The following is a 72,089-nucleotide window of genomic DNA, read 5'->3' as shown; positions in this document are numbered from 1 at the left end:
TCCTGATTTTTCAATGAGCTTTTTTGTTTTAGTTCCAAAGAATCTGAGTAATATCCTGTTATTGTAACCAAGGATTGCAACAAATGTCTAAAATGAAATAGGTAAATGATTTTTGGCTCAAGTATACTTAAGGTGACTAGATAAAATATGAACTTCTATACCCTAAGGCTTTGTGGGTCTCCTAGTATGAAATACATAGCCCTAATAATTTTATCCAAAATGAGAATTTACTAGACATGATAGGATGAGGACAAAAATCATTCTACAGTGAAATGGATGTTGCAAGGAAACTTCTCTTTACTTCAATCTCAGCAGTGCTGCTTCCTGGCCCTTCCACCATTATGTTGTGCCTCAGCTCAGGTCCAGAGCAATGGAGTCAGTACTCATTAGACTATGGACTAAAACCTCTGAAGCTGGGCTGTGATTGTGTCTCAGTGGTAGAGCAGTTGCCTAGCATGTGTGAGGCACTGGGTTTGATCCTCAGCATCACATAAAAATAAATAAATAAAAAAGTATTGTGTTCATCTACAACTAAAAAATATTTTAAAAGAACAACTTCTGAAGCTGTATGTGCAAAATAAAATTTTCCTCCTCTGTGTTGTTCTTGGAAGGTATTTTGGTCACTGCAAAGAAAAGCTGACTAACATAGCAGGTGAGTGCCTAGATACTTTATTGCTAACTGTGATGAGTCCAAGTGAGTCTCAGTAGGGTCACGAGAGGCCTGAGCTGATTCATGCCCTGCACCACCCCCACCTTTACCTCTTATAGTAAATGATTAGTTAATTTGACTAGGTAAACAAATAAGAAAATCCGTATTTCACAGATTTTCTCTAATTATTTAAAGTGATAGAAAAGAAAGACAAACATCCCTCCTAGAAAAGACTCTCTACTTTCTTGAATCTTCAGACTGCTTTTTCTCAAAATCAGAACTTTTTTTTTAATTTGGTAAGTATTTCCCATTTATCACTGTCAGCTCTGGAAAGTGTTGAGAATATCACTATTTTCTTAAGCATTTAGCATATCTTCTGGAGTCACCATGAATGTTGGGTAGCTAGCTTGAAAGTAGTTAAGAACAATTCCAAATCAACAGTAGAGATTGGCAGGAATGAAATGATAGACATTTTACGGTCTTTATACTTTGTCAATTGAACGTCCTGCAACAGTAAGCAGTCTGAATAGTCGACCTCTGAGCAGGGAGAATGATACTGTCTAACAGACATACTTGAAAGGAGAATAAACAAAGCATTCCTCTTCAGTAAAGTACGTCACTCTGCTGAATTTTTTTTTTTTTTTTTTTTTTTTTTTTTTTTTTTGGTGTGTGTGTAAGAGTTTACCAAAGACAATCTGGAACCACTAAATGCTGTTTGCTCAACCAGAACCCTGTGACCATAACATCCAGATCTTTGGAGTAAAGTAGGAAGCAGAATGAAGAATATTTTTAATTAACCAAAGTCCTTCTAAATAGTGGGCACACCAGTCGATCATGAAGGGAATCAATGAGGTTTGGCAAGTTTTAAATTTTATGAGCATGAAGATACTATATTTCCAGTTGTATCAGAAAGGAGGTTAACCGAACTGTCATTATATTACTGACTTCTCATTTTGTCAGTGGTCTCTTAGGATGTATCTAACATCCTGGGAAAGTAGTAATTGTTTTTTCCTTTTTCTTTTTAAACACATTATTTGGCTCTTTGTCAAAATCAGTTCTGTGATTACTTGCCCTTTTTTATGAGAATAAACAAATAATCAAAAAATACTTGAGAGAGAATGTTGGATATATTGACCTTGAAGGGAAAATCAAGGACAGATACTTCCAGGACAGTGGAAATGACTTCACAAAGTACTTAGTATGTGCAAAGTTTCTGTAAGTTTATTCTAATGTCCTGCGATACAAGGATCCATGTGGATTTCTCCTTCCTTAGCCATCAAACATCTTTTCTGTTGATAATATGATATAAAGATGCTTAATACATTGACCCTTGGATAAATGAAAGACAGAACTCTCTTACATACACCTGTAAAGGAGCCAAGGCTACCAGTGAGGGCCTGAATTTCTCTAGGGGTAGGATAACAGGTGGAGCTTTGAATACAGTTGTCTAGATTCTGGGCTCCCTGTGAGTTGGGTAATTTGAATAATTTCAAGCTCCAGGGCATAGATTTTTCCTAATGGTCTGGTACCTGACCCTGGGGCAATTAGGGCTATTACCTGAGGTGGGAGATGAGGATAGAGAAGTGGTTGGGAGGTAGATTTAACAGGGCCTGAAAACTGGGTCAACACAGATTAAAAAACAAATATCTAGGTCTAGCATTGTGCTTGGCCTGGCAGGGTTTATGTTATACAGATGTGTGAGAAGACACATCACTATTAAAGAAACTCCAGTACAGATCTGGTTCTTGGCAGGGCCAATTCCCCTCTACATACACATATTTTGCAAATTGCACAGTAAAAGTTACCTTGGACTCTGATTGAAATATTCTGCTCAAATAATCTTTTGATAATATAACATTTGCTTCTTTCCCCACCTTAATTACCATAAAGATTATTCGAGCCTGTCCTAGATTACTGGTGCCACTCCAGAGTTTCTATAGACTGCAGTGCTCTCTGAAAACCTTACTGATTTCTTGTGAATGTTTATTTCTTCTTTTATAAAAAGGCAGTTTGACTGTGATACAATTTACGTGCCATAAAATTTATCTGATTTATGTATACAACTTAACAATTCTTTAGTAAATTAACAAAATCTTATCTATTGCTATAATCTATTTTTAGAACATTCCTGTCACATCAGGAAGATACATGTATGGCCATACATACCCTTTCCCAGTTCCAACCCTAGGCAACCACCAGTCTATTTTTTTTCTACATATATTTGCTTTTTCTGGACATTCTGCATAAATGGAATCTTATAAATGGTCTTTGCATGTGGATTTTGTGTCTGATTTGATTAGCCTAATGTTGAGGTTCATCCATGTTGAAGCATTTATCAGTACTTTGCTCTTTTCCATTGATGAACAGGATTTCCCTGCATGGCTATATCACATGTTATTTAATCCATTGATCAGTTGATGTACATCTGGGTTGCTTCCAGTCTGGGGATTTTATGAGCAAAGCTGCTATGAATGTTTATGTATAAGTCTTCTTCATTGTGGATACTTGAGTAGGTACATAGAAGTGGAATTACTTGGGCATTTTGCATGCATGGACATCTTTCTAAGAAAATTCTGCACTATTGTTCAAAGTAGCTATGTTACTGGCATCTTAGGCCAGAGGCCTGACTCTGGGAATCACAAATATCCGGTCCAGCAACTCAATCTCAAAAAGCCAAGCAGAAAAGGGCGTGCTGAGGAGCAGGAAAGAAAATTCTAATCAATATGGCTGTATTGGGAAGGCACAGTGAGATCTATCATCTCAGCCCTCTCTCTGGATGCTGACTGGAGTGTTACCTGCAGCACTAAAGCTGGCCAGGAAAAGAGTTATGGTAGGCCACATGGCTCACCACTCCAGAAATACTTGGAGTCAAATTGATAGGAAAGTGGGATTTATTTAAAGCCACCTTTGAGGGAAGATAGAAGAAGCTTATTGTCTCAAAAATTCCATCTTTTGAATCTCTTAAGGTGAGCAAAAATTTTAAAGGAGAAGAGGCAGCAAAGTAAGACATAAACTAGGAAATATACCTATGTAGATTTAGTTAACCCTGAGTTAGGCAGACCTGGAGAGGGACAGTCTCCACTCTCAGCTTCCATGGTGCCGTAGAGGACAGGTGGGACAGGGTGGAGTTTGTAGCTTTGTCAACCTTTACTCTAAGCATGAAGAAGTTGCTCTCAATTTTAGAGAGGATGTGGCTCACAAATTCAGTGTGTTTCAGGACCAGGGGTGCGTAATTAAGCCATCTTTGTCAAATTGTGGTCTATTTGATCATTCTCTTGGTTCTGGTTCTATGAGGTGGCTCCAGAGAAGTCCTTATCATTTAAGGGAACAGTTTCCACTTGCTTCTCAGGATTTGTATTAGGACCTGTGATCCTGTAGAGGGTAATAACTGGAGACTTGTAGGTGCCACTCCAGGGGTCTGAAACAAGTTGCTGCAAATTTTGCCTTAGTCTTCTTGGGGGACAAGATAGGTTAGGTAAATTTAGGCAATAAGCCTTGCATTACTACATAGTATTTATTTATTTTTTTTTTGTTAGTAAAGATTGAATCCAGGGGTGCTTAACCACTCAACTACATCTTCAACCCTTTTAAATATTTTATTTAGAAACAGGGTCTTGCTAAGTTACTTAGGGTTTTTGCTAAGTTGTTGAGGCTGGTTTTGAACTCATGATCCTCTTGCCTCAAGCCTGCCAAGAGGCTGGGATGACAGGCATGTGCCAGCATACCTGGCTCTTATACTAGGCTTTAGGTGAACACTCCTTGAATAGTTAACATGCCTTGAATGATTAACATGCCTGTGTGCACAGCTGAGCAGTGTCACAAAGTTTAAGATAATGAAGACAGATACAATATGAAGGCAGAGATGCCAAACTTTATCCTGCCTTCAGTTACCCACAGGGCATCTGCCGGTCTAGGTAAAGAGTCAGTACTTTCATCAAAGGTAGCCTAAATTCCACTTATCATCCCTCCAGCAGTCTTATGAGGGTTCTTATGTTTTCGTATCTTTACCAATACATGTTGTCATCTTTTTAGTTATTCTAATGGGTATGTGTGAACATTTACTTCTTGGTATTGATAGTATGTTAGCGATGTATCTTTCCTGCAGGTAACATTGGAGTGAATCTTCATATCTTGAGATATAGCAAAATATTTTCTCTTATCCTGTTCCCCAATCTCACCAAAGTCATTTGATTTATTTTATTAGGACTAAGGTATCTGAGAAAGGGGATTATACTCCTGCTTCAGAACAGCTAAGTTCTACTTCTGGGACAACTGAGAGGGATTTCCCTACTGATTCCTTGGTCTAGAAGAAGGTAGACATAAACCAGATTACTTGTGTTTCAAAATGGATTTTTTTAAAAAATGGGAAATGAGGTTGGTGTAATCAAATGAATTTTGGATTGGAAGTCAGAATACTTGGATTATTGTCCTTATTCGGGCAGTAATTACCAGACCTTGAGCAGGTTCGGGCACTTTAGTTGCCTTACGCTTAGAATAAAACAGAAATGGTGAAATCACTAGAGAATTTCTTGCCATTTTTTTAAAAGTAGGACTCTTTTACTTAGAACCCCAACATACTGTGGATTTGGTCTGATAGAAATGGGATGAGAAAAGGACTCCTAAAACTTGTTTTTCTCTTGGTGGCTATTTCCCTATCTCATGGGTTTCACAATCACAGATTCCCCAGGAATCTACAGTGAGGAAATCATTGACTATATCATCCCTCAATTCCTCATTCAGTACCTGGAATCTATCAGTAAATTGGTTTTCATTTCTAGAAAAACTGCAGGGATTTCACCACTGCTAATAAACAGTTGGCATTAGAGAAGCTCTAGGCAGTTTATTAATAATATTTTACATAGGATTCATGAGGAACTTAAATGCTACTGGTAATCCAGAATATTTTGTGAGGTGGAAATCGTACCATAAAGTGTTAAGAGGTTTTAGCCTGACTTAATCTGGGGTAGAAGCACCTACTTTGGGAATAAAATCTCTCAGAGGAGAGTATAGGACAGGCAGTAGAGAGATCTGAGTGCTCATTCTTGATCCTGGACAACAGTATACAATTGACCTGGAACCTAATAAGTACATAATAAGCAGTTGGTGAGTGAATGGGTTAACCCAATCACATTTGTCATAGTCCAGGCACTGTTTGTGGTTCTAGGGTTAGAGCAGTGAACTGAAGATTTATAGTTTCTGCCTTCATGGAATTATAATTGAATCAAGTAGAAGATAGATGACAACAACAAAGAAGCAAATCGGTGGAGGCAGAGATCTGATAAACATTGCTATAGGAAAAAATGAAGCAGAGAGATGGATATAGGAAATAACGGGCAAGAAGGGATTGCTCCTTTATATAGGGTGGTTTGGGAAAGTTGATATTTGAGTAGATGCCTCAGGGAAGCAATGGAGAACAATTCAAAGAGAACAAGTACAAAGGCCTTGTTCTGGGAAGAAGTCTCGTGAGCATGTTTAAAGAACAGGAAATAAGTCAATGTGCCTACAGTGGAGTGAGTGAGGAGGAAGGTAGAAATTGAAGATATGGAAGTAGCAAGATGCCAGATCTTGCACTGCCTTGTATAATGGAAAACTGAGCATTGGGTTTAACAATATGGTGGTCATGGGCAACTTTAATAAGAATAGTCTTAGTGAAGTTCAAGGGATGAAAATTGTATTTTGGCTTTTACGTTGAGCTAAATAGAAAGCTTTTGAGGTTGGAAGCAAAGGTTTATGCAGAAAAAAGGAAATGATCTGCTTTACTCTGACAATAGGTTCTAAAAGAAGCAAAGAAGCTAGTGCAGAAATATGGGGAATTCTGCACCATGGTAGTAGGAGTAGATTTAGAAAGGGGTGGTCATTGTATTATAGATATATTTGAAGGTAAATTCAATAGGATTTACTAATGGAGTGCATATCGAATGAGAAAGAGAGAGGACTCAAAGATGGTTTCAAGACTTTTGTCCCAAGCAGCTACAAGAATGGGGTTGTCATCATCTGTGACGAGGTAACTGTGGGGAGTATAGGCTTTGAAGGAGAGCTGGCATTATTAGGAGTTGAGTTTGGGTCATGCTAAAACCAAGACACCCGATAAACATCTGTGTGCATTTATCAGATAAGAAGTTGACTATATGAATTTGAAACTTTTACAGGCCATTCAGGCAAGCAGTAGAGCTTTTGGAGTTACCAATACCTAGATGGGGTTTAAAGCCAGAACAGGTGATTACCTGAGGAGTGCCTATAGAGAGAAGATAAAATATCTGAGGATTGAGTTCTGGAGTACTCCAGTGTTTAGAGTTTAAAAAGCTGAAGAATATCCATCAAAGGAAAATGAGAAAGGAGAGAGAGAGCAGTATCTCAAAAAACTGAGGGAAGAGAGTTTTTAAGAAGGAGGAAGTGGTCATTTGTGCCAAGTGCTGTTTATACTAACCTATCAAAGAATAATACAGAAAACTGACCATTGCGTTTAACAATATGGCAGCCATAGGTGATCTTGGAAAGAGAAATCAGTGAAATTCAGGGGGTAAAAAAAAAAAAAATCCAACTAACTGCTAGACACTATACAAAAAACATTATCTACAGGGGTGTGATGTTTACATTCTTTCAGTGAGACTATAAGGAATGCAACAGGGTAATTGTATTTTAGGAAATTGCTGTTAAATTGGAAGTCATTTACATAAGCAATCATATGATTAAGTGCTACTATAGGAATAGTTACAAAGTACAATAAAAACCTTTTATGTTTTTTGTTTTATTTTATTATTTTGGACTTGTGATTTTTAACCTATTTTTGTTGTATTATTTTGGTCTTGTTGATTTTTAACCTATTTAGTATATTTTGATTCATTGTAGTCATTAGTTCTTCATTGTTCAAATGTCATTTCTCTAGTCAGTGGGACCTCCTTGAAGTTTTCTCCTATGTATTGATGTAAGCCTAGTCATTTTTTATAATTTCCTTACTCTCTGGTATTAAAAACACTTTCAGACCCATCTTGTATGTTTCCTGTGTCAGAGCTGAAATCCTCCATCCTCCAAGGAGGCCTGATTCTTTCCCATGGCAAATGTTATTTAGAAACCAAACTTTGGGGAAGTTGAGGTGTATCTTGCTACCATGTTGGTCATTTGTCTTACGCCTTTTTAGTGGACAGAAGTAGAAAATACATATTTTTAAGAGAAAATACTTTGAGGGTTAATAAATATTGATATTTTCAATTTAAATATAGGATTACAGAGTTTTTACTTAATTTCTTTGACTTAATATCTGTAGTGGTGAAAATTCTTGGTTTCTAGTGACATCCACAGTAGGGAACTAAGAATCCAGGTGTAAAGTAGAGCTAAAAGGGCCTTCTTGCTACAAATCACAGCGAAGTTTAGGCTTTCGGGGCACTCTAGGGAGCACAACCCTGCTTGGCATGTGAATGGAGATAGTGCTCTGAGTGCGGCCAATAAGAAAAAGAATTTGGTCTACATCCTTTACTCTCTATTGGAGTTTATCTATAGTCCATGATCAAGGAGCCATTTTGGGATTGCAATGTGGTTGAGCTTAGGGAAACTGAAACCCAGATCTGCAAGGTACCTGAAACCTTCAGGGTTTCTACAGGGTAGAAACTGTACTGCCTCAGATCCACACAGCTTGATGGGAAGACACACAAACAACATGAAAAAACAAGGGAATAAAGCACTCCAAACAAACCAAGATGCTCCAATAATAAAATCCATTGACAATACAGTAGAAGAAATGTCAGGAGTTCAGAATGTACATAGTAGAACTGACCTGCAACATGAAGTAGGATGGAAGGAGTGAAATCAGAGATAAATTTCAGGAGGTGAAAGATCACTTCAGTAAAGAGAGATCCTGAAAAGAAGCAGAAATCTGCAAAATGAAGGAATCAACAAACCAAATTAAAAATTCAGTGGAAAGCATCACCAACAGACTAAACCACTTGGAAGATAGAATCTCAGGCAATGAAGACAAAATACATAATCATCCTGAAAATTAATTTGACCACATAGAGAAGATGATAAATTGTGTGATGTTCCTTTACCCAGACACAGTGCCTGAACTGTCAGTGCTGAAGCCAACCAAGTGGAGCTACTTTGACTACTTCTGGGCTGATGAGAAGGACCCCCAAGGCAATGGCAGCATGACTGGGTTTGAGCTGCTGCTCCAAAAGCAACTGAAAGGCAAACAAATGCAGAAAGAAATGTCTGAATTTGTCCGAAAGAGGATAAAGATTGAAAAATATGCAAAGAACTTGGCTGAGCTCTCTTAGAATTCCTTGGCAGCACAGGAGGAAGGCTCCCTGAGAGAAGTATGGGCCCAGGTGAAGAAGAGCCTGGCAGATGAAGTAGAAGCACATCTCAAATTCTCCACCAAGCTTTACAGCAAGCTAGAGAAATTCCTAATGAACTTTCATGAGAACTTCAAGAAAGAGATGAAAAAAATGTAACCACAATATTGCTGACCTCAGCAAGCAACTTGCCAGCTGCTATGAGTCAGTGGAGAAGGCCCAGAAAGCCCTCATAGAATAGCAGAGAGACCTGGAGATGAAGAGCTAGCAGCTGGAGATCAAGCTGAGCAACAAGATAGAGGAGGACATCAGGAAGGCCTGGAGGAAGTCCACGCAGGCTGGTGATGACCTCATGTGCTGTGTGGACCTCTACAAGTGATTTGAAAAGATGGTGACCATCACTTTGGAACTGGAGTGGCTGGAGGTGGAGAGGGTGGAGATGATCTGGCAACATCTGTGCCAGTACATACAGCTGCAGCAGGAGACTGACATGTTCAACCAAAGCACAGTTGAGCCTGTGGACCAATTGCTTTGAAAAATGTACCCAGCCAAAGACAGAGAGCTGTGGGTCAGAGAGCACAAAATGGGCAACATTTGCCTTGTGGACATGGAGATCTAGACATGCCTGTGCAGCTCCCAGGCGGTCCTGCCAAGGAGATGGGTTTGGTGTCCCATGGAGAGGAGGTGGCAGTGACCACTGGGTGAAACTGCCCTCCTGTCCACTGAGGAGACAGAGACAGCTGGTGATTTCAGAAGGGTGATCTGAATGGCTAAGCTGGGGAATCACAAATATTCCCAGGCCAAGAAGACAGACCTGCAACCTTGCCCTTCTCTCCAAGACTGAAACCCTCCAAACCCTGTGCCATGCTTGTTGCTCTGAGATCAAATTGAGGCTGGAACTTTTTGGTTCCTGGTGAATTCCATATGGGTGGCTGTCACACACTTGTGCCCTTGGATGCCCCAGGGTCTATCCTCCAACTGGTGCCTTTATCTTTAGGGCTTTGGAAGATTAGGGGAGGGCCGTCTCTGCCTCCAAGCCAATGTCAGGATTAGAATCATGGGATAGAAGGTGCCATCAGCTCAGACTGCACCTAGAATCCTTTCAAGCCATCTCTCTGTTTTTCTCATTACATTCTGGGAGCCCAAATCTGGCTTTTCTTGGCCACTTTTCATCCCTGTGGGTCTTGGGAAGCCCTGTTTTCTTTCTACCCAGACCAACCCTGCCTAGAGAGGTAAGGATGGAACTACCTCATTTTCAAATTAGCCCCAAGTTGGAGCATTGAATCCTGGTTTCTATCAGACCAGGTATCATCTTTGAAGTCTCTGGAAATCTCTATCCATCCATCCATCAGCTGCTTTCTCAAGGCAGTCCCTACCCTGCCACCCCTATCCAAACTTACTAGAGGGAGATTTTGAAAGTTCTCAGCCAGCAAGATCTCCTTCAGCTGTGTGCATGTTCAAAAGCCTTGAGGGTTGGAGATGAATCACCTCTGAAACCAGATGGGGTTGGTCTACCATGGTCTGTTCAACAATGGGCTACCCTGACCACCACTCTTCCAGGCTGCCCCTCATGGGCTTAATGGGGCTGGGTCAGTCCCACATGGGAGACAGGTTAGGGCAAGTCTTTTTCATTCCCATATGGCTCCATCTGCTCATGCATGATGGCTTTTGGACTGCTGTCCCTTGTATGGGCATTGCAGACTCTCATGGCTGCAGTTCATTGCTGTCCAAGCATGTTCTGCCACCTGGGCCTCCAGTTCCTCTGAACTTTCCAGATCCCTCTGCCAAGTCCTTACTGGGTGCCAGCACCTCTTTGCCCTCTGTCTGTCTTCCCTGTGTGACTTGGAAAGCTTTTCAGCACTGCCACTGTGTTCAGCCCCTCACTTCCTTTTTCTACTATAGCAGATATGATCTCCACCATATAAACCTGGAGAATCAGCCTGAGGCAGCTGGGAGAAAAAAATTGACATGGTGAGCACACTCTGAGAGTCCATCTTTCTTTATCTTGTCCCTTGATGGCTTTGGACTTGAACCTTACATCTCCTGTGGGGGAAGAATTCTATGAGCACAATTTACTGATCTTTCCCTCAGTTTTACATGCTAATAATGGATGACATTAATCTTGAATCTTTCAGCAGCTCTTCCATTGAATCAGAATTGCTTTTTCATAGTTTATATTAGAAAGATGTCTAATATAATAAGCCAAAAAAAAAAAAAAAAGAAAAAATTTTAAATGATACAAGTCCTGGTTAGTATGAGATTCTTTATGTGATTTAGATGCAAATGCATTCTTTTGCAAGTATAATTGTAAAATGTCATGGATTATCTCAAAAGAAAGAACCTCAATTTGAATAAATGGAAACTAGGGACATTTGCTACTTATCCTGTATTAGGGACTTTATAGGATTTTCAAGAGGTATTTTTATTTCAAAAACCAGACTGAAAAACATGTTGTAATCTGTTAGATAAAGGAAGCTGCTGCTGGGGGAGAGAAATGGGGGCTTTATTTTCTAATCCAGTGTTGAGTTTTAAAAATGCTTTCTGGAGTTGGAGGTGGGGAGTCTGTTTGTCTGTGAGTGTGTCTATGTATGTATGTGTTAGGCTAGAAGTGGGGTGGAATAGGTTGTTAGAAAAAACTTCCCTCACTGCTCAACTTACCAGAAACATGATTTTTTTTTTTTTTTTGGGGGGGGGGGTTGGTGCTGGAGATCAAACCCAGGGCCTCATGCATGCAAGGCAAGCACTCTACCGACTGAGCTACCTCCCCAGCCCTACCAGAAACATGATTTAAAGACATAATTATGTGTAGATCCTGGCTATAGGTGGTAGTTAATAGCTTTGTGAGGTTAGTTTATTCATATTTGCACTTGACCAAAGGGACTGATTTCTTCATACCCACATATCAGCCCATTTCTGCACCACATATTTATTATCAGTCTCTCAATAGGAATGAAAACATGCTTATTTTGATTTTGTTTTCTCCTTTTGATAAATTTCCCCCTGCCCCCCCCCCCCCATCTTTTTCAAACCTTTCCACTCATACTGTTGAATAACATTCTTTTACTGGTATATCTTATATACTTCCTGTATTTTGTTTACTTTTTAAACTGTGAAGTGTAACATGTAGAAAAAGCAAAATATATATATATATATACTTAAAGAAACTCTTGGGCTACGGTTGTAGCTCAGTGGTAGTGCGCTTGCCTCGCATGTGTGAGGAACTGGGCCTCGCATGTGTGAGGAACTGTGTTCAATTCTCAGCACCAGATACAAATAAATAAAAAACAAAAAAATAAAAATCCATTGGCAACTAAAAAGCATTTTAAAAAAAGAAACTTTTAAAAGTTTAATCATTACAAAATGTTGATATATTAATATAATTATACTTCATGATGTATTTGTTAATATGCAAAATAGTTACATAAATTAATATGTATGATTTTATTGCTTTTCCCTACTTTGGGTATGGTTCCTTAGGAAACACAATATTTGGAAAGATACACTAGAAATCCTTCTGATTAATAATTCTTTAAGTAATAGTTAAACATTGTATCTGGATTATTTTCTGGAAGCACTTTTTTGGAGATGCTGAATTTTGGAGTGAACATTTGAGAATTTCAGGCTATTTCCCTGTTGTCCATAAGTATTAGAGGGAGCTCATTGTAACACAAAAATGGGTTCTTTGGGTGGACACCATCCTGATTTATTTGCTTGCAGTTGCTATTGTGAGCTAAATAGCCTATGATTTGTCTGGATGTGTTGAGGACATCGTCTGCTCTGGCCTGTGCATATGCTGTCTTCTGTCCTGGGAGGAACTTCTCTGCTCTTGTCCTCCTCTTTGCTAATTTATTCACTCTGACTTTAGCTTAAATGTTACTCATCCTGGGAAACCTCTTCTAGGTGGCATAGATTCTGGGCACCTCTGTGTTTTTCCCATTAGAGTTCTTACCAAACTCAATGTTGCAGGTTTAATTTTTGTTCTGCTCATGGAAATAAATGAACTTTGTCACTTAATCCCAGATAACTTGATTTTTCCCTGAACTTTTTTTGGGGGGAGGAAGGGTAGGAGTACTAGGATAGAATCCAAAAGCACTTTAAAACAGGTATATTCCCAGCCCTTTTTATTTTTAATTTTGAGATGAGGCCTTGCTAAGTTGCAGAGACTGGCATTGAACTTGAAATCCTCTTGCCTCAGCCTCCTGAATACCTGGGATTATAGGCATGTGCCACCATGCCCAATTTAAAAAATAATTTTTCAAGTACCAGCTGTGATATGAAACAAAACTCACTTTCAACTACCTGTAATTGTTTTTTCCTCTGATTATGCCAAAAATTTTAAACTTTCAGGAATTTAGTAAAACATTTTTAATTGACTTGGTTTGTATCTTGAATGTATTTTGGTTTTAAAATCCCCTTTAGGGTTTGTTTATATAATAAATCTTTAATCAGCATTACATAACACCCTTATATTTTTTATTTAGTAAATTAATCTGCTTATACTTTTCCCAACTCAAAAGAATTGGACACTCGGCACCATTATAATTAATAAACACCATTGTGATTAATAAGCAAGATAAACAATCTAGCTTGAATGTGAATGTGACCATGTGCCCCACTCTACCAGTATTCTGTTTTCAAAGTTAGTTTTTATATTTATGAGACACATACACAAACACACCCCTAGTTCAGTGCAATGAGGCTCATAACAAATAATCATATCTTCCTTTCACTTCCTCTTGACTATCCTGAATTCCATACCTTAAAACAATAATTTCCTTTTTGTTTTTCTTTTTTGTTCCCCCTTGCTCTTTCAGGCTTTCCTTTCCATATTTCTAAATAACATGCTTTTACTACTATGTTTTAATTCTTCAATTATAGGTTAGCTTTTTACTTCCTATGGTTTGTTTACTTTTTAAATTGTGAAATGCAAGTACGGAAAAGGGCATGAGATATATATACTTGAAGAAAAAATATATATACTTGAAGAAATAATTATAAAACTTTATTATATAAATATGTTGTATGATAGATTAACATAATAATGTTTTATACTACTGTGAATATTTATATACAAATAATTACATAAATAATAATACAATAAGTAATCATTATAAATACTTCTCCAAAGCCTGATACTCTTTATGTATCTCTTCCAAGTCACAACATTCCCTGTCTCCCATGAATGGTAATCATCCTTGTTTGTAGGTTAATTTCCTTGCTTTCCCTTATTGATTTTTATCAAATGTGTATGTATTCCCATAAAATATAGGTGAATTTGGTCACATTTTGAACTTCATATCAGTGGAATCATACTGTAATACAACAGTTCTCAATGGGAGTGCTTCCTTTCAAGAGGTATCTGACAATGTCTGGAAACATTTTGATTTCCACAACTTGGGAGGATACTTTTGGAATCTAGCAGTTAGGGGCCAGGGATGTGGCTAAATAGCGTACATTGTACAGGATCATTCCCACAATGAACAATTTTCTGACCCAAAATGTCAATAGCTCTGAGGTCTAACAACCTGTTGAAGAACTTTCCACTTTATGGAATGCTGTAAAGTGTTTCACTAAATTTGTTATTTAAATTATTATTGTTGAAATTTGAGTTGTTCGTTGGCTGAAATAAACAATGTTTCTGTGAACATTTTAGTATCTGTGCTGGTTGCATCAGCAGTTTCTCTACAAATAGAATTTTTTAGTCCTAGGTGAAGCATATCTTCATCTTCTCTAGACAAGTTCCCAATATTTTCCAAAATGGGTGTTAGAATATTTACTATAGGAAAAACAGATTTTGTTGTCTTACCCCATTACCATCAAGCACACTTTTCTTTCCAATTTATATGCATCTTAGTTTTGGTTAAAATAATCTTATGTTTACAGTATAGATATGATTATATCCAAGTCATGTAGCTCTGAACATATCTGTTCATATATGTATATGTGCACTTATATATATTGTATATATACATACATTTATGTGTATATATATATGTATATATACACACATTTTATATAAGAAAGAACTTGGGGGAGATTAATAATTGCCCAATTATATTTCATTTGCTTACTTTTCTACATACCTGTCATTCACTTATCCTCAGATGCTTTTGCAGAGCTACAAAATTCCCATGGATGTGGTTCAATGTATGAGGCAATCTCTGTTCTGTTTTCTTCTTAGAGATAGACTTCCTCGCTTTTCTGCTCCTACCCAGACCGACTGTTTCATAGGCTGAAGAGAACTTTCCCCTATCTGTCATCTTGGGAACTGTTTTTGATTCTTTCCTCTACTGGAGTCACCTGTTTCCTGAATTCCTTAACTTCCTTCCTTGAGTCCTGAAGCACACTTTGGTAGGGTAATTTCACATTCTACTTTCCTTAATTTTGACTTTTGAAATTCTTTTATTGTGTTTTAATTTACTGCCTCAAGCCTATTTTAGGTTTTTAAGCAGTTTCTTAATTCTATAGTGCTGCTTTTGTTCATTAAGCAACTAATAATGCTTTTTGTTTCTTAGTGCTCTGAGAAAATTAGTGATAGTTTTGTTGATTTTTATTTTAGTCCCTGAACTTCTTCTGTTTCCTCAGTCTCCCCACTTTTTTCAACTTCTGTCCTCCACTTCAAAGTTCCCTAAAATGTCCTTTGACTTTTCTGTACTTACTTATTTTTATAAATTTGACTTTAAGAGGCAACTTGGAAATTCTATGTATGTGGGCAGAATGGGATACAGACATAACTCATTTTGGTGAAAATTTCCCTTATCCTCAGTGCTGATATCTGTAGGATTGTTTTCTCCTTGGCCTTTTTATTTCCTCAGAACAGAATCTTCACTTTCTTGCCTGGGATATACAAGGCTACTAGTCACTCATAGCAGGGTTCAGAGCTGGAGATCTCATTGTCCATCTGTGAGACAGGTCTTTGCTTACTACCTGATTCCAGTAAGGGGTCACATTTCTACTTTCCACTATCCTTGCTGTGACCAACTCCAGATCATAGATAATCTGGTAGAGATTATCTGGAAACAGCAAACCACCTGTCTTTTAGCTGACTGGTGGTAGTCACCAGATATACAGGGCAGCTGTGTGTTAGAGTTTCAAGTCCTTTGTTTTTGGCCCCACTTCAGTCTGGTGTTTTCAGAGGTGTCTGCTGCATCTGGTTCCTGAGTTTATTCTGGATCATGAACCATGTTAGCCTACCTCACAGGTGGACACTTAACAAAGAAAGCAGAAATCAGAATAGCTGTCCCTTATCTATCTGGCTATGTTCTTGCACAATTTGACTAGCATTTCTAGTTGACTGGTGTCTTCTCTTTCATCTCTGTCCTTGTGAGTTTTACCTTTTACTTTTTTTCTGTCATTTTAGTGGAGTTATAGCAGGTAAAATAAAAAAATATTTTTAATCCACTGTCTTTACAGAAGTTTAATTCTTCCCTGGTGCTCAGGTGACACATGCTGTCACGACACATGTACCTCACTAGCTGCTCCAGGTGAGATCCTCACTCTTTGTCTAATCTCCACCTTGAAAAGTCACCATTTTACTCAGATTATCAGTCTATACCGTTGTCTTGCACCCCCTTCCCCTTGACTTTTATGACACTGGTCTTCCTTGTTCCTTCTAGTCTTTTCTGAACTCTTCTCTGTCCATTCCTCTTGCATTTGTGATCTATAATATTTTATTCACTATCTCTTCTTTCTTTTGTTCTATTCTTTCTAACTTTTATTTGAGCCTCTCTTGGATTTTGGAATACTTACATATATTTAATGAAATATCTTGGGGTTGGGGCCCAAGTACAAGCAGGAGATCAGTTCATGTTTCATTTACACCTCATACATATAGCTTGAAGGTAATTTTATGGTAACATAAATAGTAGTATATGTGGTGGTCTGCATTTTGACTGCAACCTATTACATGAGATCAATTATGGATTTTTCTGGAATCATGTCAGTGCTCAAAAAGTTTTGGATTTTGGAGCATTTTGGATTCAAATTTTCTGATGAGGGATGCTTAACCTGTAGTAATTCATTCTGCCTTGCACATAGTAAACACTAAAAGAAGCCTTTGAAATGAAATGGATAACCCTCAAATATCATTTCAGCCTTTCCTCTTTGCTTATGGTACAATAATGATTAAGGAGTGAAATGCTCCAGAAGTAGACAACCAGAGGAAGATGGACATTAAGATATCAACCAGATACTGACCTTGGGAACTTCAATGTCTGTCTGTATATTTGGTTTCTCACACAATGAAGCATACCAACGACATAGTTTAAAGACTAGAAATGTGGCATTTTAATTTAATAACATATATTTCTTTGTTAATTGTATGTTTAACATAAATAATGTCCATTTATAACATCTCTATTTCCTTTAAACACTTATTCAGTGTCTAATAAGTTAGTACCTGCACAGTGAAAGATAAGCTGTTTTTTTAAACAACTCAAATTTTATTGGTTTTGTTTACATAAGAAAATAGCAACTACAGTAGTTGCCACTTTAAGTGACCACATTAAAATCAAAATATATAATTATTTTACATGGTTATATTACAATTTTATAAAGTTAGCTACAGCATACCCATGTTCTGCTATAAACTGTATTCCTTTGGCCATGTGTAAGCTGTCAATACTGAAAGGGGTCTGAACTTATGCCCCTGTCAACAGTGAGTAATAAGGAAGAAAATAGATTAAAATCACTTACAAATTTTTTAGCTGTAAGATCCATGTTAACACAATTCATGTTGCTATATTAAATAGCTCTTTGTACTAGGAAATATGTTTTAAAGTTAAATAGTAGCACTTTTTCTATCTTGGTTTTAATCATGCAAAGAAATCATGCTTTATCAGTATGTCAAAATTTTGAACAATTTTTTTTAAAAAGCTATTGAGCATGATTTCATTACAAATAGTATATAAGTATTCTTAGTATCAGCTTTAAAATTTGGCAAGATGATACAGACCAGGATTCTGACATGGAGAAGGAACAGCTTTAGGGTGTAAATGAGAAGTATATTAGGATTTAAGATCTTAGTACATGATAATAAAATGATCTAAAACTGAAATAGGAATAAAAGATATGTTCACAGACTGAAGACATTAGTGACCCAAAGTTAAAGTTGAAAATCCAAAATGTCTTTTATGATGACAGGCATTTGAAAAAGTGAGAAGAAATTAATAAGACTGTGTATGATTTGCAAAAAGAATCCAAGTGGCATTGAACTAATTATTGCCCTTGTTTTTTTGTATTTTTTTTTTTTTTTTTTTTGGCCACATTGTTGAGTTTCAGTTTATTGTATTGTCACATTAGGTTCTGGGAGAAAACAACATTCCTAGCTTATTTCCAACATGTAGCCTGACTTCCTAAAAGAAATAAAATTGGAAATTCTGTTATATTTTAAGACATAAAGCTCTTGGGCCCAATTTGTTCCTGAAGTCACTCTGAGAATACTGAACTGTGTTTTGTTGGAACAGAATCAGGACCTTTTGCATTGATGTGACGGGGCAGTGACGAACTCCAGGCTAAGAATGGGAATCTGTCCCCATGGGTTTCCTCCCACCCCACCTCATTTCCTCTCTCTGCCATTTTCTCTTGTACATACTTTCACACGCATCTCATCCCAAATTAACCTAAGGCACTTTGCTTCAGAGATTAAAAAATTAGACCAGAATGCACAAAGTGAAGAGTTCTTTTTACACTCCTGAAAAAGCAGTTTTGCCTCCTGGTGATAGAAAAGCACCTTGTAGAGAACACATTTCTGTTGGGTATTTACAAAAACAATTAAAATATATTAGTAATAAGCCTCACAGGTAGCTGTTAAATTGATTAATTTGTGTGATTTTAAAAAATAGTATTCTAAGTATACTTAATGCTAGAGATCATTTTGACTATATCAAGGAGGAAGGGTGCACCTTGCTCTTTCTCTGTGTGGACACTGCACCAGGCAATTCACATTTTGTCCATTTGGAGGTCACTGGAATCTCCATCGTAAAGCTATTAACACTGGGGCCTGCCCCTTGTTTAATCATCTACATGTAGTGTGTGTAGTTAAGTATTTACAGATGACTAAAACTAAGTGAACTACTATACTGAAGGAAGAATATTTAATAATCGTGAAAAAATCATAGGTGGTATTTTCTTTGCAGAGCATGTGATGGGGAGATTTCAAAGTCTCCTGTGATAGCAGTTCAAACCTCTCTCTCTTCATGATATTTGATTTTATTTGAATGTAAAGACTGTAATTATTTTTAAAAACTTAGCCTTGATCTCTGTTTCTGATACTCCCTCCTGATCTCCTAAATGTTTCTAACATGCAAAAAATAAACCAGTTGGACTGTTTTTGCATTTTGCATTCATTGACAGTTTGATCAAATGATGTGATGCCATTCATTGAAAAGTTGTTTATTAATGAATTTTTACAGTTTCAGAGTGAGCGATTGAAACTTTACTTAAAAATATGTTCTACAGTGACACATTTTTTCTTTATTCAGATTCATCTGATTTAAAAATAAACCTCTTTATCAGGAATTATGAGTGAGCTCATTTTTAAATCTAAGGAGTGTATGAATATACTGGAAATGATTAAGAACTACGTTGAAGTGCTAATTGTAAAAAATTAAGTGCTTTCACAATGAGGCTTTCCTAATTCTCACTGGTTTTCTTCTCATTTTGTAAACAGCTCATAAAATGGCAGGTGTAACTATGAGTGCTAAAATAACCCTGCTTAAATTTTTACATGGTGTCGTACAAACATACAGATTTTTGTTTTGTTTTGTCAAATGTTTCATTTTGTTTTAATGACTTCTGTCCAAAGTAAAGAAAATGAGATTAAGTGAATATTTGTTCTTTCAAGATGAGCTGTATTTATTACTGGAACGGAAGTTGTCATATCCGTGATCATTGGCTTTGAACTTTAAGCACGACTGCTTTTCCTCCAAGGACTGTTTTTCTTCAAATGACTGGCACCAGCAGCACAAGCATGACTACAAAACAAAGCAGCTCGTCATACGTGTACATGGCTCTCTGTCACCACTCTTCCTGCTCTCTAGGGTTGGACTTTCTCTGCAGGACTGAGGGTTCTGGGGCCCATTATTTCCATGCTCTTTTATTTCCCCCTTAACGAGATATAATTATATCAGTGGACTCATAAAATGTTTCACTAAAAAAATACAAAGAAGGAAAAAAAATCTATGTAATCAAAATTCCTCATCAAAAGAAAACTACTCTTAATTCTTGATATATACTCTTGATGACTTGATTAACACACTATTGGATAAATAGAGAATTTAAAACCTTTTCTCCTTACAAACAGAAATGTCACCACATATATGACTGCATTTAGGTAGATGTTTAAGAATGTGTGTTTTGTTTTCATGAGATTGTCCTATATGCATACTTCATAACCTGTTTTTTCTTACTTAACAGTATCATAAACCTCTTTCTAAGTCAATGAATTTAATATTACTTTGTTATTTTTTTTCAGCCACATATTCTCAACACCTTTTCAATGTTGTTATATAATAAGGCTATGAAGTATACAAGTGTCTCAGTTGTATTTGTTTAGTTTTTTTTCCCCCCTTGGACTTTTTAAAAATTCAAAACTTCATTCACTCTGTTTTCTGAGAAACTGTACGTATAAGAAATTGGGATGGTTGGGCATGGTGGCACATGCCTGTAATCTCAGTGTCTTGGGAGGCTGAGGCAGGGGATTGCAAGTTCAAAGGTAGCCTCAGCAATTTAGAAAGGCCCTAAACAATTGAGCAAGATCCTGAATCAAAATAAAAAATGAAAAATAAATAAAAAGGGATGAGGATGTTGCTCAGTGGTTAAACAATCCTGGGTACAAAAAAAAAAAAAAAAAAAAAGAGAGAGAGAGATTGGGAGGTTCACTATTTTCTGTTCTGTATAATGACAGAGTTGATAAAAGTTCTCTTCCAGTTCTAAAATCTGAGTATGAGTGACCAAAGAGTTTTGTAGACTGCTTTCTTTTTTACAAGGAAGCCAAGTTTTTGGCTTTCCAAAATGAAATACCAGGGACAATGGATCATGCCCATCCAAGGGGAGGGCATGTTTTATTCATGTTGGGTTGTTGAAGGAGTGAATGGATAGGTGGATGGATGTTACAGTGTTAGCAGCTAAATGAGGAACGAGGAGACACCCCAAAGGAGCAGCACATCTCTGCTGTACAAGACAGGGAAAAGAAGAAGTGGAACTTGATTCATATTTCTTTGTTTGACTTGCTATTCTCATAGCAGATATGAAAAAGGGACTAACATTTCATAATACAAATTATGGCTAAATAGTCCCAAATCTGCCAAGAACAGAAGAACAGTACATTTAATCATGTTCAGCTTTTATTTTATTTTGTGACATCTGTCAGACAGCAATGAGTATAACTTTTATTAACTTCCTGAGCAATTCCATGAGCATAACTGGCTTGGCAACAGGGAATGGCTGGCTAGGATTTAGAGGCAAAAATTGACTCTAGTGACTTATAAGCCAAATTCATGTTTTAAAAGTCACCTATGATGTGATGCAAGGGAAACGTAAAAACAATTTGCTCGATGTGTTCAGATAGAAATATTGATGATTTCAAAGGGTTATATTTGATGTCAAATTACAAAGAACTTTTTCTTTTGAAATATTCTCTTACCTTAAAGCAATTTTTGAATCTTTTGCTCACCAAGTAGAGAGCGATTGGATTAATGCAGGAATTCAAGGAGGCCATATTGATGCCGATATAATCCAATACCAATAAAAAGCTGCAAACAGAAACCCACAACATGTCTTGAAAAGGTTCTGCTCTGAGCATGTGTTCATTGCAGACTTTTGTGTTCTTGTGAGGGGAAAAAATATTGCCTAGATCCAGTGGTTCTGAATTTGTCCCTAATTTGCTAGTAATGATGGCTGTTCCTTGTCTCTGTCACTCATTCTGTCTCTCTCATCTCCATTGCCCTCCCTCGTGGTCCCCTCCCGTGTCCAGCTTTCCTTTTTTAAAATACAACTTCACTGGGAAGTGCTGAGGCTGGCTGAAAAGAAAGCATTTCTAAATGCCAGGGAGAATCAGATCTGACATTGTCAGTCTTGCCACTCACTCATCACTCTTGTCTCTGTGTTCCCGGTTTGTCCCAGGTCCCCCTAACTCTTCCCCCTAAGATAGGACTGTAGAATTGGGAGTCTTAATTGCTCCCTAAGGACTAGAAAAGTGATACTCTGTGTGCCTATGAAAGAGATCGATGGAAACACTTCTGCATGGTATTTATTTACAAAATGATTTCTATTCCACCTTTCTTACCTCAAAAGTTCACATCTGTTGGGATCATTCTGATCATAAATAGTGAGCTTCAAGATCCTGCTGAGGTGAAGGGGAAGCCAACAGAGGGCAAAAACGAGGACCAGGCAAAACACTGTTTTGGCCACTTCTCGTCTCTGAAATAAAACCAGTCAGACCCTTAAACGTGACCCTTTTATATTCACAGCATACACTCTTCCCAAACAGAATATTTGATATTCCTTATAAAACCAGCTATATTTGTAAGAATTTAGGAAGCTGATATTTCTTTGGAATTGTTAATGTCAATTAGAACTAAAATGATGAAGGGTTCATCTTTCAGTTTCTCTAGGTCCTTTTAGATTCTATAGAGCACTTCTAAATAGATAAAATTAAAATATTCCTTATAGTTAAAGAGTATCTGAAGGAAAAAATGGAAATATGCTCTGATGTGAAATTTTAGTTTATTGTCATCATAATCATTTTTCTTCTTACCTGCTTTAGGTGGTCATTCAAGGCGATCTGCATGCCACTCTTCTTTCTCAACATTTCACATGTCATCAGGGTATAAAATAGGGCAGTGATGGCCAATGGCAAGCAGAAGTAGAAACTGAATAGCCACCAGTCTTTGGCTGTCTTGTAAAACTATGGGGGAGAGAGAATTTTCTATGGTTGATACTGCTCTTTAAAAAAAAATCTCATATGCCAAAAGTTAATCTTAAAAAGCAATTCATAAAGGAGCAATTCTCTTCTAAAGTAGATCTGTTTTACAAATGCCATAAAGAATCCTTAAGTCCACAAGTAATTAAGTACATATATTAAATTAAACAATCTTTTCTTAAAAACATTTCAGTTATTTGGGGCAGTGGAGAATGATTATGCATAAAATTTAAGCAGCTGGACTTAATTTGAAATATATGGTGATTCAGTGTTCATCTTTAGGTAAATTATCATAAGGGGATTCTTTTTGTGAAATACTATATGTGAATGTGTAAAAATATCCTAGTATGTAGGTGAAGTTTTCACTTTTTAGTGTGTTTAATGGGAAAAACAGACATGAAAAGGTCTATATTAATCATTTGGGTCAAAAATGTATATAAATAGAAGATCTCAATTTAAAAAATCAAAGTGCTTGTGAAATGTTTTTCCTCTTGTTCTTTTTCTGCAATGTTATCTTTTAAAAAATATTACTGCTCCACATATCTGTGTTGGAGAATAATTCATATAATAGATGCAGCATTTCTCCCCCTTTTTACTAATAAACAAGCAAAAATTTTATTCTCAATTTCACATTAATACCATTTTTATTTTACTTACTGTGATATACACAGTTAGACAAGTTTAATATAGTATTATTGTATGTAAAATAGAAAATAATCTTTGGCTATAGTTAGACCAGCCCCTTTGCATTTTCTCTTAACCCATTCTGTGGAACAGAACTTTTACACTTAGATTCGATCTTTTAGAGGTAGAATCTTTTCCTATTTCCCAATCAAATATTCTTTATACTGGGTGCAGTAGTGCATCCTTATAATCCCAGTACTCAGGAAGCTGAGGCAGAAGGATCACAAGCTCCAGGCCAAGCCAGGGCAACATAGTGGGATTCTGTCTCTAAAAAATAGCGCAAAAGGGCACTGGATATATAGCTCCATTGTAGAGCGCTTAGGGTCTGGGTTCAATCCCCTGTACTGAAAACTACAACTACAAAGCATTCTTCAATAAATGGCCATTTATTGAAAAATTATTTGCAGAGGCAGCTTCCCTTTAGCATCAAATATAGAGAGCATTCTTGCTATTCATAACCCAGCCATGTCTTCTACTAGAACATTTGCAGAATCACTCATTCCTCCAATGCTGTGTTGTGTTGTGCAGATATATAAAGGTGGTCAGTCCTTCCATGGCTTTCAATAGAAAAATCATAAATTCATATCAGTTCTCATGTAAATTTGGTTTATTTGTATCCCTGAGATTGGGTGTTCTGGGAGAAGCAGCGAATTCAATTCTTGCAGCTCGGGTCATTAGTCAATGTTAACCCACAGTCCTGGGATCTACACTCTTAATTTATGCCAAGGACAGTCATAAATCAATAGCTTCTTGAAGAGGGACTGGGGGAAAATAGCTATACATTTATAAGACAGGAGCAGAAAGTGGGGGCAGAGTAAAATTTACCTGCATGAAGGTTGTTTTCTGAATGGGGTGAAGCAAGCAGATTCGCAGGCGATTCCCTTTGTAGTCCATTGTAATCAGATCAAAACCTATGGCTTCAGGGATAGCCAGAACCACAGAGATCACCCAAATTAAAACAATTTCTACTGCTGTCCATTTTGGAACTCCTATTCCTTTAATTCGGCTCCAAGAAGCAACAGCTCGATATCTGAAGGTGAAAATGGAATTGTTTTTCAAGCTGCTTGGTTTTATTGAGTAACATAGTTTATTGTCTAAATAACATAGCAAACAGTATAATAGTGTTTAGGATCAACTTGGCTTAAAAATAAACTCTTACCTGTCAATACTTAGAGCACAGAGACTCAGCACAGTGATTCCCACGGAGGCTTTCTGTATGAAAGGGACCAGCTTACACATCTCAGCTCCAAACGGCCAGTCCTTGGCCAGCAGCTGCATTGGGGAAACATGAAGCTCTGTTAGGGAGGTTTTCACGAGATGCCCTCTGAACTACATTACTTAGGGCAGAGTAATTAACATGCAGAGGAAGATAAGACATCTCAGCTCTCGTTCTTTTCTCACAGACCAAGCCTTTGAAAAGCACTAGTGTTTGATATATGGAAAGGGAGAGTGTGTGGGGAATAATAAAATGCAGCCAGCTTGTGAGAATTCATCATGCATACACAGCAGTGTGGTCTGGATCCCCTCTGCAAGGCCCACTGGGGCCCGTTGCTTAAGTTTCCCTTAGAAAATTGAACCAGCATATTGTCATAGAGTCTCAAAGCTCAGGTTATGGCCCAATTAAAATATAGGTTAATTAAGAATAATGATGGATATTCTTAAGCTGAAGAGACGAGGCTACCCCCATGGAACTGTACTCTGTGGAGAAGAGTGTGTGCATTCATGCCCTCGTTCTTTCGTCAGTTGGTTAACAGTGACTCAGCCAGAGTAGTCACACTGTTCCCTGACACATAAGGCATATTCCTACTTCAGGGCAGTTGCTCTAAATTTTTCCTTATCCTGGAAGGCTCTTTCCCCACAGACTCACTTAGCTAAATCACATCCCGCCCTTGCCCTGTTTTTCCAACCTGCTCAATCTCTTTTCAATGTGGCCGACCCTCATCACACTGTTAACGGTACCAGCCAGTCCTCTCCAGATCCCTTACCCTGCTCCACTTTCCTTGTTATCCATAGCACTTCCCAACTTTGGCTATGCATAACATTTGCTTTACTTGTTTCTTTAGTGTTTGCTATCTGATTCCCTAGAGACTAAGACAAAATATCAGTTCCAGAATTGCCTAGAATAGTGCCTGACACACAGCAGATGCTTAATAAACATGCTTGCCTCTAAAATATGTAGGCACAGCAATACAATGAGTGAAAGAACATAGTTCGTGTTATTGTGTGTGTGTGTGCGTGTCTGTGCGCGTGTGCATATTTCTCTTTATTCTAACTGTAGACTACATAACCATCCATTATTAAATGTGGTTATTTTCTTTCTTAGGACACGGGGTGTGCCCCCCTGGCCAATGAATCACTTTAGGTAAACATCTGGATGGGATATTCATGAGGTTTTGAAAATAAAGAAAAATATTTCAAATCTGTTTTGTTTTTTTTTTAAGTTTTCCAAAATAACCTTCTAAAAGTGAAAACTATTTTGAAACACAATTGGTTGTTTCTGCCTTTTCAAGTGACGAAGAGTCATCTGAGTTTGTCAGGCTAGGTTGATGGTTCTATAACTGGAATGGCACCAAAGGCTAAAATGTGTGTCTAATTATGGCTTGGAGGTGGAGTACAGGACCAGTTTCATTTCTAAGTCAGACATGAACAATTACACAGATATATGGGACGAGTATTGGAAGACTTACCACATATGTGCTTCCTGTAGGCCCTGACAACCTACAGGGCCAGGCAGGTTAACACAAGGCAGTGAACAGAGTCAGGTGTAAGCATGCCATCAGTGTCAGGAAGGCAACAGGGAGTGGTGGAGTCTGGGGTAATCCAGGTCTGAAAGGAGCAAGTGGCTCTAATAGGCTCTACTAGGTCCCTTTTTGCTAAGGGACCCCCAAATACAAAACTCTCTTGATTTTTCAAAAGAAGCCAGAAGTTGGAATTTTTTATGTGAAACTTCACAATTTATAAAAGCTGTCAACTAATTCTTGTTTTTAAAACACTGTCATATGCTGTTGTATTAACAAAATAGAACTGTGGGTCAGAGTAGTCTCTATCTTATGACTTCTAGATTAAGGAATTGACTCATAACTGCTTAATTCACTCAAATAGTATTTATTCACTATGTGCCAAAGACCATTTGGAATATAGGATGTATGTCCACGAGCAAGGCAGACTCCCTGCTTACAGTCTAGGGAGGGTGGCAGACAAAAAACATAGTAATACTTGATATAGTGTCACATAGAAGCTGTCATATTAAGAGAGTGGTGGCAGAATTTAAGGTGCTTTCTTGATAGGTTTCTCAGTATGGTCTCTCAGAGGAGATAACAATTTAGTAGGGACTTGATCAAAATAAGAGAGTAAGACATGCAAAGGGCATGCTAGGAAGAGGACAGAGCAAGTGCAAAGACCTTGAGGTCAAAATGAAACTGGTGGACTGAAGGAAAAGCAAGAAGGTTCTTAAGGCTGGAACAGAGTGGCCCAGGCCAAGTCTATAAGAAATGAAATTGGAGAGAGAGAAGTTTGAGTTTATTTTTAAACTGGGGACTGAGAACAGGAGTGATTCACCACTAAACTACACCCCTTTTTATTTTGAGACAAAGCAAAATTGTCTCAAAGCAAAACCCCTAAGTTGCTGAGGCTGGCCTCAAACTTGACAATCCTCCTGCCTTAGCCTCCTGAATTGCTGGAGGCCTATACCATTGCATCCAGCCTTGAATGCTTTTTTGAGGAAATTCATTGCAACATTCTATGTAGGTAAATAGAATTATATTATTTACTCTTTTTTAAATGGTTACTGTGACTGCTCAACATAGAAAAAAAGTAGGGTATAAAAGAAGTACTCGTGGTGGGCTGGACCACATGGTACCTTTGTAACTGAACCCTCATTATGAAATTAATACAAGGTTTTCTTTCTTACAAGGCTTGGTACATTATCCATCCCTAGCTAATGAACCCCCAAATCATATTCATGTGCCCAGTGTGTACCAAACAACAAACATCAAACACCAGGTTTTTTTTTGGCAGGGGGAGTACTGGCGATTGAACTCAGGGGCATTCAACCACTGAGCCACATCCCCAGTTCTATTTTGCATTTTATTTAGAGATAGGGTCTCACTGAGTTGCTTAGTTCCTGACTTTTGCTAAGGCTGGCTTTGAACTTGCAATCCTCCTGTCTCAGCTTCCCAAACCCCTGGGATCTGAGGTGTGCACCACTGTGTGGGGTTCAAACACTAGTTTTTGATGCACTAGACAGAGCATGTTCTTTACTGTGGTAAAGCTTTTTAGACCTTGAACACAAACTCTCTGTTCCCTTTCTTATAATCATCAATTATCAATTGTCTTTGACAACCCTGATATGTTTACTGTAAAAGAATGAGCTAACAGTATTGTGGAGTGATTTATAAACTTGATTTGCAGAACTGTAGATTGCTCATTTCACCAGATGTTCACTGGAGTCAAGAAATCTAAAAACCCTGGTTTTATTGAAACTTGTGAAACTATCAGTTTCTGCCTTTTGTGCCCTTTTCCCTTATATAACCCACAATTGTACTTGCTGGGGGAAGGTGTATCTGACTTTCCCTCACCTTTTGATTGGTACCTTCTCAAACTTTCTCTAATCCAGATGCTGCAGTTTGATATTTGGTGCTTGCTGCACATTGTACACATGAATATGATTTTGGGGTTCACTGGTAAGTTTTGGCGAGCCAGTTAGGAAATTTGTGCCCAAGGTGGGCTGACCCTGATACTAGGTCAGACATCCAGAGAGTCCCTGAAGTGCCAAGGTACTGTTTGTCCTGGGGACTTCCCCAGATTGTCCTCTGTAATGATCAGTCACTTTAGTGCACAACCACTTGGAGCAGAGAAACTCAAGTGTTTTGCAACTTTTTTTTTTTCTTTCTCTTCTTCCCTTTTTCTTTTCTTTTTAAAAGATTTTTCTCTTATTTGTGGTGCTGGGGATGGAATGTGGGGCCTCATGCATGCTATACCCCCAGCCCTTGGTTTCAATTTGAAACAGTTGAGTGAGTTGCCTTGGTACATGTGGCTTCAAAACTCTTTCTTCCCATTTTTATTCTGTTTCTTGGATTTTATGTACAAGGAGCCCCTGGGAAAATTTAATAGAGGGACCCTTGCTCAATATGCTTTAGGCGTGGGAGGAAAATGGCCTATAAACGGGACCCTAAATCATTATACCATCTGACAATTAGAAGTATTTTGTAAGAGAGAAGGCAAATGGGAAGGCTTCATGTTACTTTATCAAAGTGGGCCTGCTCAGTGTAGACGTAAAATCATCATTCAGCAGGCAAAAAAATAAAAAATTAAAAAATAAACAAAAAACCCCTAAGCTTGTCCTGCATGATATGGAATGGGAGAAGATGGAGAAAAATCTTCAAATGTTTTAAATCCACAAATGGCATTGCTTACACAAGCTCTTCTATTGGTTGTTGCAGACAGTAAGTCCCCTAATGGGAGCATATAGCAGCAGAAAAATTATTCAGAAGGGAGGAAATGTCTACAATGGTCTTTCCCTCCTGCACCCATCAGGGCACCTAATTTGGCCAGGGTGCTACTATGCCCAGGCAGAGCAATATTTGCTTTGTCAGGATTGAGAATGAATGGATAACAAGCTGGAGTAATCATGAAGCACTCCTCTTTCTCAATTTCTGATTTATCTAATTGGAGAAGTGACAATCCTTCATGATTGGATGATCAATTTCACATGGAAGGTTTGTTTGCCTCTGTTTTCTCCCTTTGGGTTGATAGTCAAGCTCTCATGAACACCAATTAATGGCTGAAGAACACGTTTCTTGAGAAAGAAGAGAAGAAGCCAAATGGCTCGATCTAGCAGATCCAATGAATCCTGCTAGACTAGAGGCAGCCATAAACTATCCCAAACCTAGAACTTCCAACTGGGACATAAATGACAGTGGATTGCTCCATCTTGAAAATTGTAGGAGATGCCTATTGGAAGAACATCAAAGGTTTTCTCTAGATTAGAGAGTCTTAAGAAATACAGGCTATTAAACAAAAACCACAGGAAGATCCCTTAGAATTTTTGGACTGCAGCCATCAGGTGAACCAATGCTATATTTATGCCAGTCCTGAGACTCCAGAAAATCAAAAATATGATAATCGTGGGTTTTATCAGCCAAAGTATTCCTGATATAGAAAGGAAACTACAAAAAAAGGTGGTGATTTCGCTTCACTCACAGCTAGCAGTTTGCAACAACAGAGATCAAGCATAAGATTTGAAGGAATAATAGAAAATGAAACAGAGGCTTCCCTGCTTATAGCAGCGCTCACTTAGGATGCCAAGGGAAAAACAGAAAGGGATATGAGAAGAACCCAAAGGTAAGAAAAATCAACCCCTGTAGGAAAAGATCAATGTTATTGCTGGAAAGAAGGGCACTGGATTAAAGATTACTCAAAACCAAAGTAGCTACAAGAGTTGGAAGAATAACATAAGAACTCTGCTACTGAAATGGCAGAATTAGAAGAAGGAAATTCTGATGAAGAATGAAGAAGTTCAGGACTGGGAATATAGCTCAGTGGTAGAATGCTTGCACGTGTGAGGCCTTGAGTTCAATCCCCAGCAACACAGACACACATATACATAAACTCACACAAGAATTAAGAAACCCGGGTGTTCCTTCCCTTAGATTTAACATGATTTTTCCATTATATCACCACAGGAGCCTCAACTACAAATGACAGGGAGGATCAAATTAATCATGTAGATAAAAGGAAACACTTAATCTGTCATTTACACATGCCTATCTCCTGATTCAAAAAACTATGATTGCAACTGGCTGTCAGGGGAAGCCTTAACTTGGGCTTTCCTGTAGCCTTTGGAGTGCCACTTTGGCAACATGAACTTGCAGCACAGCTTTCTATATATGCTTGAATGCCTAGTAAAACTGAGTGCACAGGTAACTTTTTGGAAAGATAGATGGGCTAGAAATAACTGTTTGACATAAACATGCCTATGCCCTCCAGATGCTATTGTGTCAGAATAACTTGAGGACTCCTTGGAGGTACCAGAAGATATCCTGAACTGGGTAAATGAGGATGTATGGGTGGACAGGAAGTCAGAATGTTCCTGGATCACCACACATGAATCAACCACACAAAAATCAACCCCTATGGGAAAAGATCGATGTTACTGCTAGAAAGAAGGTATAGCTGTGAAATACCTAATTCCAAATAATATCCCTGAAAGAAGGTGAAAATGGAATATGATTATTTCTGATGGCCTTTTTAAGTTAAGATCTAATGCAATCATGCCATTCCCCATATAATATGCTAGTCTTCCAGTGAAAAAGTCAAATTCTGAAGAATATCTGTGCATGACTTCAGGGCCTTCAATAAATGGTGCAGAATCTATACTTAGTTGTTCCCAGCCCTTGCACTCTCTTGGTTCATTGTACTAGACTGAAAGGATGCTTTCTTCTACATCCCACTAGGAAAAAATTCTCAGGAGATACTTACTGGCTTCTGAGTGGCAGAACCCAAACCCCATGTCAAACAAGTTTTGTCAGACAATGCTTCCACAAGGGTTTAAGAACTCTCTCACAATCTTTAGGGAAATGCTAGCAAGAGACCTAACAGAAGAGACCTTCAACTAGGAGGGATCCTCTGTAATAAGTAGCTAACATTTGGTTGTAAGAAAGAATGAAGAGGCTTTAATCGAAAATGCTGTTCGGGTCTTAAATTCCCTGGCTGAGAGGGGATGTATAATTTCCAAGAAAAAGACCAAATCTGACAAGAGACTATTAAATAACTAGTATCTGAAGAAATTAGCTCCATAACTGAAGAGAAATCATTGCCTGTGTAGCTGGCTACACTACCTGCTGACAATTGTGTGGTTTTATGGGGATGGTCAGATTTTGTCCTATCTGGATTCCTAACTCTGTGTTCATTGTCAAACCCCTTTCAGGGCTTTAAAGGGAGGAGACCAGAAGCCTTAAGATGGACTAAGGGATGACAGTCTGCTTTCTGCCAGATAATGTATAAACTGCTTGTTGTTTCAGTTCTGGGTTTCTCCAATTTAAGACTTTGAACCTTTTTGTACATGAAAAGCAGGGACTGGGTCTTGGGGTACTAACTCAGACTCTCGGTTTTTTTCACCACTCTGTAGCTTACTTCTCAAAGCAATTGGATCAAACTGCAAAGGATGGCCTCCTTGCCTCTTGGCAGTAGCAGTGACTTGTGATGTGCCCCAGGAAGCTGAAAACTTCACTCTGGGGCATGCACCACCATGAACCCCAGCCAGCCACCCCCCCCACACACCCCATATGGTGTCCTTCTACTGTTAGAATAAAAAGAGATCACTGGCTGACTTTGGGTTGATTGGGAAGATATCAAACCATCCTGTTAGACAGCCCTAATGTAAAATTAAAAGTCATTTCTACCCTAAATCCTGCCACTTTATTGCCCATCAGCTTTGATGATTATCTTCAGATAAGTGAGCAAATGTTTTCCAGTGGACTGGACCTGAACAACAACCACTGGAAAAGTTAGACCTAGAACTTTTCACTAAAAGCAAATTTCATGGATCTAGCACAATGTCATTAAATATGTCATTGTCACCTTTCAAGAGACCATTGAAGCAAAGTCCCTACACCCTGGAATCTCAGCACAGAAGATTGAACTTGTTGCCCTCAGAAGAGCTCTACACTTGAGTAAAAATAAGGTGGTCAATATTTACACCAACTCCAGGTGGTTCATGTTCATGGAAGGAAGAAGGCCTGCTAACCTCAAGTAATAAAGGATAGTAAACACACTTCAAAAAATTTTGGCTCTATAACAAGCTATTAATGAACCAAAGAAAGTAGCCATCATAATTCATTGCCTGGGACATGATTATGGTTTGGATGTGAGGTGTTCCCCAAAAGCTCACAAGTGAGACAATGCTAAAAGGTTCAGAGGAGAAATGATTGGGTTGTGGGAGTCTTAACCCCATCAGTGAATTAATCCCCTTTTAGGTATTAACTGAGTGATAATTGAAGTGGTAGGTTGTGGTTGGAGAAGGTGGTATGAATTGGGGTGTGGCTTTGGGGTATATATTTATATCTGGCAATGGAGACTCTCTCTGCCTCCTGATCATCATGTGAGATGTGTCCCTCTGCCACACTCTCCTACCATGATATTCTGCCTCACCTTGAGCCCCAAGGAATGGAGCTGGCCTTCTGTGGACTAAGACCTTCTGTGAAACTGTGAGCCATCAAATAAACTTTTCCTCCTCTGTAATTGTTCTGGTGAGTCTTTTAATCACAGTGGCAAAAAAGCTAACTCAAACACATCAATGGCTAAAGGAAACCAACTGACTGACCAGGTTGCCAAAAAGGCTACACAAACCATGAGTTTTGAGAATCTTTTGGCTCTCCCTGTCTCACAAATTTATTTTAATCAACACCAATCCCATTATGCCCTCAGAGACTTAAAAAGACAAAAGAGTGGGTGTTTGAGAGGTCTTCCTCTTATGCCATAGGCTATACTAAAAGACCTCTTAAGACAAATCCACTGGAGTACCCATTCCGGTGGGATAACACCCATCAGAGGTGCAGAGGTACCTGATAGGTCCCAACTTACAGAGACTTGTCCAACAAGATTTCTCAACAATGTTCAGTCTGTACCAAAAGTAACTCGAAGACTAAACTTCAAACTTGCAAAGGGAAATTCAACACTAAGGGTGAAGCCCTGATGAACATTGGCAAATGTTCACAGACTACTGTGGTACCAAGGGCTTCTAGAAATTTTAAATATCAGTTCATTTTCTCCTATACAGAAAAGGCTTCTGAAATAACTAAAGCCTTATTGAAAGAAATAATTTCAGGATATGGACTGTTGGTGTCTATACAAAGTGGATTTAATGGGGCTGCCTTTGTGGCTAAAATAACTTAAGATGTATTGCAAATTTTGGGCTGCAGTTCGGAAATTACATGCTTAATGGAGATCACAGTCTACCGGAAAGATGGAGAAGATGAATCTCACTTTAAAAAGAACCACTGCAAAAATGTGCCAAGAGACCAACTTGACATGGGCTAAGGTGTTGCCTATTGCTTTGCTTTGAGTAAAGGTGGCATCTAGAAAGAGACTTTGTTGCATCCCATATGAATTAATGCATGGGAGACTATTCCAAGCACCCCATTAGAGAGAGACCTGGCTCTAGGAAGGGGAATCACAATCATTGCTTATCTAGAAAACTTAAATGAGGTCCCGATTTCCAACAGGTTGTTGAATTTGCTTCCAACAGGTTGTTGTTCTCCACAAATGTCCCTCTCTACCAGTTCAAGGCTGGAGACTGAGTCTTTCTCAAGTTCTGGAAAGAACAACGATCTGAGGACCATCTTTCTGTCAAGTGTAGCAGACCCTATGATGTTCTGATGGTTACCTGGGATATATTACCCCCAACTCAAGTTTGCTGCACCCTAGTCTGACTCCAAAGAATTCAAAGACCAAGGGACAAGAAACCTGATCACAGACTTAAATTTTCTCTTCAAAATGACTGCTTCTAAAAATAACTAGCTAAGACTAAATGTGATTTTACTTTATTATTACTGACATTATTGTCCTTAGCTACATTTTTGTCATTTCCCTGGGAACTAACCAATATGATTTCTGTTTATATTATTGTTTTCCTCACCCTTGTTCATACAGAAAGATAACTGTATGATCTGGCTCTCTCAAACCCTGGCTAAGGCAGGACATTAACTGATTGTTGGGTATATTACCCGAATCCCTCTTGGTTTATGACCATGACAACAACCCCTTGGTTCTACCCATGACTAAATTTTCCATGGATATTAACTTCACTGAGATACCCTCCAAAGTGAAATATAGAGCCAGGGTGACAACCCAAGATCTCGTGTTTTCTTAATGTCTCCATGAAGAAACCTGAGTTTTGCCATATACCCTGAGGTTATGAACTGTCCTGAGCCACAGTCAACTACCACAGTCAACAGACCACTTAGACTACCAATTACCAGTAACAATTTAGCTAAATTCTGTGTAAGATAAAACCCTGATTTCTAGGCTCCTGCCTACTGTAACTACCTTGATCAAGTCTGCCAAGGAAGTAACCACACTCTTCTTCTTTGATGTAGGGAGAGCTCAATGTTCCCGATCCTCAGAGACCATATTCTTCCTACAATATATCTTTAAAAGTCTGTTCAATAACTCTAGGCTCTTACCTTGGCCTCCAATAAAGAAACACCAACCAGAAGTTCAAACCCCACTGGTTATAGACACATGGTTTGATCTAATCTAGGAAGCCTTGCCCTGAGACTCAGAGCTCAGTTAAAAAAAATTATTGGGGTTCTATGTGCTCCAACAGAATACCTGTTTGTTTGTGGGGACTTCGAAGGAGTAAATACATGTTTGGAATAAGGGGGGACTTGTCTACTGGGATGTCTGGTCACATGTCTTTCATCCACTGGTTCCAAGAAATTAAGCACTAGACTAACCCTCTAAAATTTTTCCCAGGATCTAAGAGAGAGTTTTATAACAGTTTACTGTGTAATAGGGAGATGGATTTTGGTACACATTTGGCAGAACCTTCTTGCCCTGATGGGAGTTAGGAGCCCATGAACACTTAATTAGAAAGCTGTCTATCACCCTGGAGATTATAGCTAATGAAACTGCCTGGGTCATTTCCCCTCCACAAAAAGGAATAGAATCCTTAGCTAGAATGGTGCTTGATGACCAAATTGCTCTAGAATATACCTGAGCCAAGTAAGGTGCGGTTTGTGCTGTGGCAAATACTTCCTACTGTGTTATATTAATGCCTTTGGTGAAGTTGGAAATCATGTTGAGAAGATTCAGAAATAGGTATCCTGACTTCAACAAATATCCCTAGAAGCACCAGAAATTAAAAGGCAGGTATTCAGGATTGTTTCCCTGGACCCCCAAAGGCTATAAATCTGGGATGCTTAAGTTATGAATGTCCACTTTACTAATTTTATTTGTGATTTATGCTATAATTAAATGTGCTTTAAAATGTTGCAATAAAACATTTGTTAAAAGCTATGGTTTTACACAGTCTTGAATTTATTCCAGGAATTTGTAAATATATTGAATTTTAGGTGAAACAAATTTCATTCCTCCATCCCCCATCCTCTACCCCTGCTCAGCAGAAAGTACCAGATGGGTCATCATCCCTAGTCCTACAAGATAGAGGAATGATAAAATAGATAGTAGGGATTTGTAAGTGAGTCTCTATAAGGGAATTAATAAAATACTTCCTCTTCTAAGAGACTTGAACCATTTTCCCTCCCTAAAGTTACAACAACAACAAGAAAACAAATGGCATTCTTTCTTTCCACTAGTTAAGCTGACCAGAACTTGAGCACATACTTCCTATTCCCATTCCTAAAAGTATCAATTTTCATTGATAACCATGTTATCTTTATTGTAGGAAAACGAGTTAACATCACCACATTGTGATTTATAAGCTTGATTTGTAGAATCATAGCTTGCTCAGATGTCCACTATCATCAAGAAGTCTGGGAACCTTGATTTTCTTGAAACTTGTGAAACTACCAGTTGCACCCCTGAATTCCTGTTCTGCAACCTTTTCCCTTATATAACCCATACTCATGCTTGCTGAGAGAAGGTGGATTTGAGGCCTTGTCCCCTGCCATCTTGGATGATACCTTCTAGGTTAAACTTTCTCTACTCAAAGCATCAGTGTTCAGTGTTTGGTGTTTTCTGTGCATCAGGCATACAAATATGACTGAGGTTCAACAGTGTGCTGGCCTGGGGGAATAGGCAATGGGCCACATATATTTTGAAGGTGGAGCTAACTAGCGGAACTTGCTGATGGGTTCAGCCTAGAGATGCCAATTGTCAGGACACTCACAAAGCTGTATCATGTAAGTAGTGAAATCATTTATTGAAATGGAAGAAACTCTGGGAACTACAAATCTGAATAAACTTCGAACTTGCTTCAAAAGAACTGCCAGTTGCCCTTAGGAATGTAAAAATAAAAAGGTTCCAATTGGTTGCAGGGATTCTAGGAGACCTGATTTGTTATAAATTATTCAGACAATATTCTGTCCAGTTATTCTCATTTTCTTTAGATGAATCAAGAAAACAAAACTTCACTTATGAGCCACCTATGATGGTCTAGGCACCATACTAAGCACTTTATATATATTGCATTATTGAATTCTTAAGGCAATCCTGTGAAGCAGCACTATTATAATCCCCATTCTATAGAAAGGAAAGTTGAGGCACTTAGAAGTTTATTAGTTTGCTGTGTTGGTTTTAAATATGCCCATTTTTTACATGTATATTTCTTCCTTTGAATAACACAGCCTCATTTCCCTTTCCTTGACCATGGATTGGATTTAGTGATTTGCTTTTAACAAATAGGATGTGGCAAAAGTGATGATGTGCAGTGTCTGTGAGTGGTTCATGAAAAGCATCATGGCGTCCTCCTTGCTGTCTCTGGGATCACTCCCTGTGGGTGAGGCCAGCCGCCATGTCATGAGGATACTCACACAGTACTTGTGAGAGGACAACTTGCAAAGAACTAAGGCCTCTGGAAAATGAGCAAGAATTTTCCCTTTGTGTGAATGAGAAGATCCTCCAGTGAGTCAGGCCTTCAGATGAGTATAGCCTCAGCCAGTAACTTGAGTGCACCCTCAGAAAGACCCAGAGTCAGGACATCCAACTAAACCACTCCTGAATTCCTGACCAACAGACATAGTGTGAGATAATGAATGTTTTTACTGTGTTAAGCCACAAAATTGAAGGATGATTGTTCCTCATTGAATAACAATGTATCTGTACTGGGTTGCTCACTTAGGTATTAGATCCACATATGTACCCAGCTGGTCCAACATCACAATCTATGCTTATAACCCCTATGACAACTGCCAGTGTTTTTAAGAATTGATCTTACAAAAGCAATACTTAGAATTAAATAAAATATTTTCTAAAACCCTTAGCTATGTGTCAAATAGTAGTATAATGTCTAAACTCAGAGTAAAGTTTTTTTCTAATAATCTAGTGTGATGGTCAAATTAATGTGTCAATTTGACCAGCCTCTGGGTGCCCAAATTAAATATTTTTAGGTGTATCTGTGAGATTGCATTTGATCTGGGGACTCAGTAATGGAACTCCCCAGTGTGGGTGGGCATCATCCAATCTGTTGAAGGTCTGAACAGAACAAAGATGGGGACAGGAGGAATTTACCCCTTTGGCTTCCTACCTTCTTGACTGAGCCTGGTCATCTAATCTTCTCTGCCCCTCAGAACTAGGATTTATATCATCAACTCCCCTGGTTTTCAGACATTTGGATTTGTACTAAATTATACTGGTTTTCCTGAATTTCCAGGTTGTAGATGGCAGATAGTGGGACTCCTTGTCCTCCATAATCTCTTAAATCAAATCCTCATTATCTGTCTCTATCTACTCTTGCATTTATCTATCTACTCAAATAGGTTCTATTTACCTAAAGAAATGTAACTAATATACCTAGCTATTTTACTCACATAATGTCCAAACATTTGGATATTTAAAAAATTGTATTCCTTCTCAAATTATTTCCAAATATGTTAATATTGATATCATGTAGGTAAAGCCATCAAAAGAATCAAAATGAAAGTGTCCAGGCCTTTGAAGGAGAAGCAGGCCAGCCAATGAAAATGAGTTCTACACTGAATACCAGCTCTGTTTTGAGGTTGCTATTGTTTTTGGCTCAGCCTAGAAATTGGATTACAGCTCTTCATACCACTGGGAGGCCTGCAGCCCAACCTCTGACCCAAGCTATCACAGAAGACAGGGAAACATAAACTGAGAATTGTAACAATGCTCTTCAAGTTCAACACAGAGATAGTAAGAAACCTACTCATAACTGAGAGATTACAACTTTCCAGTCTTATTGAAGGGAATAAATATTGAAGGGAAAAGTTCTGTCCAAAAGGCACCATTAACCTTCATCAGTTTTCATTATTTCACACTTTTGATTCAAAACTGGATGCTCCTGGTTCTGAGATACCAGGAAGACAGGAGAAGAGTTTGCACTGTTGCTTCCATTATTTTGTAGTGAGAAGGATATTTTGTAGTGTCAGACCTTTAACTGCTCTTCCTCCTAAAAGCTCAATCTTTGCCTCTCTCTGATCAGAGGCTCTGTGGAGACACAGAACTGCCTGATACCCTATGACAGAAACCATGCCCACTACTAATGCTCATCTCTGTCACCAAAATGCCACTAACAAGACAGTCTGTGCATGTTAGGCTTTGGAATTTATTTAAATGCAAAGATATCAACTTCTTATTTAATGCGAAACAAAGCCTTGGGTATGGGAAAGCTGTGAAGTTTTTAAGAAAATCATTCTCATCCACGATGCCATCTTTAACATTTGGTGAGAGAATGTTCTTATAGATTTTTATGATTCCTAGAAATTTACCCTTTCACCAATCACTGGAAAAAAATAACAATAGGCAACATCTATAATTTCAAATCCAACAAGATCATCTTTCCCCTCTGCAGAGGAAATTGATTTGCTTTATTGCAAGAGGAAGCAACTTCAAACCCAGCAATAACACATTTCTTAGACCCTATTTTTAGTTTTTTCTTTGGACTTTATCCCGTTAACTAGATAACTTAAGGGCAAGGTCTGAATACCAAAGACAAATCAAACATGTAAGCAAAAAAGTCAGTCTCAAACTGGAGCAAAGCTCTGTTGTGACCGCGTGCTTAGCATGCACAAGGCCGTGGGTTCAATCCCCAGCACCAAGAAAGAAAAAAGTCAGTCTGACCACTGAAAGGGAATTGGAGTTCAGTATCCTTTCCTATGAAATAAATTTTTAGGTTCTGCTAAAAATTAAGTTGGAAAATCTATTACCTAATATTTGGCAAATATGAGTGTATTAGCAGATTCTCCTGCAACTGACACTGGTTTTCACATCATGCTGTCTGATCTAACTGAATAGCTTTTGTCAGCATTAGGTCCTCCTCTCGGTGCAGTGTTCATATGACGAAGTGGTAGCTTATGTTAGTCCTGTCCCCTTTTCCCTCAGGCTTATATTGTTCCCTAGTGCATTTCTTTTGGATAATAAAAACAAACAAATAAATAAGCATAGATTGAAAACAGAAGTGCACATACTGATTCTAAGGTTCTCATTCCCAGGATGGCCACCATTTCATAACTTTATGTTGGAATGACCGAGAAAGAAAAAAAGGCAGGAGAATTTAAATAACTTACTTTTGTATGACATTATAAAGTTATTTTTATGTTACATAGTTTGAAATTTTTTTCTAAAAGGGTAAGGAGCATGAATAAGAAATATCCTTCCTTTAAAGATATTGTAAAACTACAAAATCTCTCCACCTGAAAGATTTACATTTTTCATTTCTCTTTTTAATTAAATTAAAAATTACATTCCTAAGAAATTAAAAAAAATCTGTTAATACATACCCAGTTAATGCCAGAAAGAATCAAGCCCCAGCAGGAAACGCCAGTTAATCGTCTTGCACTAGTAAATGTTCACTTGCTTCATTAACCAAACATATTCACCATTTACTTTTTCTGTTTTTTAAATTTGAGAGTATACACTGAGCTTTAACGGTTTCAGAACATTATACAAGATTTATAATGTCTCGCACAATGCCTGGAACACAGCTGTCACTCATTGAGTGCTCTTTGAGTAAAAATGAATGAATGAATGCATTTGATCACCAGACAGAAACCTATGATAAACATTTGTCATGAGCCTTTTAAGCTTATTTTCTAAATATATTCTTTGGAGAAATGCAGTGACTGCGAGTTTGCCTTTTGTATTTTCTAGTCCAGATGGACGATCAGGTCTTCTTGACCTGCAGAGGCAGGAATCTGGGATCAGGGCTTGAGGGCTAGCTGCACTCTTATTGGACTTCTGTCCTTCCCAGCAGGCAGGAAAAGGTGAAAGACAAAAATTCATCCCCCACTCTCTTTGCAACTCAAACTTGTCAAGGAAATGACTGACACAAAACAGATCCTACTATTTCTCACTGTCTAATGAGACTCCATGAGGAACTTTTGTCCCTGGGGGACTGTAAGTGTGATGGAGGTGGTTGCAATAAACGTGGTCATTGTAAGAGATAACAATTTAGAGGGTGGGTGAGCAGCCACCAAGGAGGACATGGGTCTGTTCCATCTTATGATGAATCACTAGCATTTGTTTCAAATGACTGGAGTTACACAAGTGTTTTTACAAAGAGTCGTAAGAGGGAAATAATGGAGTGCTTGCACATCACCCACCAGGGGAAAGGGTGTGTTCTGTTTTTATCTAGGTTTCCTATAGCAGATAAGTTTTTCTGTGTTTGAATAAGATAGGACATCCCCATTCAAGGATTTCCATGTCAGAACTCTCTTTTTAATTCATACAGACAGAGAATTCAAAGTAAGCTGCTGGTCAAGTGTATAGAAAATTTTTTTGACATTCATTGTATCCATGCCCTCAGGGAAAATATAAATTACAAGTTCTACTCTGTGAACATCAAAATGCACTCAATCATGCAAAGATTGTGCTATGTGGGTTAGAAATATATAGGTCAGAAATAAGGTCAACCTATCCCCTTGGCCACCATTTAAATAGGCCATGATGTATACAGTGCCCCCTGGAGTTATGCCAGGCAGAGTTCCTGGGGAGTTTCTTTCATCCATACCTACAAAACAGAGGGTGCTCCATTGCTTTAGAAAGATTCCTATGACTTATTGAAATAGAACAATGGTTTTGTGATGAAAAATGAAAGTTCTAACAAAACCTCAAAGAGAAACAAAGATAAAAAATATTTTGAACATATTTCTTAGGAGAAATTCAAGTTTACCTCAAATATAATTCCCTACAAGTATCACAATAAAATTTATTTCTAAGTCAATAACAGACCAATAAGCAATTGGGTTGTTACCCCTCCCCCCCCTCCCCCCCCCATTATCTGAACTTAAAAATATACCCACAGTTTGTGCTTAAAACTTTCATTGAGTTGGGCTTGCTGGTGCATGCCTGTAATCCCAAAGGCTCAGGAGGCTGAGGCGGGAGGATTGTGAGTTCAAAGCCAGCCTCAGCAACTTAGCAAGGCCCCAAGCAACTTAGCAAGACTCTGTGTCAAAATAAAACATAAAAAAGGGCTAGAGATGTGGCTCAGATGTTAAGTGTCCCAGGTTCAATTTTCAGTACCAAAACCAAAAACAAAATAACCAACAACTTTCATTGACACATTGCATCTCTTGAGAAGATCCAACAAAGTCATTAGATTCATTCATCTGAGGTAGGACTTCCAAGATCACAGGACACTTGAAGAAACTAGAGAATGAGAACCTCAGAATAAGATTCTCCAACTTAATGAATTGAAAAGAATTTGTATTCTTATTAATTAATCTCATGCTGTACTTAGACCTAATTCCATCTGTGGAATATATTATGGGACATTGATAAGCTACTATCAGATGATGTCTGTTTACTATGGAATTTTAAAACTCTTAAAATAGTTTGTAAACACTGAGTGAGGGGGAGGAAGACAGTGAACAGTGCAAACATCCCAAGAATAGTTTTCCTCCTTTCTGGAAACTACAATGAAACTGAAGAGACAAGTACAGAGGGAGACAGGTCCAGAAGCGTGAGTATGGTTTGGAGTCTCAAGGAGGGAGAATTTCTCGATAAATGCTTCAGTCAGCTTTGATAATAAATTTCTGAAAGAATGATCTTATATACTCTTCCTCTGTCTCTCTCTCATTCTTTCCCTCTCTCCCTGCACTTCTCTTCCACCTCCCTGCCTTTTACCACTGCATTTCTTCCACTTTCTTGTTCTTTTATATTTTCACCAGTGGGTCTGTAGGTAAATGGAAATAATTCTAATACAAAAGCATCGGGAACAAAATTAGACAAGTTGTTGGTCGGGGTATACCCATGCCCACACATAACCAACCTCTTCTTTGCAAATGTCGGAAAGAGACTGTTTCACATCATAAATTACATCTCCTATCTTATTTCAGCTCAGCCTTTATCTGTCAACACCTTTTAAAGCTCTTAATCACTTATTAACATTTGACATGTTTCTCTAAAAATAATCAACTATAGCATGTTAGCCACACAGAGAGCCTTATATGGTATTCTTGGTGAGATGAAGAACATGGCTCCCTGGCCTGGAGACAACAGGGTCTTGGCCATGTTATCCATTTGTACAACTATGGAAATATCTACAATCCTGAACAGCTCACTTTAAGTGAGCAAAGAAAAAAATGCAAAGGCTTTGATAGGCAAGTTTTGCAATATTGAAAGAAAACATTACCTTGACATTTTTAGAGACTTGGATTTATGGAAAGACCAAGTGTCAGAAAAAAGGCAAACACAACAAATTCCATAGAGTCAACCTAGGGAAACTTTCATTGCCTAGGACCTGATGTTTGCTAACCCTTTGTCACAGGAATGTATGGTTAACATATAAAGCAGTGTACTGGAAACACGAAGTCTCGAGTTTTTGTGTTATTTGAATTCTGCTATTGATCTGTTATTTGGTCATGACTAATATACCCTCATACAGAAGGGACCAAGTTTTCCCCTCCGTTTTCATTTGAATGTTTGTGAAAGTATGAGTAGAAAGAGTTCACTGAGTTATATCTGGTATATAACATATTTTTTTCATAAGCATTAATCTGTTATTGACTATTCCAGGCACCCTGTTGGGTGGGGGTTGGGGGTATTTATCTGTTAATTGATTCCAGGTCACCCAGAGCTAATAGTCTTATTCTTAACACTTTTTAATAAAGAGATAATACTTTGTGCTTACTTGGTGCTCCTTAATTTTTGGTTATAAATGAGTAAATCTCAAAGATAAATAGTTTCCATTTTTGGCATAAAATACTTCTGCCATTAAGCTATCTTTAAATGCCACTGAAATATCTTACCTATTTGACTAGTAATAGCAATATTATTAAATTAGAAGAAATTATGCTCCCTTCTTAATGATACCTGTTTCTCATATTGCTCTACATTGCATATGCTGCAGTTTATTGATCTGAAAATTATAACTTCAACAGTTAAATTTGATTGTGTTCCATCAACTTCTACTTGTAACTACAAAACTGTTTAATTCTATACAAACTTGTTAAGTACCAAAAGTAGTTTATGATAGGATAATGAGAAAGGTGAATTTGATCAGAAAAATAATTCTGATTGTGCCAGAAGCACAAACTGTCTGATTACCTGGTATGGTCACTTCACTCAAAACTCATTTGTGGGTTCAGCGAAGCAGTTCCACATTTTGACATGCTGGCATTTTAATATTATATGTATCCTGTCATAACTAGTTAAACGTTAAAGATCAGCAACTTGGCCTTTCAGAACTACGAAGGTGACCGCCTTACCTCTTCGGGTAGCCTTAACAGCGAAACCATCTAAAAGTGCTCCAATGAGTCACAAAGCTAAAACAGCTCTCTACCACCACTGCATACCTGATTACATTTGGATTCTTATCAAGCTGGTTAATGTAGATACTGACAGTTGCCTTATTAGTTTACAGATTATTTTTCAAATTCAATTAGCTTACACATAAAAGAAACTACATTTGAGAATTATATTGACTCAATTATCCATATAAATATAGTAGTGTAAGGAGGGTTACATTGTTAAATAAAATCCAAAAATAATTTAAAAGCTCATTATTTGCTCACGAATCTTAAATTTCTATTCAACCTGCAACCAGGTCATTTTAAATGTCACGGCTAAAGCAAACTACGTCAAATCAACTATCCAACCAAGCAACAACATAAAAACTGTTCCAAGTACATTCAGTATACAAGTGTGCTCAGTTCTTTTGCTTTCTTCATAGTTTCTTGACCCCTGAGTGGCCACACCTTAGTAGTCAGATAACAGGCTTCAAGTGGAACAAACATCTAGATGACCTTACTCATTTTAACACATGTAAGAAGGACACAGTGAGAAGCTTATGAATAAGGAGAGATTCACCCCAGCATTAGATATTTAAACACTAGTCTTTGGTTCAGGTATATACCTAGAACACGTAAATACTGGAAATCACTGGAGACTCATAGACATATTAGATACAGATATTAATATGTGTACATCTATATGGAGAAGTTATATAAAACAGTGACAAGTACTAAGAGTACAATAACGTTGGAATGCAATGTGTCAGTATCTATCAAAAGTACAGATGCATACAACCTTTGAATCAGTAACTTTGCTTTTAGAAATTTACCCTTTAGATGTAGTCATCTATGTGTGCAAAGCTATATGCACACACATGTTATTTGTGGTCAGATTTTTAATGACAACAGCTAAAAATAAGGAAAAAAGCATCAATTACTATTCTTATTCAAACACACATACACACACACACACACACACACATTCTAATAGCATTTATCATTTGCTAATTATGTGCCAGGGCCTGTGCCAAGGGATATCATCTATTTACATATTCATATAACATGCAATATTTCATGTATGTATGAGTATACATACACATATCTCTATATATTTTGAAATATCCACTTTGGATGAGTGAATTTTCCATTTTCATCTGGATTGTGTTGTGCAACATAGACACAGCCTTATGTGTACTCATGTGATGGATAAATGGAGGCTTATGATTTTCAGCATGTTCACCAGAGTATCTGAAGTGCTTCAATAGCCACAATTTGCTCAGTGTCCTTAGACTCCTCCCTGGTCTTCAACACAGGATCCCCTCCTTGGCACAGGAGGCTAGAGAGTGGACTGACTCTATCTGAACATTTCGAGGGACCCAACTCCTGGAGGGAGGCCAGGTAAGGCCAGGCAGTCATGTCTCCCAAGATTCACAGGTTCTTAAGAGCAGCACCCCTGTGTGGAGTCCTGCCCAATTTTATAGCTGCCTCAAGGACTGTGGCTTCCAGAAAGCGCTGACATTCTCTGGCTTGTAAATTTATTGAACACTATAATTATTGAACTCCAGATTAGTGTTGAATAATTAAGCAATTCAATAAATTAAATTAATGGACACTTTTGGACCCACAGAGTGTATGAACAAAAGCTTTGGGGTACTCTATGAACCTTCAGAAAATGTGTAAATTGGATTCTCAAAGAGAACTGTAACACTGCATCCCACCCTCCCTCAAATTGGAAATGATTTATTTAGAGATTCAAGTCGCTCACTTTGAGATACATTTAAATGTCATTCATAATTCACCTAAATTAGGAATGATTCTTTTAGGAATCACTATACCTGACTACTCTGAAATTCTAAATGCATTTTTAAAGAACTTACTATAGTGCTACAATTATTTACAGGAATAGATGACTTTTAACCAGTCCTGAATTAGGCATTTTGGTGAATAAAAATCTTTAGAGTAACATCACTGATATTATTGATATTATACACTATAGACTATCTGAAAGGAATTTCAAGAGATAGAAATCCTCAGAAAATTCAAATTAATCCTGGTACTTGTTTACCAAATATCCTACTCAGCATGTGTCATGTACTTCCACCAATGTACTCGCTGAGGTACTAATAATGCTCATTGGAAGCCATGCTCTGCCTGATTACACTCGGCGCAGTGGGATGGGGAGAACCACAGGTTCTAAGGCCAGATGGCGTGGGTTCAAGCACAGTTTAATCACTTTTTAGTTTTGTGACATCAGGCAAGTTACTTCTCCTCTCTGACATGTAGTTTCCCTAGTTAGGAAACAAAACGTCTTCCATAAGGTTGTTGCAGTGATTTAATGAAAAAAAAAAAAAAAATCACTCATCTAGGACATAATAAATGGTAACCATCATTATATTATGCCAAGGGCAACAGTGAAGGCTGGTTCCATGTTATTCAAACCTTAGCAATGGAACCTAATTTTATGCAATGGATTTGTTTCTGACCAATGTAGAGAGCTAGATGGTTAGGTTTGGAATGACTCATTAGTTTATTTCAGAAGTAAAAGCACAGCTTTGACAGACTGGATGGCTTCAGGGAAAAGGATGTAACTTTCTAGGGAAATAGTAAAGGAATTTGAAATGAAAGGAAACCTAGGTGCTTTGTCAGATAATCCCTGGTTTATGGAAAACAATCATTTGATCAGACAGAAAGTAAGATGGTCCTGGAAGAGTGATTTACATCTGGTCTGGAGGTAACACAACAGAAGAAAATATTTCCAGTCCCACTTTCCACACTGCACTTCAGCTGCTGGCTTCTTTAGGAAGGTTTCTCATGGGACTGGACTTGTGAGTTTTCTTTTTTAAAAAATTTTTAGCTGTAGATGGAAAAAATACCTTTATTTTTATGTGTAAAAAAAATACCTTTTATTTTTAAAAATGCATTTAGAATTTCAGAGTAGTCAGGTATAGTGATTCCTAAAAGAATCATTCCTAATTTAGGTGAATTATGAATGACATTTAAATGTATCTCAAAGTGAGCAACTTGAATCTCTAAACAAATCATTTCCAATGTGAGGGGGGGTGGGATGCAGTGTTATAGTTCTCTTTGAGAATCCAATTTACACATTTTCTGAAGCTTCATAGAGTCCTCCAAAGCTTTTGTTGATACACATTTATTTTTATGTGGTGCTGAGAATTGAACCCAGTGCCTCGCATGTGCTAGGCAAGCACTCCATGACTGAGCCACAACCGCAGCTGGGCATGTGAGTTTTTAAACTAAGACCTTCCTTCCTAAACAGAACTTGCATAAAATTCTGTGCAAACTGAACAAAACTAGATTATAATCTCCCTTTGGGAGGGATCTTGTTTCACTTACTTTTTAATTTCTCACAATATCTTGAATTAAAAGTTTCTCAGTTCTAATTGATGAATTGAATTGAAATGTCTCTGCCAAATGGCATGGTTATGATTTAGACTATGGAACTCCTTAAAGAGAATATGGGTCACTTCTTGTCCTACTAGAATTGTGACTACATATAAGCAACTCATTTTCAGTCCACACTTATCCAAACAAACCTGCAGAGTTCATCAGAACCAGTTGCCATCAGGATTTTGGGACTTCTTCAATTTATCCCTTATTTCTGGCAGTATTTCCCTCTAGATCCTGACTCATAATCTGAATCTCATCTCTAAATCTCAGAAATGTGTAGAATTCTTTTAAAATATGGCTATTAGGGTTAGGACTTCCATTCATGAAAGAAAATGTACAGTTCTGCCTTATGGTAACCATTTCTGTCATAAAGGTCACAGTATCCCCTACAGCAAGTCCCAATCCTATATCCCATTTTTCTCCCTTGTACTTGGGCCAGGGATGGCCTTTGGCAATTCCACAAAATACATTCTCATTTCCTTACACTTTGGCTGTGCTTTTATCTAGAACACCACAAACACATAGCAGGGGGGCACAAGCAGCCTTATTGTACAGTTGAGGAAACTGAGACCAGAGATGCTGGGATGTGTCCAGAATTCCAAAACACTCTGGAGTCAAACAGTGTGGGTGCTTATGTACTGCCCGGCTCTTTGTGCCTGTTTCCTTTGATGCCTGTGGTAACCATATGACAATGTTAACTACTGAAACCATTACAGACTTTGAGTACTTTTTGGTTCCTGAAATAATCAGTGGGACCAATTTGGCCTGATCTTCTGGGTCATTGTGAGACTTTGAGCTTCCTATCATTCATCTGTAAAATGGTGGAAATATCTACTTTAGGGTTGCAGAACAGAGTCCAGGAAGTAACATATCTAACCCAGAGCTTGAACCACTGTGGTCATTCAATGAACAGTACTTAAAGCCACTTGCAGCAGGTGAAGTTTTTCCTACTCACCCGACTGGGCTTCTTTCTTTTAGGCCATCTCTTTCCTAAAAACCTACTTTGGCTCCCCTACTTTCAGGGTCCACCAAAATGATGGTCCCCAAAGTTAACATGTATACAAATCCCCAGAGCACATTATGATGCAGATTCTGATGAAGTCTGGGGTAGACTTGCATTCCTAACAAACTGTCAGGTAAAGTCAATGCTGCCGGTTTGTGGACTACACTTTTGAGTAGAAAGATAACTGGAGTTTAGGACTAGTGGTTTTCAAGCTTTACAGTTTAACATAATCACATAGACAGCTTTTAAAAGTCTAACATAATCACATAGACAGCTTTTAAAATTACAAATTATTCTGCTCCACCCCAGAGTTTCTGATTTGGTAGGTCTGAGGTGAGCAGAAAAATCTCCTTTTCTAATAAGTTTATAATGGTAGTAATGCTGCTGGTCATGGGACTACACTTAAGTCTTAGTAAGTTTAGCAGAGGGTTACTAAAGACCAGAAGAGAATTTGGTTCCAAAGACTACTGTGAGGTGGGGAAGAATGTTCTTTAGGAAGCTTTCTCTAAAGGCTGCCTCATCTCCCTCTTTCAGCTGGGACCCTCCCAGAAGCCCGCTAGGATATTAACAGGAGCCCGTTACCTTGTAGACATTGATCGGAATGTCAATGATGATGTGCAGTAGATCTCCCAGAGCCAGGCTGGCAATCAAGATATTGGGACCATTTCGCATGCACTTGTTCTTGTAGATGATTCTCAACAGTGTGGAGTTCCCGATGATGCCTAGCACGAACACTAGGCAGGATACAACAGTGTTGATGTATTTGAATGTCTCCTTGATTTCAATGTTTCCTTGGCACGGGGGAAGGGAGGGGGTGCGTGGCGGAGCTCCCGCCATTCTCCCTCCTTTAGGCACCTGTGCAGGTGCTAAGGACTGTGGCAGACTGGAGTTGGAACTTCCCGGCCAGGAGGTCTTGGTAGGCGGCGTCATTATCTCTCTGGTCCCCAGAAGCCACGAAGTGGCACGGGCTGGCGGGAATCCTCTTTCCTCTCCCCTGACCCCCGCCACGCCGCAGGCAAGAACCAGCGCCACCAGGGCGCATCCGCACAGGCTTGGCGGCGTCAGCATGCCGCTAGCTTCAGTGGGCGTCGGGTGACCGCTGGGCTTTTTAGTCTGGATCCCGGCAGAAGAATGAAGACAGGACACTTGAATCAGCTACCACAGCCCCAACTCTGCGAACGCTAGCGCAGAGCTCAGACGCGTCTCCACTATCCGCGCGCAAAAGTAACTTAAGTTTGCGCGCCAGTGGGGAACTTTGGCTCGCGTCACCCGCCCGCGCGTTGAATCTCCTTCCCAACTCCTCTTCCAGTGTTATTTTCCTATGTCCGGCCCAGGGGTAAAACACTGGCAGTGGGGCGGGGCATTCTGGAAGGGGTGTGACCGGAGGGAAGGATGGGTGTCCCAGGCAAAGCTCGAAACTCTTCGATGTGCAGAGAGAGAGAGACAAGTATGTTTTAGCTAAGCGCGGGGGCTAGGGCATCAAAGCAGCAAGAGACCAAGGGCATATGTTAATTGCTACAGTTTGCTCTGTAAGGGAACTTGACCACCCGCATCTGAATTTTTAAAGGCACCTCCGGGCGTGCGAAAGCCGCTGCTCCCTGGTGGACTGCAAAAAGGTCACTCCCCCCCCACCCCCCCGCACGCCCAGGAATGCTTCGGAGGACTAGGAGATTCTGAGACTTCTCAATTCAGTCCAATTTAGGGGATAATATCAGCTTTGACTTGGTTTTGTCTCTTCCAAGTGCCTTCCACATTCACTTACTCGCCTTTACCCCAACCTCATTTTAATTTGCTGTATCTATAAGTTTTATTGATCTACTTATTTAATTTCCCCCCACCCCAAACTAGTAAGCCAAGGTCCAGTCATTGATTTTAATTAAACGCTAAGCCAGAACGTTTACCTTGCGGATCCCACGCACCAGGCTCAGCTCAGACCTTGTTGCTCAGACGCAGAAGGATCCTGCTCAGCTCGCAGCTCGGTTCCAGCCTGTTCCCGGAGGAGACCACGCCTCCCTGTGCTGCAGGCGGGCCTGGCTCTGACGAAACACTGAGAGAATGCCTGACAGTGTAGCCTCCACAGCTCGCTAAGGGTCTCTGTTGTCCCCAGACAAGTACTTTTATTCATTCGTCCCTTCCCCATCAATCACCGCAGACTCCTCCCGCGCCTTGCGACCGCGCTGCAACCTTTCCCTTTGGGCGATGCCTGGACAGCATCAGCGGGTGCTGCCGGCTGGAGAGGGCAGTCCTCGGCCAGAGACGCATCCCCAAAGGCTGTTTATTTGTCATAGTACTGAGTTCTTCCAAAGAACTAAATCAAGAGCAAATAATCACGTACGCAGGATTCTCTGGAACTCCAGACTAGAAGGAGCCTCTGAATTTAACTTATTTACCTGCACTACATTTAAATGCCTAGCTGAGTTTTCTTTTAGATAAATGTCCCACGGTTATATTAAGACCTGGTTGGTTTAGGGGTACCACTCTTCGCCATGTTTTTGTTTAATCCTTAAATTTCAAGTCCACAGATGCCACAACACGGAAGAGGGCGACCCTTTCTTCTCAGGCCCGCACTACACCAAGAAAGGCTCTCTCATTTTGTCTATCACAGTTCTTTTCCCTCTTAAGTCCTGAAGTGCCACTGGCAGGCCATTTCATGGATTTTTATACTGCACCTGTGAGGGACTTGATACATATGGGAGATATGAAATAATGAGGCTACCATGAAAATTCAACATAATATTTATCAGGCAGAGCAATAAAATGAATTCTTTCTATCCATCGTTATGCCCTATTTTTATGGCAGAGGAAGGTAATAGTGACAGACAGATCTGCCCAAAGAGTGTATAAAACTCAGAAATTCAGGCTGTGAGGTGCAGTGGAATGTTACTGCCCTGTTCTCAGGAAAGTCTCTGCAGAATCTATGAAATTTCAGACCCAAAAGACACCATTCCATTTATCTATTTGACCCAGAGTCTAGGTGGCTCATTCTTGGCTTCCCAGCTAATTAATGGAATGAGTGGAAGGAGAATCTTAGATTTTGGGTTCTTGTCAAATGCCTTTTGGGAAACCGGAAATAGAAAATCAATTTCTATTTTAAAAGGCAAACTGCAAGTGTGAAATATGATTAAGAACATGATTAAGGAGTAAGGTCCAAGGAATGAGAAATATGGTCTGGGGTTGTGAGTACTAATTTCAACTCTGACTGTTTCAAACACAGCCTTACCCTCCCTGTCTCAGTAAAAACAAGGTCAATGTTCAGTTGCTTCATACCAGAGTCAAGTAACAATATACAGTGTTGTGTGGATAAGGTATTATATGGGTGCATTTGGTGTACGAATATTTTTGCTCAATTGGTTCCATCAAGGGCAATTTTGAACTTGTCTTTCTTAAACCAACCTTCTCTGTTTGTATAGGACCCCTGTAGGGTGTCTTTCTCTCCCCATTCCCCTCTCATCTTCACCACCACCTCCATTCATATATCCTTCCAGGACCAGGATGGTCCTTCCAGTCCTCACTGAGGTCCACCTCTTCCCTTTTCTCTTATTGCTTTTTGAGTGTTAACCACTTTTCACTTGATCATGGGGACTTTTGTGAAGTATTATTCATTCAATGTGAATCAATTTCTTTTCTAGGACAGAACTGAATTATATGTTCTTTCCATGGCATGATAACACCTGGTGCAAGTTGAGCTCAAGAAATATTTTCTACAGATGGATAATCCCATTTTACACTATGTAATTGTAATTTTAGCAGTTCTTGTAATCATACTCAAGAACAAAGTCAAATAATTTTAAGGCAAACTACATTCTTATCTAGAATTGAAAACACAGGATGGGACCTACCACCTATATTAGGTGCCTCATCCACAGAAGCTCATTTAGTTCCTTATAGCAGTGTTTGAGCTGGGTATTATTTTTCATGATTTGATACATGATGAAATTGGATCTCAAAAATTCACTTAAGGTCACATGATTAGTTGTGAAACCAGAACTCTGAGCTAGGATTTGAATCTATATCCATTTGGTTATAGAGACTGTACTTTGGATTAACTTAATTACATTGAGACTAATTTTTTTCTTATTTTGAGAAAACAGTGTTTTATAAATTAATAATAGTTCATTGAAGTTTAACCTTAAAATTTTCACCTTAAAGTGTAAAGGTGACCTTGTAAAATTAATACTTTGATTGTCATTATCAAGTCACAAGAAATTGGGTATCAGTTTTCCTTTTTATAAAATAAAGGAAAAGGATTAAACTTTCTTCCTGCTCTAATTAGTCAGTCAAACTGTCAAACTGACCTTGAAATAGTGGCCTGAAGTACAGAACAGTGGGAACAGATGGGTCTTTGGCCATATGTCTTTTTCTTTTTACTTTCCATTGCTACTGACACAGGTGTTTTTACCCTATGATTTAAAGTTTCTTACTGATCAACTTTAATTATAAATTCACTAGAAGTTAAGTACTTTGCAAATTTCATTTGTATTTATGAGCCAAAGGTTGTATCAAAGTTTAGGAATTGTTTCCTGAAAACTTTTGGATTTGAACTAATTTTGCATTTCTGAAAGCTTTACTTTGGGGGTGCTACATAAATGTGGAAACTTTTACAAAGTTGCTTTTATGAAGATACTCTTTCAAAGTGTTCTAGGAAGTCTGTCAAAATTTCAAATTGACTCAGACCACCTCCTAAAGTCAGAAAGGTGGTGATGGACAACATATCAGTATCTCCCTCAAATGTGTTCACCAGAAAGTCCTGAAGACAGGCTTGAATGCACTTCAGAATTCATTCCTCAAAGAGGTTTGCCATGGGGAGCTCACCAAAGCATGCCTTTTCCCCTGGTAAGAGAAAAAAGAAAAGCCCTTTTAGCCATAAAAAGGCTCATACTTTCATGTAATCCTCTTGATATGAATGTACTTCTCTAAACCTACCTTGAACTTGCTAATTCATGAATGCTGAGGGACAAGGTGTGTGAAAAATGCAGACAGAGTTGGTTCAATTGCTTTTCCACACATTCCCTGAGGATCAGATCCAATGATCAAACAGTGGTTGAAGTGAGAGCATAAAAAAGATTTAAAGTGACTGCACAAATCAATAGCAAACAGCAGGAACATTTCTATTTCTTGGATTTTTCTCTTATATTAAGTGACTGTAGCTATGTGGGCCTTATGGCTAAGGAATTTTTTTTTTTAAATTAAAGTATAATTTATATACAGCTAAATGAACAAGACTTAATCCTACAGTTTAAAGAGCTTTGACAATTGTGTACACCCCTATGACCTATATCTAAAGGACTTTCTGAAAATGCATTTATTTTTGCCAAGTAGCAAAATCTGAATATTTTGGATTGGGCTATTATTTCTTTTCTGTTTACAGAGAATATGAGGATCAGGAAGGCCACACTTCCTTTTTAGTCTGTGAAAGACAACATAGTTCAGCTCTTTCAGGCTTCTTTATGGTCTACTTTAATTAAAGGGTAATGATTTACTCTTCTATTACTTAAATTTTTTTTTTTTTTACCTTTTGTGATGTGTTTTTTTTTTTTTAAACACAAATTCAGTAAAAGAAAGCAAGTGTAACTGGGTCTACAAACTTAAAACTTCACAGAACCATTTGGCACAATTAAAAATATATTAGTAATTCTGATATAAGCAGGAAGTCTGACCTACACTTTCTTAGTTTGTCAATGCATGTGATATTTACATAAATTATTCTTAGGCCATTCAGTCATGAAGAAAACACTATCATAACTTGATGTTAGCACAATCTTGTGTAAGGCATTCTTTGGGGACTGTCACTTCATATAGGGTATAATTTATGATAAGTGTATGTATTTCTTCTGGAATTATTTTCTTTAATATTCACTTTTCCCTGTCTCTATTCTCTTGATATCCAAAGGAGTGTCCAAAGAGATGTGAAAAATCAAAGGAAGTTAGAAAGAAGAAAAAGAAAAACTTGGGACCTTAATTATCCAGCGGTGAGTAAAGGAGAGTTGCTGTCTTTTAACCAAAGGAAAAATCGTTCACAGTACTCCACAGAGTATTCTAGGAGACACCAAAAAGGAGAACTCCCCAGCAACCTTTTTCATTTTAACAATTGCATTTTATCAAGAAGATGTATCTATGTCATTTTTGCTAAATATTAGACTTTAGTGATGAAAATCTTTTCAATCAAAAATCTGTTGACATAAAAGTTTCCCATCACACTGAGATTTAGTTGTAGGGGACTAGAACTGCTGAAACCAAAATTTAAAGGAAACAGGATTTTTCTGAGAGTTTATTTACTGTACACTGGATGATCCCTTGATCTCCAGACCATTCTAAAATGAATAGTCCAGAGTGATAATGCACCTTTGTCAAGAAGAGGAATTATGGGACTTTCAAAGTGTGCCCAAAGTCATAAGGTGGTTTTTGGTCTCCCTTTTAGTGATGCATGCACAGGAAATTGCCTCTTCTCTTTAGTGCCCTGCTAGGAAAAACAGCTATCACTACCTGCAGAGAAAGCGATTCTGAAAGGGTTGTATCAGATGCTGGGTATCCAAATGAAACTATTCCCATAATCTCACAGGAAATGAACAGTAGACTTAACTTCCTCTGAAAGCAGCCATGCGATGCAGGGCAGGCTTTTGAGAGAGAAAATGCCCAGGTAGCAGGCACCAAGTAGCCTGCAGACAAGGAGGCAGGATATAGCAATAGAGTACTCCAAAGGTGGTTAATCCTTTGAACATAGGCATAGTATAGGCAATTTTTATTGTGGTTAGAGAAAAAAATGGGGAATTTACCATGTTAAGCATCTTGAAGTATGTCATCCACTAGTGTTAAGTATACCCATACTGATGTGAACCAGACCATAGATATTTCACCTTGCAAATCTGAAATTCTCTACCCACTGAGGGAAAATTCCCTATTGCTTCCTGCACCTAACCTCTGGCATTCATGGTTTCAGATTTTGTTATTGAGAATCTTACTCTTTTAGATACCTCATATAAGTGGAATTATACAGTCTTGGTCTTTTGGTGATTGGTTTATTTTACTTAGTGTCCTTAAGGTTCCTCCACACATGATAGCATTTCACAGGATTTCCTCCTCTTTATGATCAAGTAATATTTCATTGTTTGTATATACAACATTCAGTTTATCCACTCACCCATCAGTAGAAAGTTTGGGTTCCTTCTGCCTCTTAGCTGTTATGAATACTGCTGCTATGAACATGAGTGTGTAAATATCTCTTTGAGACCATGCATTTGATTCTTTTGCATATACACCCAGAAATGGAAGTGCTGGATTATATGAGAAACTACCATACTGTTTTCCATAGCAGTTACACCATTTTTCAATTACACATTTTTAAAGTGACAATTTTTTCAATTATACTGTTTATATTTAAAACCAATCATCTTTCAGAATTTGAGTATCTTATAATATCAAGAATAGAAAAATATGAAGAGGTAAATTAAAACATGTTATGATACATCTCTTTCTAAATGTATTTGGATTGGGTTTTTTTTTTTTTTTTTTTTTTTTTTTTTTTTTTTTTGGTATGGGGATTGAACTCAGGGGCACTCAATCACTGAGCCACATCCCCAGCCCAATTTTTGTATTTTATTTAGAGATAGGGTCTCACCGAGTTGCTAAGTGCCTCACCATTGCTGAGGCTAGCTTTGAACTTGGCGATCCTCCTGTCTTGGCTTCCCAAGCCACTGGGATTACAGGTGTGCACCACCAGGCCTGACTTGTATTTGGTTTTAAATAACTGTGTTAGTGCCCTTCCCTCATTCTTATTCTGATATAATGGAGAGTACTGATAGCAAGTGGGCAAGCAAAGAAAAAAATAATTTCTAATGTAAATTGCAATATTACAAATCCTAAATTGCAATATTACAATTCCTCCAGAGCTCACATAAGGAAAAGAAAACCTTCTGTTTGTTGTAAAGGGAAGGGATTCCTGTGGGGAATGCTCAGCTTTATATACAGCGTGGTGTAGGGACTTCTGAGAAGCCTTCTTCTAACCACCACCCAAATGCATACCTTCCCTTTGACTACCTTGTATTTGAAATTCTACAACCATTAACATGTGTGTTCATGCTCCTTTCTTAAGAGCAGGCTTTTCCTATTTGGAAAGCAGAGAAAATCATCAGGGTGGAACAGGCACAGAAAAAATGTATCCCACTGTGACAACAGTCTCCAGGAGAAGGCAATCAGGCAAGGTTGAAAATGGTGTTGGAGAGGAACCTTTCAGAGATGGTGGCACCAAACACCAGGCAGGCAGGAAAGAGATAGTAGAGGGGAATATGGTGGTGGTCTTTATTGGGCAGAAAGAATTTAGCAATTTTAAGCAACAAACTTTTGCTATGTCACAATTTCTATGGATCAGGAATCCAAGTTCCTTAGCTGAATGGCACTAGCTGAAGATATATGGCAAGGCTACAATCAGGGGTCAACTGGAATTACAGTCTTTGTGAGGCTTGAACGGGGGAGGATCTGCTCAGTTTTCTCAGGTGGCTTCAGAAGATCCACTTCTCAGTCCACTCATACATATGACTAGTGGCAGGCTCTAGAAACTTACTGGCCACACATCATTTTCTTGATAATTGGGCTTCTCTGTAGGACTGCTCACAACCAATATCTTGATTCCCTCTGAGCAAGCCAGAGAATGAGAGAGCAGCAACCTGTCATTTTCCCCTTATTCTGTTCATTAGAAGCAAGTCATAGGTCTAGCCATTTGCAAAGAGAGGGGATTACACAAAGGTATGATATCCAGGAGGTGGGGATAACTTGGGCACCTTATAGTCTACCTAGTAGAAATCCTGAAAGGAGATAAAAGAAAAGAACTTTAAACACTATTACTGGAGGACTGAGGGACAGTACCCAAGAAAGGTGAGTGATGAAAATTCACTGGGTGCCCTTGTCCCAGTCAGGGCCATGGCTGGTAAGCAGAAAACTCCTGCTGGGGAGATGGTGGGCTGAGGCCAGTAAGCAGGAAATCACAGGCTGGGTCTAGAGAGCAGAGAGACTTGGTTCAAGGCTGGCATATAGGTACCCTTTGTTGGAGTGTTGACAGAATTGTCTTGAGAGTGAAAGCCATTGGTATCTTTCATACATGCTACTTCTGGCAGATGACTTCAAGCAAGGTTGCAGTAGACGTGAAAACCCTTGCCTTTTGGTTAATATGGTAAATTTCGTGTTATGTCTTAAGAGACAACACTTTTCAGTCTCAACCCAAAATGGGGGAAATTTATAAGGGCTCTCCCCTGTGGTGTGTCAGGGACTTCAGCTTTGTCCTCCTGGGTATTCAAGACTGGAAAAATAAATCACCTATTCCTAGAACTAGACTGTGAAATAACTGGGAGCCATAAAGGGGTTTCAAAATGACAGGGTCATTTCTCTGGACTTCTTATTTCTCTGGGAGCTCGGGAATAACTCTTGTTTTTTTTTTTTTTTTTTTTTTTTTGACAGAACTGTATTTTTATAACCACATGAATGTTCTGAAGTATACATACATTGTGGAATGACTAAATCCAGCTTATTAACATATGTATTACTTCACATGGCTTCATACAGATTAAAATACATACATTCATATAGATGTGTGTATATCTGGATATAAGATAAATGTTTATTTTTCTGTTAATCTATCTACCTACCTATTTTTCTATCAGTAGAAAAGTTATTCATAATTACCAGGTTCTTCACTTCTGGTAGTAGAAGTCTGAAGTTCAAGGATCACTCTGGGAGCATGGAGCCATTAGGTACTAGATCTGGGAGCTGGAGTAAGTTCAGAGATCCTCAAGTTGAGGCAGGTTGAGGGCTGGCTTGAACTTTATCCTGCCTTGTTCTAGATTGATGAAGGTCTTAGGCAGCCCATCGATTGCACAAGAATGTGAGCAGACCCATTTGGGAATGTGAAGACTGAGGAAGTCTGTGTCTAAGAACTAGGGCAGGGGCAAATGAGGGGAACATTCTAGGCAAATCTAACAAATTTCCTCTTTCTGACAACTTGTCAAGAAAGTACACCTGGCATTTTGGTGAATTTGGCAATCAGGAACTTGGAACATATGTTTTCCTGATATTTTTCCAACTTCTAGTTAATTGAAAAAGTGGGTGAATAACTATCATCACTGAGATGCTTGGAATGAAATTTATCTTCAGCATGAGCTGTAACACATTTACATTGTCATGATCTTTTCTTCTAGTGAAAGCAGTAAAACCACTCCAGACATGGGAATTCACACAAGAGATTTTATTAAGTGGACAGGCAGAGTGTCTGCATGCAGGGTGTGAGAGAGAGAGAGAAGATGAGAGAGAGGGAGAGAGCGCAAGAGCGAGAGTGAAGGAGAGAGAGAGAACGGCGGCGGTGGAGATATTCTTAAGTAGTCAAATTTCAGGACTAACAACAATGGACCAATGACTGACTAGGGAGTTCATGGGCTGACAACCTGGACCAATGACTGCCAAGAATGTTTGCAGGCTGACAAGCAGACCAATGGCTGGTTGGGATGTTTGCAGACTGACAATTCAGGTTGTAAAATGGTGTTGGGGGGCAGAATACTGGAGGCGGCAAAATAGCAGATCTGATGCCAATATTCCTCCCTTTTTGTTTTTATAGATACCAGGGGTGGGACGAGGTCTTTCTTCTGTAGCTTCTTCCTGCTGGTTAGGGGAGAAGAGTCTCATTTCTATAAAAAAAGGGAATTAGGGAGGACTTTAGGTGGGAGCAGAGTTTTTGGAGCCGGAGGGTATCAAGAGTTGAATCACAAGTCTCGGCTTTGGGTGTCAGGGGCTGGTAGTCTTGAAGGAGAAGTGATTGATTGGCCGATTGGTTGGTGAACTTGTGTGTGTCTGCCAGCTCCGGAACTTGTGTATCTGATCTTGTAGGAACTTCTGTAGGCAATTTAGCAAGCATGGTTCTGTTTAGGAACATCTGTAGACCTTAAAATGACCAAAAATTTCTGACTCTGGCAGTTTCTCTTGATAGTTATCCGGTACTCCTGCCTAAGAATCTCTTTTGTAACCTCCAATCTTACTTACTCTTGGGACTAACACAATTGTAGGTATAAAGTTCCAATAAAGGAACTATTGTCTTTCCTTTTAAACCCAGTTATGGCTCTATTTTGGTTATAACTGTTTTTGCTAGGTGTTCAAGACCAAGCTGGTCAAACTGACCTTGTTCCTATCTGCTGTTAAGGGTCAGTTGAGTTCCCACAGGGGTTACTCATGGAGAACTTGAGAGCAGCTTCTTAGCTCCTTTAGTGCTATTTGATAGGTAGGGTCTCCCCGATGAGGTGGCTTCCTTTGGAAGCATCAGGGATGTCTCCCTTTTTCAATGACCCTCCTCTTTGTAACAGGTGCACTGATTGGCTTCTCATCCTCTAGTGGTCCCATCAGTGTCCCTTATTGGGAGGTCAAGTGGCCCAGAGTTGTAAAGCTTCTTAGGAGAAGCTCTCCCATTCCCTGGGTTCAGGCTGTCTCAGAGGGCAAGAGCCAAATACTGGTGTTCTTGGCCCTTTTGTGTTAATCTTGATCTTAAACTTGATCTTATACATCCAGTAAGCCAGACCCACCAGTCATAAAGCAAGAGTATTGGGCTTTAACTCTAATGTTTATGACTTTACAGTCATTTACCCCCTTTATTTAATTGGGTTTCTATATTATCTTACTGTCCTATAGGTGATAGCTATTATCTCAAATTAATTTAGGTCATTTGTTCTTGAAGCAGTACTTCTGCAAAACATTAGTCAGGTAACAGTTTACAGAGTTTACAAGGGAAAATACAAAATGGAATTAACAACAGCAAAACATTTTAGTTTGTATAATTGCTACCTTGAATTTTGGCTGAGGTATAACATTATATCTCCTGTTTGAGATCACAGCAATTTTTATAACAAAATAATAATCTTTTGAATATAACTTTAAATAAGTGAAGTCTGGCTTATTTTGGAGCCATTCTGACATGCAGCAGTGTGGGAGGCAGAGCCTTTATCTCAGGTAAGGCAGGGTTCTTCACAAATCTTAGGTAAGGTGTTCTAGTTCTAAAGCTGATGTTTGCCTCTTTCTTAAATGTCTTTTAAAGAAGTTTACACATATTGTTTCCTGAATCTATGTGAATGTTAGTTAACATAATGACATTACATCCAAAACATAAATCAAGGAAAGCTGAGAGAGCTTTTAACTTTCCTTTTGTGTGGCAAGTGGCCAAAATGCTTTCATGTTTCAGGATAATAACCTTTAAACAAATCAGGATCTAAAAGGTCCTGTTATAGAATATTAAATGATATAAATAAATTCCCAATACTATTCTTATTGACACAAGAGGGACAAGAGTGAAGAGAAGAGAAGGTTTGACATAGGGAATCTCTACCTGCTTGCTGCTGCAGTGACAGAAATTATATAAGTCCCATTCTTACAACCAAGAGGAGTCAAATGGAGAGGCCAAATGTTTTTGAGGAGATAGCCAAGGGGGTGGGAGTATTGGGCAGAGCCTATGGCTAAGAGTTCTCAGGAGCCTGGAGAAGGGAAACAGGAGAGGAACGGGCATCCCACAACCTCTTCTGCTCTCATAGGAGGCAGACTATCAGTGAGGGTTTTCACTGTCCTGACAGGTCTGCAGACCCTGACCCAGCAGGTTTTTTTTTTTTTTTTTTGGGGGGGGGGAAGGAGAGAGAGAGAGAGAGGAGAGAGAGAGAGAGAGAGAGAGAGAGAGAGAGAGAGAGAGAGAGAGAAAGAGAATTAGAGAATAGCAATCTAGGTTGTAAAGTGGTGTGGGGGAGGTAGAATAATGGTGGCAGCAAAATAGCAGATCTGATGCCAATATCTAGCACCTTGATTCAACCTATGGTGTAGGCTTTAAGTAAATTTGATAACTATAAAAGTGAATATATATTTGGGGACTGGAGGATGGTTTTGGTATTATCAAATTAAGCATTAGAAATATTTTAGGAAATGCTAAGGAAGTTCCTAAATAATTTGGTGAAAATGTTACTAAGATATACAAAGAATAATCCTTATCTTGTAGTCAAATATTTGTTGGAAAAGCAAATTGTTATTTGGGTATGTTTAGTCATTTATATGCAAAGAGATAAGCAATTAAACTAATCTTTTATAAAAATTTAATGGAATAAATAATGTTATATTTTACTCTACATTTTTGAAACTCTAATATCAACCACTGTCCTCTGTCAAAAACCGTGTGATCTGACCTTTAGCTGTCTTGATTTGCACAAAGAAATATTCTGAGGAAACATTTCATCCCTTTTGTTTACCACAAGGTGGTTTCAGTGTTGTCACAAAATATTTTATATATTTTTTTTGCAATTGAGTTTTTGGTATAAAATTAACTAGAGCACATGATATTTTTAAGGAGCTGTGTTTTTGAGAGGAATGTCTTTCCTGAAAATGTTTACCACTGGAGGCATCGGCAGTGTGTTTGGTTTAAAATTAGCTCTAAAAACAACATATTTAAGTTATTTAATCTGAAATATATAAATGAAAAAGGATTTGCCTGAAAAACAAAAGTGGCCTTTTCTTTTGGAATTTCAGACATAACACAGCTTCTGGAAGTGAAGAGAAGGTTGAGTCTGAGCACAATGCTATTCTTACCTTAGCCCTAGGGAAAAGTTGAATTTGTTCTGGGGCTAAGAAGCAAAGGCAAAATATCATTGTTGTAGTAACATTTTACCAAATTACCTAAGAACTTCCTAAGTATTTCCTAAAATATTTCTAATGCTTAATTTCACAATAAGAAAAAAATATCTTTGGACCCCTAACTTTTATATTAATTTTTAAAGTTACCAAATTACCTTAAGGCCTAAGCCATAGGAAAATATGAAGTAGGGCTGGGTATGTGTTTCACGTCTGTAATCCCACTGGCACAGAAGTCTGAGACTGGAGGATCGTAAGTTCAAAGCTAACCTCAGCAACTTAGCGAGGCCCTAAGCAACTTAATGAATCCCTGTCCCTGTCTCTAAGTAGAATATAAAAAGGGCTGGAGGTGTGGTTCAGTAGTTAAGCACCCCTGGGTTCCATCCCTGAAACAAAAAACAAAACAAAACAAAAAATGAAAACCAAAAAAGATGAAGTAGGGTCCAAAGCAATACTGGTGGCTCAGGTGTAGGCATTTTAAGTTGAAAAACTTTCTTTTTAAAACATGTGTGAGCTTTAAATCTTAGGTGCAGACATTGATGAAGGTCAAAGGGTTAGTGATTCATTTCCTGTTACTTGCCACTGCTGCTTGTAACAACAGATTTCTGGAAGTGACTGACAACAGAAATAATCATGCAGAGTTCTAACTTATGGGGTGTGACCAATTGTATTTCAGACTGAAAATCAAAGGCTGTTTTGATTTTCAGATATCCTCATAGCATGTGAGTGAGAGGACCAAAATGTATGGGACCTTAACTTTTTATTTGTTTATCTATTTTAGTTATATACAACACCAGGTTACACCTTGATATTATCACAAAGGTATGGACCTCAACACACTAATTCAATCCCTAGCATTTCCCCCACAGTCAATCTACTCCCCTCATTCCACTGATTTCTCTTCAGCAGGACCCAATCTTACCGGTCACAGATATTATGCAGAAGGAAGAAGGCAAGGTAAGTATATAAGCTCTGGTGATGGTAGATGCACATTTTTGGTCCATATATATGAGAATATTCTTTGATATTTGGGGATGTTATATGGGATTCAGCTTGATTTTATAATGAAATTTCACTCTCTTTAGGTGGCCTTTATTTTCCTAGAATTTTAATAGATAATCTCCTCTATGGCTAATAGTTGCTATTGTTTTTTTAGACTAAAGTCTTAGAGGAATGAAATCTCAACTTTTTTAGTTCTTATGAGGTCATTGGTCAAGGCCCTGAACACTAATTTTTATTGTGTTGGCAGGCAAATATTCCCACACTTTCCTGATATCAACCTTCCATTTAAACCTCTGGATTAGAAAGAAGAGAGAATCTAGCCCTTTCACCAGGGAGGGGGTCTGGAAATTAGAGGAGCATGGACTGCAGTAATTCTGAATCCTGGTCTTTTACCTAAGAGTCCTTATGTGAATAATTTGACCTCGATATATCTCCTGAGAAAATGGGAGACTAAGAATTGTGCCTGCATTGTAAGATTCAAGCTTCGCATTTGGAAAACATTAAGTGTAGTGCCTGTAATAGAATGATTATCTAGGAAATACCAGACATCATTTTTATTAATATGCTTTCAGGTTCTTGAAAGGTGAATATTAAGGTGAGGACTCTGTTAGATTGTGTGATGGAGACTCTAGCAAGAGCATTAAGAAAGGCTCAACGTATTCATGGGTTGACTGACAGCTAAGTCTATGCAATCACTGGCATTGCTGATTGTGCTGAATTGCCTTCTTTTGATGATCAACCCAGGAAATGGGTGGAACTGGCTGCCTAAGTGATTGGTGTACTTCTGATCAAAAAGGCATGGTCAAGGTCTTCATGATAAATCCACAATAACCATTTGAAAATGCACCAAGAAAACTGAAGTCAGTAAAAAATACATTAGTAGACACCAGGCTTTGCATCAGGGAAAGATCTATACCAATTCAGATGATTTGTTTATTTCATGCATGAGGTGTACTCCCAATAAGTTACTTTCAGAGAGAGGTCTATTAATAACTGACTCATGATGGCATCTGTCTCCGTTTTTACTTTAGAATACCTCTTTTTATCTTTGTACTCATATTATTCAATATCTGTAATTGGTACCACCAATTATCATGATTGATTCCTTGCTTTCAATGTTTGCTTTCAGGAAGACAACAATGTTGGGATGGAGAAAATATTTCAGGTAGACATTTCCACATGGATGGACATAAACCAATCATGTGCAGATATGAGACCAACTTCACATCAGAAGTTTTGATAGTTTATAACATACTAATTTTTCAAAAGTATTTTCAAAAAGCTATTTTTAGAAACAGCATTTATTGACACATCTGCTATATGCTAAAATAGAACTGTTAACAACTCTGAGATGCTCTCAGAAATAGTGAGACTTGGCTAAATACATGCATGCCCTAAAATTTGGTTTTTGAAAGTTTAACAAGCACAGCTGGGTCTTGTTATTGGTGCCAGTGGAATTTGTAGCACTATCTATTTTATGATAGTTCCACACCTACTTTTTTTACCTTATAAGGTAAAGACACAAACTCTAAATGTGCATTATACATAGGACTATATTTAGCAGCTAAATACGATTTTTGCAAGCCAAAGAGAAACAGAAATTCAGTCTCCAGATGCTGTTTTTGACAAGCAGCATCTAAATAGTTGCTGCCCAATGTCATGATAATGTTGTTGGCTAAGATAATTTCAGACTGTTTTTCTAAAGCCATCATGTAAAGCCAGATTTTCATTTTTTAATATGACATATAAAATACTTAAATGCATAACTGAGAGTAAAATAAAATGGAACTGCAGATATTATAAGAACATTGATGAAGTGTCTCAGTTTTACTTTATTAGAGTTTATATTTAAAGTAATGTCCTCAAATATGTGTTTCCTTGCATTACAGAGGAGTTTCTCAAGTTTTATATAGCAAATCTTTTAAGGGGTAGGGAGAGACTTCTAAATCAATCTGCTATTTATTGAATTGTGGTACTCTTGGAAAAGCTGCTTCACCCTTGGGTATTTTCTCCTTCTCTGGGAATTGTCTTAACCACACAAGGTTGGATCTGCTACCCTACCAGTTAGAAGGCAAAGCATGCCAGACTGAGAAGCAATATACCAGGGTTCTCATTTCTGCTTTGACCCTTACTCTCTTTTAGACACTGGGTCAAATGACTCACTGACACCTGTATAATGAATGGTTTGGGGTTGCACCATCTTTGAAGCTTGGCACTCTGCATGATTAGAACTGCTCTTTGGTGAAGTGCTTCTAAGAAAACTGCCATGTGAGAAAAAAACTTTCTTATGAGGCACCATGAAAATGGAGCCCTCCTAGGGAATGCCCAGTCCAAAGTCAACAGGAGTGTGCTGAAGTCCAGGGCATCTCACATGGCTACTTCCTGTCTGTGCCACCTCAGGGGAGTCACTTTGTGCTTCTGCGTCTCAGAGAAACCTTCCTCATGTGAGCCTCAGAGACAAGGATACCTTGCTCATCCCATTTCCCAGAAAACTCTGCTTTCCCAAACTTCAAAAAAGTCTACCTCTCACTTCACTTGGACATTCCCAGGATGCCATCCTTCACCTATTGAGACATCATTTTTGTACTATATGACCCAGTGTTACTGGCTTTAGTTTTTGGGTGGGGGAAACTGCCCCAAGTCATTCTGTCAAAGCCTTTCTTTGAGGTTATCATTTTTATTGTTGCTGGTGTCTGTGATTATTTGTTTTAATGTAGAACAGGAAAGCAATTTTTAATAAGAGATATCAGTGGCTTCCATCTGATGGTAGGGGTCAGTGCACAATTAGAATGATGTAGTCACCTAGTCAAGAGGGCTGAGAAAGAGCTGTGTTCACTTTTGAGTCTCATTATAGTCTTTTTGAGACCATGTAGCACTGCTTTCTCTTAGGGTAAAAAAAGTAGAAATTTGAAGAAACCCTCTCTTTTTTACCAAATTATTTTTAGTGGAAATCTTTCAATGGGCATTGCAATCAAAGTAGCTATGACTGATCCCAAAACCATAAGATCTACACTAATTATCTACTATCTAAAATAAACCCTATTCCATCACTCTCTCCCTCTGTTACAGTCCCTCTAGTGTGCATATCTATTTGCTTGCCTTTCTCACTTCACTAGACATAAGTTTACAAGGAATATGGTGGAATTCACAGTATGTGATTCCAAAAACAGATCATGAGAGATTGCAAGATTAGATTATTTTCTCTTTTCTCATTTTCCCCTTGTCACTCCTTTCCCCTTACCCTGTACTATCTGAGGAATGTCAGCTGCTTCTTCATGAGCTTACCTGTAAACAGTATTCACATGAAGTAACTGAGGCCTCTGGCCAACAGCCAATAATGAACTAAATCTTATTAAACCCATTTTGTCCCAGTGTCCCAGATGTCATACTTGCCCAATGTCCTTTTTATAGGACAACTTCTATATGTAAAAGGTATACTACATTGTCCTGGTGTCCTATTTAGAGGACAATCTGTTTAATTAATAAAGGATGCATAAGCTCTATTTTAATTCACCTGTGTCAATTTCATTGAAATATTTGCAGAATTGGAAGTTTGAGCTTAATGGATTGACATTCATGAGCATGGACTAGGGAGTAGTGAATCTTCAAAACTGAGGCAAACATAAGATGACTAAATTCACAGTCAAGAGCTTGATTACAGCCTGTTGAGAAACCCTGAACCAGAACTACTTAGGTACACCACTCTGGTCTTGACCTCAGAGACTGTGTGATATAAAAGTTTAATGTTTTAGGCTGCTAATTTTGTGGTAAATTTTATGCATGGATAAATAATAGTTACTTGTAAATATTTACTAAAGATCTGAATTAAATTACATGTATCATATACTCACAAAGAATAAGAAAGTCATTTTAAAAGTTACTGAATTCATGGGATCTTTATGTCATTATGTGTGGTCTCGATCTATGGATACAAGAAGAAAACTACTGTCACATAAAAGGTTTAAGAAACATTATCTATTAATATCATAGGTATTAATATCATACTTGAAAGAGATAGAAAATTGGCATAGAATATAGTTTATATAATTGAAGTGATTCTGACTTAGGTTAAAAGAAAAGCCATTCATTTTTGTAAAGTGGCTTATTTTTTACATAGCCACATATAAATATTTATAACTTACTTAGTCACGTGTGTATATGTATATATACATAGATTTCCAAATATTTGACTTGCTAGTCGAAATCACATTGTTGAAGATAAAATGTAAACTAAAGTCTGAATGACAGTAAACAATGAAAAAACATTACATATTAATGTTTGTTTTCTCATTAGGAAGCTATGTGGTTACATTAAATCCACCTATTTACAGCTAAGAGCTTTTTAAATACATGAAAAATCAAGGCACTTTAGACAAACTTCTCCAACTTGATCACATAATTAACTAGTCAATGATCTTGTTGTGATTGAGGGGAAGAGACCCATAGTAAATAGCAATACAGTAATCAGCAGAGAAAAATAGCAGAAAGATGATTGTTTTCCAATAATTTAGGGCAACTTTCATCATGACACCTTGTTTTGCTCTGCAGGGATGAATGTTCAAATTACTTTGTGATTTCGAGAAGGTTTTTTGATATCTGTAGTTTTGGCTCGGGTTCTGGGTTGCCTACTCTGGGGGTGGAGGTGTTATGTGATGCAGCAGCAATGGGATATGGATGCTTGGTTACTCAGTTTTAACACACATCTCCTATCTGAGGGAGAAATGGTTTACTACACTTGGTATTTGTAATGTTTCTGCTGTGTAGTTATTTTTTTCCCTTGATACTTAGATTTCTAATTGTTGTTGAATCCAATATAATTCTGCATTCATTTAACTCATTCATTCACTCATCAAAAAACGTTTGAGTTTTATCCAGCCTGTACTTGTGAAGTTGTCCCTAATTAGATAATGCTTCTATATTGTTTCTTTTCACTCTGTTCTTTCTATCTGATCTAGGTTAGAGTACACACAGTGTCATTTGGAGTGGTCATTTTTTTAACTGGGGAAAACACAGCTTGCAAGAAGATTCTACCTGGTTCTAAGTATTTTACACAATAGCATAATAAGAGAAACCTTAAAAACAAAACTAAATACCAGATAATTCCACATTGTAGAACTGGTAACTAAAAAGAGACCAAAGCCAAGACACAACTAGTTACAAAGATCCAAAGCATTACAGCTACCTGTACACATGTACAGATACAAATTATTATCATTATTATTTTAAAATCACTCTATCTTCTGGACTTTGGCAATGTTCATAGCCAGTGACTCGATGCAGTCATCTCAGACCACTTCTCCCCTTATTTTATTTATGGTTTCAGTAGACATACATTAATTAACCACAAGCACATAGAAATACAGCAATGCTATAGGCCAGTCCAGGCTCTCTAGGAGTGCAGGTTGCAGTTCTATTCATTATTCTTGGGCTGTGTCCTCATAGGTCTTTGGCATTGCATGCTGGACCACTTCCTTCAAGGTTAAGAGTTTGGAGACTTCCACAGCGCATAGCTCATGTTCATTTCAAAGGCATCACAGAATTTTGTAGTCTTTCACTACTGGCTATAGAATTTTGGTACATGTTACGTTTATAGAATCTGTTCTTCTGGGTCACTGTGTTCTTTGACAGGTTCCTACAGCATCTCATGAAAAAGTCTTTCCATCTTCAAGAGAATCAACTTACAAGATATCAATTTTTCTCATCTGGGATCATCATTGTTTTCCCCTACAGTAAAAATTTTTCCTTGAGATTTTCAGAGTTTGATGGTTTTGTCTGTATTTTTCTGCTTCACTTCTGATGGAAAACCATGTCCAATCCTAATTTAGTGCCTTTCATCAGAGTCCACCCAGAGGAGTGGTTGGCCATGTGCAGGGTAAAATGAGGGGACAGAGTCTTGATTTGCTGCATTTTTAGGATATAAATTACCTATGGAAGACCTGGCCTGCAAGAGTGCTATTGAGAATTTTACTGTCAGGAACTCATTACAATGCCTATAAAGGCCTGCATTATATAATTCTTAGATGGAATTTTTTTCTTATCATTTTGAAATTCAATTTTGAATTCTCAACATGTACTACATAGGTTCTATGATACACAATATGGAGAACCTGACTTTTTTCAAAAACAAATTACAACAATACAATTTCTTCTGCTTATAAAAACTGAAAAATTATTTAAACATCTAAATGAAGGATCACAAAATAGCATAGAATATCATCTTAGTAAACAGAAATAAATACTTGAGCCATCTATGGAAACTGATCACTAATTCCTAGCTTTTAAACAATGGCATAGTCATGACTTTATCCTTGACTGTCAATCATTATGTTTATTAACTCACACCAAAACATGTTTTGAAACCTGTCTTTGCCATAATTAATAATTAACTCCATGCTTTTAGAGCAATTTAGCATCAAACACTCTTCAAACTGCTTCCCTCACCTAATATAAGCTGTTTGTTTTCCTTCTTGGGAAGTCTGTTATTTAAATGGGTGATATTTGTTTGCATTTATAGATTTTCAATTTAAAGAAAATTTCACTAGTTTTTCAATATCTTTGGTATATTTCCTCTTCTGAGAACTATCTCAATATCTTTGGTATATTTCCTCTTCTGAGAATTAAAGAAAAAAAAAAGCAAGAAGAAGAGACCAGGTAGGATTTCTTTATCCTAAAAATATAGGATGATTAGCTATGGTCTCTTAAGGTGAATTGATTTCTATGCTCTTATTAAATATACTGCTGCTTATTAACAGTTATCTCCAGCTAAATGTGATGATTCATATAACTAAAATCATACAAAACTACTCTCTTCCATAAGGAGTATTCATTGACAAATTAATTTTTATACAATTGTTTGCTATAGGATTTAATTCTCCTTCTTATATGTAAACATAAGAAAAAGTAATATCAAAATCTGATTTTAATACAAACATAACAATCTGAGTGAATTACATTATAAGAAGAAAACAGGATTAGTTGGTAGGAATAGATCCACTCACAAATCCTTTTGCCTGCCTTTCATTGACATACTTGCAGGAAAGGACAACAAATACAACCTCAAACAAAATAAGAAGTGAATCTTTGCAAAATTGACGTTTGCAAAAGCAGTTTTTCTTTTAATCCCTTTGTAGACAGAGATCAACTTTAATGTTTTAATTATACAACTTTCAAGTTCAATTCCACTGGCTCTAAGAGTAAAACCAATTAATAAATCAAGAAGCATAATGACATTTGAAGAACATCCAGTAATAATAAATCTGTCATGACCAAGTAATGGATACATCACATTAAAGAAGTAAACTCTTGATGTTTGGCCAAGTATTAAAACATGCAAATTTCCCTTGTGCTTCATTATGTATGTTTAAGAAATGGTGATGACATGGGCTATTTTGAATTGAAGGCTCTGCCAATATCCTTTTTTGGAATCATTTCTGTAGCAATCCTAAGATACCAGCAATTCATATGCCCAGTTTAAAACACCTATGGATAACATGGGTTGTATTTCAAAATTTAACTTGTGGAAAATTTCTCCTGGTGAGTGGAGAACTAGGTTAGAACTCTGAAGTTTTCACTTTCCGCTTGATATTCAGTAAATTATCAAATTACTCTGAGCTTTGGTGTTGTCATTAGTATTTTAGTTAAAATAATATCTCCTCCATAAATTTGTTTAGAGGACTTGATGAAATAATGAAAAAACTGTTTTGCAAATTGTAGGCATTCCATGATGCCTATTTTAAAGAATTGCTGTGCAAATTAAGTGAGATAATGAGAAAAAAAATGTTGCACATTGTGAGTACTCAACAAAGGCATGCAACTCTCCTCCCTAGACATTCTTTTACATTGTGGTAGCATATTGGACTTAAAATTCTTATGTACAGACCATGTTCTTATGGAATTCAAACCATGTTGAAATTCACCACTACTGCAGCTATTCATTCATCAATTTGTTTGAATATTCACAAATGCTTATTCATTAACCATTGGGTTCCAGGCATAGTGTTAGATTTTAGTAGTTGAATGTACAGAAGGGAATCAGAAATGATCTTCACCATAAAAGGGATTCATTCTAGATATTTGATAAGAAATTTTTAATAGAGAAGATATGTTATGGTTTGAACATGAAGTCTCCCCTAAAAGTTCCTGTGCTAATGAAAGTGAGATGATTAGATTATGAGCTGTAACCTAAGTAGTTCATTCTAGTTGGAATGTATTAACTGGGTGGTAACTATAAGCAGGTGGGGTATGGTTAGAAGAGGTAGGTCACTGGAGCATGTCCTGGAGGGGTTCGTCTTTCCTGCAGTTCCTTCCCCTTCCTCTCTTTGCTTCCTGGCCACCATGAGGTGAGAAGTTTTCTCTGCTATCGCTCTTCATGATGTTCTGCCTTACCTCAGGCTCAAAGTGATGGAGCTGGTTGACCATTGACTAAACCTCTGAAACCATGAGCCCAAAGTAAACTTTTCCTTCTCTAAGTTGTTTTTGTCAGGTGTTTTGGTCACAGCAAAAAAAAAAAAAAATCTGACTAACACAAATCATAATAGAGCTGAACTATCAAACATGAACAAATGCTTTCCAGGTAAAAAAAGGAAGGCAGGAACTTTCAGAGAAATGGAACAGCTTGATAAAAATCTCAGCTATAAAACCCTTAATGTACTTAAGGAACTTCAATCTCAGTATGGCTTGAATGAAAAGTAGAAGGAGGGAATTCAGTGTAATAAGCCTGGGAAAATAGACCAGACTTACTACGCTGATCATAGACCAGATCTTGGAGGTTTTAGTATGCCAAGTTAAGGTGATCATCATTTACCTCTTTGGCATGTGACTCACAACAGAAGTAAAAACTGATTAGATTATCAGAAAATCTTATTCAAAGCCAAGTAGAGGGTGGATTGGGTATGTGTATATGTGTGTGTGTGGTGAGGTGTAAGTTGTGACACCCAAAGAACAGTTGGGCCAAAATGATCATAGTCCATGAATAACAAGTAACTTTGGCTTCAGATATTTGAAAGGCGGAATGGATGAAGGTTGAATAGATGTGATCTATTCAAGATGTTATCTCTGCAATTGCCAAGTTATGGAACCAGCCCAGGTGCCCATCAACAGATGAATGGATAAAGAAAATGTAGTATATACAGAATGG

General features: G+C 38.1%; 1 protein-coding gene across 1 annotated transcript; it reads right to left on the bottom strand.

Annotated features, from left to right (window-relative positions):
* Window positions 1-13,922: 13,922 nt before the first annotated feature.
* On the bottom strand, window positions 13,923-50,389 carry EDNRB (endothelin receptor type B). Its single transcript, XM_079137633.1, has 8 exons — window positions 50,224-50,389; window positions 48,905-49,435; window positions 24,702-24,814; window positions 24,368-24,572; window positions 22,694-22,843; window positions 22,223-22,356; window positions 21,581-21,689; window positions 13,923-19,910 (listed from the first exon to the last, which is right to left on the bottom strand). The coding sequence occupies exons 2-8, from the start codon at window positions 49,388-49,390 to the stop codon at window positions 19,776-19,778; spliced, it is 1,332 nt and encodes a 443-aa protein (XP_078993759.1). The 5' UTR covers window positions 49,391-49,435; window positions 50,224-50,389; the 3' UTR covers window positions 13,923-19,775.
* Between the last annotated feature and the right edge of the window lie 21,700 nt (window positions 50,390-72,089).

Source organism: Sciurus vulgaris (assembly GCF_902686455.1).
Source record: "Sciurus vulgaris genome assembly, chromosome: 4".
Classification (NCBI taxonomy): Eukaryota; Metazoa; Chordata; class Mammalia; order Rodentia; family Sciuridae; genus Sciurus; species Sciurus vulgaris.
This window is presented reverse-complemented; position numbering and strand designations above follow the sequence as displayed.

What these genes read in the sequence shown, in the direction of transcription:
- EDNRB (XM_079137633.1), bottom strand. Translation starts at nt 49,390, where the DNA reads ATGCTGACGCCGCCAAGCCTGTGCGGATGCGCCCTGGTGGCGCTGGTT. An exon ending in TGTGCTCTAAGTATTGACAG is followed by an intron (nt 24,573 to 24,701) that starts GTAAGAGTTTAT and finishes TTTCACCTTCAG; the next exon opens with ATATCGAGCTGTTGCTTCTT. An exon ending in AGAAAACAACCTTCATGCAG is followed by an intron (nt 22,844 to 24,367) that starts GTAAATTTTACT and finishes TCTCCCCCATAG; the next exon opens with TTTTACAAGACAGCCAAAGA.